Consider the following 69940-nt stretch of genomic DNA (forward strand, 5'->3'; position numbering starts at 1 on the left):
ACAGCTGCAACAGGTCACACTTTCATCATCATCCTCCTCCTTTTTGCTCCCTTCACTCCTTTCCATCTCACAGCTTCTCCTCTCTGAGTCATTTTTGTTCGCTGCCTTCAGATCCATTAGCACAAAACTATTTATTTGCACATATTAATTCATGCAGTAAAGTTACTTTAGTGCACGCAATAATGCTCACAACATGTTAGTGCAAATTAGCAAGATTATACCCACAAATGAGCAAAACTACAAACATTTATTTAAAGAAAAAACATTAACAATAAAAACTATGAATCTTATTATGATTATTATTAGCAGTAGTTTCTTATTATTATTATTGTTACTATCAACAGTTCATTGTTTTTTCATTGACTCACAGACTAATGCTAGTGGACCAATGATGACGTTTCATAATCCCATGAAACTGTGGTTTCAAAATGAAATATAACCTGTTGTGACACAACTCAAGACTGCAAATATATTCATTAAAGCTCACAGAGCAGATGTTAAATACTTCAAGAGTACAAATAAGCAGTCCTAGAATATAAAGCATGAATGAAGTAATTCTGCAGCATTAACTACCCCATGAGTAAAGCCATTCTAGTAAACACATGACATATTCTAGAGTAAAAAAATAAATAACTTCCAGAGCATTTGTTTAGACTATTTATGTGGAAAATTAATTCTGTCAATTTAGAGCAGTAAGTAATTATAGAGCATGAATTAGTTTGAATATATGAACTTTGATGTAAAACGTGGATTAAACAATCAAAGCACAGCTTAAAGTAACTGTAGATCTGTTTTAATGCTTCTACAGCAAAGGTTTCCATCCATCTGGGTTCGGATCTCAGGGGCAGCAGTCTAAGCAGAGAAGCCCAGACGTCCCCCAACTGGGCCACCTCTTCCTGCTCATCCAGGGGAACACCAAGTTGTTTCCAAACCAGTTGAGAGATCAAGCTTTTGCTGCAGTTGTAAGTGGCCTGAATGGCCTGTAAAAATGGATCACATCATATACTATCAAATCAACCTCCACAGGATATCCTGAGGGATGCAGTCGAATGTCTTCCACAAGTCCACAAAACACATGCAGACTGGTCAGAGGCACATTTGAATATCCTTGAGATGATAAAAGGCTGGTCCACTGTCCCAAAGCCAGAACGAAAACGTATCCTGGATGGAACTTTCCCAGGGAAGCTGAGGAGTGTGATCCTCCTATTAATTAAATAATCCTAAAACATGAACTCTAGAGTGTTTCAGCTAACTGATAATACCTTCAATACCTTCTGAATTAAACATGAAGTTAATTTATTTGAAATAATTCAGGCTCTAAAATTATTTGGGGCATAATTACTGAATTTCATTTTGTGCCTTCCTTTATCTGTGCTGTGAGTCTGATCGTTCCTGCTGTAAAGCTGGGTGCTCACTCTACATCATGAATACATTTATCTCTTTATATGGTTGTTGGTTAGGCCCTCAAAACAGTGCCAGTTTCTCTCGTGGTCCCTTGGGAAAATTAAGTGCCCACCCCTGATCAAGATGACTAGCTTAATTACAATAAGAAATCTACCATCTCTACCCCAGAAAACTCCGTTTGTACACTGCACCTCTTTAATTCATGTTATAAAACAACTTCCTGGGATTCATCCTCCAGTAGTGTTTATTTTTCCATTTCTATAGTTATTTAAAGCCTAGAGAGCACAGTAATGCTTAAAGGGTATAAGATTTATTTTTTTTTAATGCATTTCTTTATGCTGCATTGTTTATGCAGCGCAAGTTTAGCATTTAAGAGCATGTACTCTGGATCCTGATTAGCATTTATCTGGAACACAAGTTAATCATTTATAAAGAACTAATTAAGTAATTTGGAGCATAAATTAAGGACTTCTGTAGCATGACTTGTGTAATTGTAGTCTGTGAATTTATTACCTTTGGCTTCGTTTTAAAAGTAATTCATTTGTGTATCTGCTTTTGTGCCTTATTAGAGTTATTTTTCGGTCTCCTCAGCAGCCTCTCGGTTCAGCCTTTCCCTCCTCTGATCTCTTTCTTCTCCTCTCACAGTTAAAGCCCTCTCTCCCCTTGTCTTCCTCCCCCGCTCTGCTTCTTCCCCTCAGGCGTCTCTTCAGAGTTTTTGAGGAAAGAGCAGATTATTGGCAGTGAGATCATACTGCGGTACAGATCGAATGGATGCTGCCGGGCAGATTTTAAAAATGATGACAGTGTTTTATATTTATATACATCATTATCGTGGTGCAGCACCGTCCCGCTAACCTCCATTTACTCCGAGCGTTTGGCTCGCTGCTGCAGGCTGAATTCACTGAGTCCAGACTGAAGAGAATGAAAAGTGAAGCCGGGGAGTTTGTATCTGGGTCAGAGGATGAACATATTCATCAGCAGTACATTCACATGAGAGGAGACTGAACAGAAGAAAAACAGCCAGTAGAAGAAGAAGAAGACATGACGTGCACATGCTGTTCATCTTTCACCTTAGGAGCTCAACTTTACCCCTTAAATGTAGCCCTAAATGTGCCCCTGTGCTCACGAGAATAATGCACTGTACTATAGTTCATATTATTAATTTAGTGGAAAGTGTCTTTGTGTTCCTGCCTCCGGCTTTCAGTGCCATGAGCAGAGCATGCTGGGAGCAGCAGATCATCCAGGTGTTATCTAATGAAAGCGGTCAGGCTGCAGCCCGAGGAGCGTTACTGTTCAGACAGGGCGACCTTGATGCTATGCCTGGGGGCGGAGCTTCAGACCAAGCACGTCCACCTGGATCAGATTCAGCCCTGCAGAGGGCTGTTCACCTGAGGAGGGTCGAGGTCGTGAGGAGAAACTGATACCAGAGCAAAACTAAACTGTTAGCGTTTCCTGAGGCCTGATGGAGGAGTCTCACTGTCAGAGCAGCACCTCCGTGCAACAGATATCAGCCCTTAAATGTCACTTTTCTACTGATAAGCTGCGGGTACACTGTCAGTTCTGTCTCGGTACCTTTTGAAAACCAGCATAGAAGAAGTTGGGATAATTTCAGTGCCTGAAATGTCATGGCAGATAGCTTCTGTGGTCTGCATCTGCCAATAATTGGTGAGCTTTTCACCAATTATTGGCTGGGGAGCTGGCCACAGCTTGAACATTCAACCACTAACGTTCTACCCACTCCAAAATCCAAAACTGTTGAAATTATCATAGTGATGAAGGGTTGGAATCCCACTGGAAGCTTTTTGTGTGTGTGTGGAAAAAAGTAAATATATCCTTTTTTATGTCATATATTATAATAATATCAAGTGAAAGCTCTTGTTCTAATATAAGTGCCAAACAACAGTTTTAAGTTTTGGAAAGCAGATTCACCTCCATATGCTTCAGTGGTTTGATCCACTGCTTGCCATTCCCTAACTCAGGGGTCAAACTCATGCTATGTCAGTGGTCATACTGAGTCCAATTTAGGGTACAACAGAATCATATCAGAATCAGAATCAGAGAGACTTTATTTACCCCCAAGGAGCAAACAGGATGGTAACCACCTGTAAAGTCACTGAATAATAATCCTGCCAGACTTCAGATACATTTCAGTAAGTATCCCAACTATTTACTAAACTATAAACTATCCACACATGCACTGCCATCTTCACACAGAGACAGATTTCTTTACAGTTTTCACACTTTGCAAAGCAAAACAGTGAGCCATGCCCTGACTCTATTACTCTGCAATCTTAAAACAAAGGATGTGTGAGACATTTGATCTTTACTTCTGCATCTTTATGGAGGCAGGAGGTCTGTCTACACCACATTTTTACAAGTAAAATTGCTTTGGTGTTTATTTATGATAGAATATGTGATGTCTCAAGGCTTCTCTGTAACCCTATAGAGAAAAAAAATCCTCGAAGCACCCGTGTTACTTTGCATGCTTCTTGTAGTGAAATCCTGGACACATCACATCATCATCACCCCTTTAGGCCTCGCTGCAATCGTAAAGAATATAAACACATGACATCAACCAGCAGCCTCACATGGGACACTGAGTTACTCAGACCTCGGACATGTAGCTCTGTACCACCACCTTCTGGGCAAAAGTATCACTGCGGCCAAAGTGGAAAAGGTTTTGTTACCTTAATTTATGTAAGAAGAAGAAGAAGAATACTAATAATAATATTACCTAGCTTATACTTCATTATACTCGTCCTCACATTAGCTGTAATTGAGTTGTAGCGGTGGGTTAGTGGAGCTAGTCCCCAAAAGTTGATTCTGTTCATCTGGACGTAGTGTTTTCAGTGGGAGAAACATTTAACCACTCATCCAAGTGACTTCTTCAGTCTCAGCTGACTGCAGGTTTCCCCAATCTTATAAACAGTACATTTGCATAATGACTGAAACCAATGGGCTGTGAGGTCAGTTCCTTGATCATTAATATGCAAATTCTCATAACCATTGATCAGCAACCACTTATCAAAGCCCACTGATCAATGGCCATGAGTAACATTCAGAGAGAGTTGGAGAATGGCTGCAAACACAGCATTATAAGATGGCGAAAGATGTACTCTTAGGCCCCCTCCTCGATTAAGAGATGGTCTTTCCCCTGTCCAGGATGTGCACATCCTCATCACTGAAAGAGTGTCCACTGGCCTGTAGGTGTGAATAGACTGCAGTGTCCTGGCCTGATGAGGTGGCTCTTCTGTGTTGTGTCATCCACTTCGCCAGAGGTTGTTTGGTTTCCCCGATGTATAAATCCTGGCAATCCTCCTGGCACTTCACAGCGTACACTGTGTTACTCTGTTTGTGTCGGGGACCCGATTCTTGGGGTGGACCAACTTTTGGCGCAGCGTGTTTTGGGGTTTAAAAGTCACAGAGACCCGGTGTTTAGAAAAAATGCAGCTCAACTGTTTTGCTTGGGCAGCGGTTGTCCTTCTCTCCTGGATCGGCTGGAGCTTTCTTTAGGTGCCTTCCCAGGCAGCTGGTTATCCCAGCTGACAAATGTCCAGCTGGGATAACCACATTTACTCAGGGCCTTCTTGATGTGCCATTCTTCTGCTTCCCTGGCCGCTGTGTCTGTGGGGATGGTGTTCGCTCTGTGTTATAGCATCCTGATGACACCCAGTTTGTGCTCCAGTGGATGATGGGAGTCAAACCTTAAATACTGAGCCGTATGTGTAGGTTTATGGTACACATCAGCTTTTAGATGTCCCCCATTACTGATAGAAATCCCACAGTCTAGGCTAGCCTGCCACTTTTCATATCCTCCCTGGTGAATTTGATGTGTTGGTCCACCGAGTTAATATGATTTGTGAATTGTGGTACGTTCTGAGATTTGATTTTCACCCAGGTGTCATCCACATACCTGAACCAATGACTTGGTGGTGTTCCAGGGTAGGATAGCAAAGCCCTCTTTTCCACTTCTTCCAAGAAGTACAAGTTGGCCACAATGGGTGAAACTGGGGAACCCATGGCACGCCTATGTTTCTGCCTGTAGTACGGACCCTTGTATGTGAAATAGGAGGAATTAAGACACCGTTCCAAAAGCGAACATCATCCTGTAATCTCTTACGAACTACCTCCACTGCTTCTGTGACTGGGATGCAAGTGAAGAGAGAGGTAACATTGTATGAGACCATGGTTTTATCTGCCTCCATAATGACATCTCACATTCTCAACACAATTCAAGGTGTTCTGGATGTGGTGTTCAGAGCTGCCGACCAACGGGTTGAGGATCGAAGCCAGAAACTTAGAGATGTTATAGGTGACAGAGTTGATCATACAGATAATCGGTCTTAAAGGAGGAGTTAGGTTAGCTGTTGATTCAAAATTGGCCATAGGAGTGAGTGCAAGTGGGTCTTTTTGTCTCTATGTGAGAATGGATGTAGGTGACTTTTATTGTGATTTGACACGACATAAATATAACCGGAGTCAAGTGAATATGGAAGATGTATTTGAAAAAATCAAGGATCTCTGATGGTGGGAAATGCTCTATAAATCATTAAAATCTGTTTTCTAACGTGTGAGACGAGTACATGGGTAAATAAACTCACTGTGGGCATGAATGCCATTGTTTGTTGGGGCTTTCTAAAAATTTTATTTATCATTTCTATTCATGGTAACAATAAATACAAGATAATTAGGGTAAAGGCAGGGGAGAGGATTAAACACAGAACAAAACAACAACAAAAACAAAAATAACAAAAACACTGTGGTTGTGAAGTATCTGCATGATTGAGGAATTGAGGAATTTCATTGATTAACGAAATTCAGTTCAATTTTCCATCCATCCATCTTCATCCGCTTTATCCGAGGCCGGGTCGCGGGGGCAGCAGCCTAAGCAAAGAGGCCCAGACCTCCCTCTGTGTGTGTGTGCCAGTTCAATTTTTTCAATTAAATTTTATTTATATAGCGCCAAACCACAACGACAGACGCCTCAAGGAGCTTTATATTGTAAGGTAGACCTCACAATAATACATACAGAGAAAAAAAACCCAACAATCATATGACCCCCTATGAGCAAGCACTGTGGCAACAGTGGGAAGGAAAAACTCCCTTTTCACAGGAAGAAACCTCCGGCAGAACCAGGCTCAGGGAGGGGCGGGGCCATCTGCTGCGACCGGTTGGGGTGAGAGAAGGAAGACATGATAAAGACATGCTGTGGAAGAGAGACAGAGGTTAATAACAGATATGATTCAGTGCAGAGAGGTCTATTAACACGTAGTGAGTGAGAAAGGTGACTGAAGAAGAAATACTCAATGCATCATGGGAATCGGGGAGTTTTTAGGACATGCTGATAATAATGAATTACAGTAGTCCAGCCTAGAAGTAATAAATGCATGAACTAGTTTTTCAGTATCACTCTCAAACAGGATATTTCTAATTTTAGAGATATTGTGCAAATGGAAGAAAGCAGTCTTACATATTTGTTTAATATGTGCATTGAAAAACGTATACTAGTTTTATATGTTGTGTTTTTTTTATTATTATTATTATTATTATTATTATTATAGGACACAATAAAAGTTGAATGTTGTATTGGTACTGACCAATGATTTTAGGAATTTAAAACTCAGCAGTCTTGAAAGTCTAAGTTTAGTCATAATAATTTTATGCTAATTACTTAATTGTAACAAAAAAAGTTACCTTTATTTTATTTTCTTTTTTGCTTGAATGCATCATCACTCAAATTACAGAAAGAGTTTTAGTTTTAAGTCAATATAATTTTGAGTATGAATATAAATCTTTGGGGTCACAAACCTGGAAAGTTACACTTTAAAAAATTGTGTAACATCTCTGTCCATAAACAATGGCTCAAATATTCAGAAAGAATAATTGAATTTAAAAGTTTAGGTCAGGGCCTGAGCTCCAAACCTGGACCAAACTTCTCAGATGTGATAAAGCTCTGCCCCTGAACACATTTCAATTGTAATATTTTAAAATAGTGACGGCACCACCTAGTGGGAACAGATGAAATGTCACGTTTTAACCTTTGGGCTTCACTTTGGGCTACAGTTTCAAGGTGGCTGACTCAGGCAACCTCAAATTTGTCCAGGACAGGCTTAAGGAGTTGGTCTTTGGGTGCTTTGAAAACTGTCAGTTTTTGTCAAAAGCCGCAGTGAATTTTAATGTTTCCCCACAAGGGACCAAATTGATGTAACTCAAAGACATGTTTTCCAGTCTCTCCCAAACTTCACAGGCAGGATGAGAGTCTCACCCTGGTATGCCCATTGTCAGCAATAGTTAAAGCGCCACCTAGTGGCAACAGAAAATGTCAGGTTTTATTTTTCTACAGGGATTTCATCAGAGCAACATGATCTTTAGTGAGTGTGATCTTTGGTGATGTTAAATTGCAACGCTTTTGAGTTTATGTTAAAGGGCGCGGTCGTGGCAGCATGCCAACTTTCGAATATTCGCCACAAGACAGGATATTGTGTATCTCAGCTGTACATTGTCCAGTCTGGAGAAATCTACGTGGCAGTATTAGGTCACACTTGTGTTGCCACCTAGTGGACACAGAAATTTCATCCAATCTAGCTGAAATTTTAATTGGCGGTTCCAATTTATTGAAGTTTTTTTTTAATCATTAACAATGTATGCTGCATGATCATTCCAGCCTGAAAAATGAACAATTTAAAGAAATCATTAAAAGTCCATGATATTCACACCCTTGACATGTGTGTGAGCTTCCAGCTACAAGTGTACACATTTGCAGATCTGATTCACTGGAGAAAACTTCAAAATAACACTCTTTGCTAAACTTTGATGGTTCGTATCTCAGTGTGGAACAGGTGACTGCTCAAAACAAATTTGAGCATATGAAAGGTTTCCATTTTACCCACCAGGCTGATCCATTCTGGGTCAAAATCACTTTCTAATTATTAAAAAGGATGCTTGAATTTGTTTGTTTTGTAGTTTCTATGTTTGATTTTTTTGTACTGCAAGACATTAAGACGGCTGTCGGGACAATCCTGCTGTCTGCTGGGCTGACCCGCCGAGCTAAGCAGGGGCAGGGGAGAAAATAAAATCTCCCACAGTAACAATGTAAAGATAGTCTTCCATGTTGGAAAAAAAAAGTAGGACTTTCAAACATCAGGAACACCACATTCTGGGTTTGGATCTTGTAGTCTTCCATCATGGGAATGACTGCAAACATCTACAAAGGTGGAAAATCCCTCCACACCAAACATGAACCGAGTCCCTGGATCTAGGAGGAGATTTGGATCCGTTTCATTTTCTGATATTTTCATGGGAACATGAAGACGATCTCTGCTGGTTTTTCTTTTATTCACTTTAATTTCATTGGTGATGACACAACAACGGCCGAGCTTCACTTCTGCTAATTTCATGCAAAACCAGTCACATGACCTCCTCAGTGAAGGAAGCACAAAGAGCCAAAGAAGCTGCTCGTATGGCTTCAGTTTATTGCACATCAGCAGTAACAAGCAGTGTTTTTGCATCTCAAGAAACACTGAAAAATGTAAAGCTGCTTTTGCAGCAAATGTACTTCAATCAGCCTTTAAGTAAAAAACAAAACTCTGAAAACAAAAGCAGAGAAGCTCAAGTGAGTTAATTTCATACTGTCAAATTGTATTTCCATATTAAACAGCAGAATGTTTAATGGGGATCTATCCAGCACATTTCCAGCATTGTGTTTTTAATTCATAAACTCTCAGAGCAGCTTTGCATGAGTCACAGTTCAAAATAATCTCTTTTTTTGATACCGGGTTTTCAGTTCATCCTCTGTCTGAAATGAGGCGTTTTAGCCTCTCCGACTTTGAGCCGTCTTTCTTTCTGATTAGCTGGGTATTGCTTCTGTGCCCAACAGGACCATATCAGGATATCATCTCTCTATGACATCATACAGATCAAAGAGTACAAAAAAAGGGTTTATTTTCCTGATGAATTTGGTTTACCAACTTTTTTTCCTCTTTCATTTGCAAAACTCAAAACCTAAAGGCTCAGATCGATTCTCCTAACGATCTACCTCAGATGCCTCTGAACATCATGGTTCATAACGGCCTCGGCTCTCACCTTTGAGCTTCGACACCGTGGGCACTTCAGATGAAAACTGCTCAGTTGTGGCTGCAGACCCAGCTCTCCTCACTGGGATGATCCTCCTAGAGAAATTCCAGAAAATCCAGAGATGACGATCTCACCTCAGCTTACGTGGTAACACCTCGTATATGTGACAGAACATAAAAAGCACTCTTTAAAGGAATAGTTCAACAGTTTTCTTTTTTTTTTTCTGAGGGGGGGGGGGCATAACTGTGCTTTGTTTTCCTCAGAGTGACAAGAACCATCAGTCTGTGTGCATCAAGTATGAAGAGCTGTTGGCTCTTGAAACCAAACCAAAACCTAAAGCTTTAAAAAGTCATTTAAGTGCAGCCCGAGCTCTAGAAAACAAAGACAAAAACAGAAAGATGTGTGAATATTTGTGTCCTTCAGTTCAGCAGCAGATGAAACTTCTCCACTCCGCCTCACTCCATGCCTTTCAAACTGTGGTAGATGTGTTTCGGCAAAATCACATATCCCTCACTGAAGCCCGGCTCCGGCGCCGACTGATGGGCCATCCTGGGTGCCGCCTCCCGGGCGGTCTTCAGCCTCTTGAGCTGCCTCTCCTGCCGCCGACACTTCTGCTGCGTCGTCTTCAGCTTCTTCCTCAGATGTTCCACCTGCTCCTCCAGCAGCTCGATGCGCCTCTTCTGCTGCGCCGAGTCCTCTACCGTGTAGTTGTGGTCGCAGGAGACCGCCGTCGTCGTTGAGGTCGTTGTCATCGCGACGCTGCAGGTGTCAAGCGGGTTGCTCTCAGGCTCCTCCTCCTCCGCTGGTTCAGAGGTCAGAGGCAGAGAAAGCGGGAAGAGGTTCTCAGATGGGAAGGGATCCTCCAGGGACTCTGACTGCTAGAGAGAAAAACACGAGTTAACTAATTGCTACCTAACTGAAGTTAACCTGATCTACTTATCTAGCTTACCTAAACTATCTGCTTAATTTGAGCTGTCTCTCAGATCTGTGCTCTTATCTTGAAATAAAGAAATGTGACTGGAAACTCTTGGGAGACTCCTGGAAAAATAAAGCCCTGCCGGCTTTAGTTAGGTCACCTTGATGCTGAGGTTGAAGGTGAACAGCGACGGCACAGCGCTCTCCTTCAGCACACGGTTGTTGCACTCCCTCTTGAAGGAGTCTTCGGTGAAGTGCTGGGAGCAGATGTTGCTGTACTTTGTTGGCTTGAAGTTGTTTCTCCTCATCGCAGCCACCCATTTACAGCAGATATCTGGACGGGCCAGAGGAAACCTGGCAAACAAGTGATAATAATAATACACAGAAACGTCAAAACGCTTCTGTATGATTTGGGAATTATTTTCTGTTATCAGTTTAATGTAATAATTAGTTTAAGTTGCTTATGAAGTACACTTTATGTCTTTGGTAAAAAACAGAACAAAAAAAACAAAACAAAACTGAAGCGTTAACCCTTTCTGTTACTTGTTTTGAGACTAAAGTTGGGGACTAAAGAAATGCGCATTAACTCCCGGCAGTAAGCATAAACACATTAATCCAAACTCCAGTTAAATTTGGAGGAATTCACTATCCCCTTATTTACGGAAAGTCAAACATATTTAAGAATATAACTGCAAGACTTTATAAGTAAATGTGTTCCGTGCTGATAACTTCGGCTTGCAAAAAAGCGAAATAGCCGTAAAGTTCTAGTAATATCTAAATTTTTGTGCCTCGGTATAGCCACTATAGAGAAACTTGTGACTTTAGACTTGATAAAAACATTTGATTTCATCAAATAAAAATAGCATCTGTTGACTTTTATGTAGCCGGATTTTAGCAATGAAACCTGCAAACACGTAAAATGTTCCGTGTCCTACTCCACATGTTTCGTACTGTTGAGGAAGAGCAGTTAATCTTTAATGAGGCAGATTAGTGAACGCAGGCTGGTGGACGTTGCTCAACCACCATGTCAGGACTGCTAATGCTACCCAGCTCGCTGAAACACACAGACACACATTGGCACTTAACTTACTTGTGGAAAGAAATCTCTTTGTCTTTGTGGTAGCGGTTCTTACAGCCGTACGCTGAGCACGTCTGAACCATGGCTGAATATCCAGACAACACTCACTCACAGCCGGACCAGAACTCCACGAAGCTCCGCTGGTGCTTCTTGTCACCCTCCACACAAGCTTCACTGCCACTAACAATGATGGCGGCGAAGAATTAGTCACCTGATCGGCATCCCCGCCTCTAATTGGTGGAGCTTTCTGTCGTTACTTTCCTATAATATCTCAAGAAGTCCACCAGGGGGAGACAAATTTGATAAAGAACATCAATTATATATATATATATATATGCACCCTATTTTTTTATGAGCCTTAATTTAAATACTAATATATACACATATATATATACACACACACATATATATATATATATACACATATATATATATATATATACACACATATATATATACACACATATATATATACACACATATATATATACACACATACATATATATATATATATATGCAAGCAAGCAAGCAATTTATATAGCACTTTGAAAACAACTCTCAGCTGAAAACAAACACATGACATAATAAATTACAATAGTGAAATAGTATATGTAAGAAAATAAAAAATAAAAAACAATAAAAAGTAAATAAATGCAAATTTAATTAAACTAAAACATACAAAAAGTCCGCATCAGACTGTGTCATAAGCCAGGGAGTGAAAGTGCGTATTAAGATGGGCTTTAAAGGTGGACAATGATAGAGCCTCTCTTATGTGCTGAGGCAAATTGTTCCAGAGGTTTGGAGCAACAATAGAGAAGGCCCTGCTCCCTCTGAGCTTCCTCTTAAACCTGGGTACCTCCAGGAGCAGCTTGTCAGCTGACCTGAGAGACCTAGGAGGGGAATAAGCACGAAGAAGCTCACAGAGATAAGTTGGGGCAAGACCATTTAAAGATATAAAAACAAACATTAAAATTTTACAATGAACAGGCAGCCAGTGGAGTGAAGCCAGGATAGAAGTTATATGCTCTCTCTTATGGGTTCTGGTTAAAAGTCATGCAGCAGCATTTTGGTCCAGCTGCAGTCGAGAGAGAAGACACTGACTAACTCCAAAATACAGTGCATTACAGTAATCCAAACGAGATGAAATAAAAGCATGGATTACTGTTTCAAAATGTGGCCGAGATAAAATAGGTCTTAGCTTTGCCAATCACCTTAGGTGATAAAAAGTGGACTTGACAGTAGCCCTAATTTGAGTGTTCAATTTAAAATCACTATCCATCTTAAAACCCAAGTTAGTGACAACAGGTTTAAAATACTCTGCCAGGGGTCCCAAATCAATAGTGGAGGGGTAACAAGGTCCACTAGGACCAAACACAATCACCTCAGTTTTGCTTGAATTGAGTCTTAGAAAATTTTGGGCCATCCAAGTTTTAATATCATCTAGACATGTCAAAAGTGGTTGAATGGAGGAGGCATCTTTCTGTTCCAGAGGCAAATAAATCTGGCAGTCGTCAGCATAGCAGTGGAAGGCTATTCCATGCCTTCTAAGGATGGTACCCCAGGGCTGCAAGTATAATGCAAAAAGCAAAGGCCCTAAAACTGAGCCCTGTGGGACCCCCAAACTGAAAAGTGGCAGAAAAGGACTCATACCCTAAAAAATTAACTAGATAGATAGGTAGGTAGGTAGATAAATTATATTTACATCTATCTATCTATTTTTTATGAGCCTTAATTTAAATACTACATTTAAAATCAAATCAAGTCTTTTTATTTCACTAGCACATTTTGAAATAAAAGAAGCTGACACAAAGTGCTAATTTCAATTATTTTCTGTTCAGTATAGAATAAATGTGAAGGACTATAAAATATTAGAAAAAACACAATTTAAGTACATTTTACCAAATTAAATATCAATTTTGTATTATAATTTTTCATTATTATTTTAACTGCTGTAACAAAAGAATTTCACAAATATAGGATAGTGCATTTGTCCTCTTTTATTTATTATTGCAGAAATTACCATAAGACGTAATGTTTTATTTCATAGCACAGACCTGTAGATTCATGCATTATGTGTTAGATAAATAAAGACTTTCAACACATAATCTCTTGGTCAAAAAAGAAGAAACTTTATTATTAAAACAGGTATTTTCAACACCGTGAGTTGGTCTAAAGAGCTTTATACAGCAACAAAAGACCAGGAATACACTGGAAACAGGTAAATACACAGCACTGATAAGTACCTATAATGTGTGTGTATTATCACTACACTGTATACCATACTGAGTCCTTATCTCAAAAGAAACAAGAGTCACAAGGCTCTCAAACAGTCTGTGGGTTCAACTTTAGCAGCTGGAAACTCAACTTAAAAACATTCAGAGTTTCTCACCAACTTTGACGGAGGCTGCTGAGGTTCAGACACATCATGTGTTTTTTCCTATTATTACGATTGCACATGAATGCAGCTTTACAAACAGGAGAAGCAAGGATTTAAGAAGAAGGATGGAAAGAGAAATTTCTCATCATTTGTCCATTTTTGTTTTAGCACATGCCTGTGGCCTTTAGAAGACTTTACAAAGGAAGAAATAAATAGAAAAATACAAAATAGTTTTGGGATAATTCACCCACATTTCTATGTACAGGAACCCCCCACCAAAAAAAATGAACCAGGTGGGATCATTTGATTTTTGCAAACAAAATTTAGTGATGGAGAAATGTCCATAATTTCAGATCAAACATAGTCAAAAATCAAAGAAGTTTTACTTTATTTTACACAGTTAGAATCTTATTTTGATAGTTCTGTCCATACTTCCTGTCAGTTGTATGAAATTCACTGCCACAGTCGTCACGTTTCTTTAAACAATGCACAAACATATCAACAGGTCACCGGAGTGATCCAGTAGCTGTTGGACTACAGGTTAAAATCCTGGACGAGCACCATGTGCTATCTGTCAAAAAGCCCAAAAAAGCCTATTTTAAACAAGGACACTAAAAATTAAAGGTCATGACTTTTCAACTGTCAGCTCTAAGAGAAATTGTAAGAAAAGGAAGGAAAAAAAAAAAGTATTTTACACAACTTTTATAATGCACCCCTACCATCATAAGGTGACGCCAAAAGCCTGTTTGATGACTATGACTAAGCACATGTTACTAATTACTTAGTGTTGAATTGTATGGCAAAAAGCTACCATAAAGTTGAGTGTACCAGTCTTAAAATAGTAAATACACAGCAACAAGTGACCACTGAGAGGTACAGGTAACATGTCATCACAACCAGTCTTGGTCATTTGAAAGTTGTTTGGGTTTAAACAGCTGCCACTGAATATCGCATAATACTTCTGATTTAAATGCAGTAAGTTCTGCCAAACTGATAATTGGCAGTTTAGCACACAAATATGATGATAAGCCCAATCGATCATCAGAAGATGTATGTGAGATTTATCAAAGAATTCCAGATGTACCAGAAAGTAGCATAAGAACAACCTCATTGACTTCTTACATCACAACGAGCTCATATATTTGGGCCTTTTAAACACTGGTAATCTAACAACAACAACAACAGAGTGCCAACTTAAACATTCATGATGACATACCAAGTGATGACCCCCTGGTAACTCCAGGAAGCGAGTGCTCAAATGCCAAAATTGCAGTTCCTCTAATGTCCACTTGAGGCTTCAAAAGCAAGTTAATCTCCCCCATCTCTCATGTTAAATGCCCAATTTTACAGTAGAAATAAACATGTTTTGGAGTCTGATACAAGAAAACTGTTTCAGTATCTGTCGAGTTTTTCAACCTTCATAACAAATGCACAACCATCACCTAGCTATCTGGAGCTTTTTTTTAAAGCAGATTTGAGTGGTTAAAAAAGGGCAACAGGACTTCTTTAGGTTTCTTTAGCCATTTCATTTTTCATCCAAGAGGCTTTTCCAGTTCAAATTATGAGAAATGGCATGTGTCATTACCGTCACTGAGTCCAAAAGGTGGCACCTGTCTAAGACAAGTACTGTCAACTAGGGCTGCACGATTAATCGTTAGAAAATCGCGATCTCGATTCATACTTATGTGCGATCTCATTTCCAAATGACAACGATTTTAAAAAAAAAAAAAAAAAAAAAAAAGACGGCGACAATTGTACCGCATTTTGATCCGGGACGTAATCTGCATGAAAACAAGCGCTCACTCTTCCTGCTCAACAAATGACAAGGGCGGAGCCTTATACCACGTGATACAGAAGCTGTGCCGTGTGATGCTAAAATTAGCAGGGAAAAAACAACGGAGAGCACGTCAGGGATGACGAGAAAGTGACAGGAGAAAATCCGTCCCGGTCAACCACCCAAACATCAATAACGGGAACCTTATACAGCGCTTCCCTATACACGTCGAACTCCCGCAGGCACAAAGAAATTACGGAGGCTATCACTTATCACCTGACCAAAGATATGGCTCCCATCAACACTGTGCAAAACGAGGGATTTAGGAAAATGATCAACACCCTAGACAAACGCTACACAGTGCCGTCCCGCAACTGTTTTTCTATTGTTGCACTATCTGCTCTATACACGCAGTGTCGAGCAACAGTGGAGACGGAATTTCAAGCAGTACAACATTTTGCGGCAACAACAAAACGTGAGACATTTGTTGTTTTTATGTTTATTTATTGTTTTTATGTTCAGTCTCAACTGTTACGAAGTTGATGTGCAGCTAATAAGTGCAATAAATATTTATACTGGAAAAGAAAATCGTGAGAGAATCGTGATTCTCATTTTATGCAAAATCCTGCAGCCCTACTGTCAACTACTTTATTTTTAAGCACTCAAGACTACCATGACCTGCACAACTGAGAACCTATGCAGGCATTTTTAATGCAGTTACTGACAAATAATTTCGTTTTATCTGTGATTTATTATGGGCAACCACTATACTGCAAGTGTACCAGGAAGTAAGTATAACGATATTATTATGTCAGCAAAGTGAACTTGCAGGAAGTCTTCAAAAATCTTGTGTGGTTCAACATTCAAAGGTATTTAGCTGACAATGTAATAACAGAAACAGAGACGGCTGGAGATAGCAGACGGACAAAACTATCAAAATATGTAAATATTTTTTCAAAGATAAAGCAACAGATTAAAAAGCTGCTGTACAAGAAAAATAAATAAATAAATCTGTCTGCGAGGCCTTCACACTTACTTAGAAAAGATTGGCAAACAATCAAACTCAACTTCAGGAAAAAAAAATGAAAGAAAAAGAAGGAAAGTGCAACAGAAACGAGTCAGAGTGCTGTCGGTTACTGAATGTCTCTAAATACTGCAATACTCAGAATCCTCCGGGGTCGTGAAATCAGAGTTTTTTTGCATATTCACAACACTGCCATCAAGAATTCAATAAAGACTCACAGCAGTGCCTTCTGGGAGATTCAGTCGGCTTCTGTCTTAAAGATCACACGCAGTCATAATGCAACGATTACACTCAGTGATGTGATGTGGAAGCCCCGCCCACTAAGCAGCTCTTCCCTTTTGCAGGAAAGAAAGCAGCTTCTGTGCTTGACATCCAGGAAAGCTTTCGCTCTCGTTTTAGCTTCACCAGCTGATCTGCTGCCACAAATTTCATCTAGCTGAACTCGAGAACCGCTTACTGGCTTTTTGTTGGACTTGCAAGCAGAGCTCTGACTAAAACAACAGGATATGAGCACATTTCTGTATTTTTTAAGGCTAAAGTAGCAAAACATCTGCTGGTTCAAATATGCAAAATATAACCCAGATGTGTGCCTGTGACTCAGTGGCTGCCGAGGTCCACCTGTGCCAGCTGCCAGCTGTGTTTATGACTTCTGGGCCACATCTGGTGATTGCCAAATGCCAGAACTGAGCGACAAGAGGGCCAAACGTGGGCCAGAAAAAAGCTGATTTTTTTTTAGTTCAAAAGGAAAAAAACCCCCCAAAAAAAAACCATCTTATAAGAAAGCTAATTTCATGCGAGCAAAGTGTATATTGAATATGTACGTTTTTGGTTTTTATTTTAATCACGTGTTACACACACCTCACAGCCAGCTGCATGTAGTGGCCTGTGTATTACTCCAGGACTCATTTCAGTGAAAATAAGCTTGTAATTTGTTGTCTGATTGCAAATAAGTGCGGTTTTCTATTAACACTTCTTATGTGTTATTGCTGTTTTTATTGTAAATTTGTTTGTTTTTTTCCTGAATTTTACATCACGTAACTAGGCCCTTTCATTTTTTTTCTTTCAATGGCCCGAATACAACCAAAATAAACTTTTCCACAGACAATTCAATGCTGGCGACTTGTTTTTGCTCCTTTCACTGGTGGGCTGTGAGTTTCAGATGGACAGCTGCAGGAAGGCTGTGACTACCACTCCCAGATAAAACCTTTTAGTGTTACAACAATGAACCAAAAAAAAGCTAATAAATTATAATAAAGATGTTGCTCTAATCGTAAGTCACGCTGATAGTGCAGGCCACCTGGTTGAATCCAACTTAACCATTATATGGTTTTGCTTGTGACGTCATACAGGTCAGCAGTGCTTGGAGCCTCCAGCTGTTGGCGGATTAACATGGAAACATCTGCAGCATGTAAATAAAACTGAGCGCTCAGCAGATCAGCAAATGTTTATATTTTCAATCTAAAGCAAAAAAGTACCTCACACTGGGGTCAGAGACGCTGTCCACCTCCTCTTTTCTTCTTTTTGTTGCTTGTTACAAGTGTTCGTTGTCACAGCAACAACATAACCATGAGTCCTGTACAGATAAACACTTTTGCATCATTTTTAAATGCTATTATTTCTCTCAGGCTTACTTCTCCTCCTCCTCCTCCTCTTCTTCTTCCTCCTCCTCCTCTTTCTCTTTTCCTCCTTTGTCTCTCCGTGACACTTCTTTCTTTCCGTCCTCTTCTTCTTCACCTCCTCCATCTCCATCACCATCTGCCTCATCCTCTGCTTTTTTAGACTCTTCCTTGTCTCCTGTGCCCTTAAACAATTTAAATAAAACCCATTTTACTCATCACACAGAGGTATAAAGGTTTATTGGGTATGAAGTGCAATATATTCTTATAAACTTGGAAATCTATTGGAAATGAGCCAATCCATTAGTATAAATTAGTGTTCTTTGCAACCTTCTCAGTTTTCTTTTCAGTAAAATGCATGTTTCTTTTTGTTGTTTGCATTTTCTTTCTCAACTTTTATTCATTCTAAGGTTATTATAAATTTGCTAATTTTCTCCTGGAACTTTGACCCCTTTTTTCTCATAAATCTGTTTGTTTTCTCTTGTGAATTTTTTCATTAGACTTGCCAGTTTTTGTTAACGTAAATACATTTACTAATTGTTGTACAAATTCTGTAATTTCTTTCTTATAAATTGGCCATTTAACTTTTATTCTAAAATCTAACAAAATTAATAATGAACATTTATTTGTTATTAATTATTATTAACAATAAATAATTTTATCTTGTACATTTTTTTACACTTCACATAAGTGATTTTTTTCCTCTTAAATTTGCCAGTCCTTTAATTTAAATACATTTTCTAGCTTTTTTATGAACCAAGGTTTTTTTTTCATAAATCTACCTTTTGTTGTGTTGTAAATTTGCACATTTTAAAAAATATTTTCTCTCTCTTTTTTTGGCAAATGTTTGTAGTTTACTGTAAATTTGCCAGCTTTAGCAAACTTTTATTCCGTCTTGCAGATTAACGCGCAGATTTTTCCTGTTCAAGTTTTGAAAGCACATTTTTCTTTGATGTGAATACATTTGTCCCAAAAAATGATCGTCTGCAAAAAAAATAATTTTTTTCCGGTATTTGCCAAAAAAGTGATTGCTCGTATAAATAACTTGCTGGTCTATAATATGTTAAATATATGTCAAATGAATCCCACAATGAATGATATCAAGTCATCCTGAGCCACTAACAACATTCCTGTAACAAGGCAGAAGCTACAATCAGTTTTTGGCAGTGACTTTTATATATTCTTTATTTATCCAGTAAAAAAAAAAAATCTCGTTGACATTAAAAATGTCTTTTGTAAGAGTAATCTGTCCAAGAGGAGACCAGATATTGCAACAAATATAATAATAGATCTGTAAACATATTTTAAGTGGACAAAAAGGACCGGATTGGTTATAATGTAAGTACAATAACAAAGATTTATAAAGATACTTAAAAAAATGTAATTTTAAAATTTTATATATAACCCCTTTGTAAACCTTGTTCACCGAAGTCTATTTACCAACATACGTAAAGATGTTGCACATAAAAAACACACGGAAACATTGGAAATTAGTTTTTGGCAGGCGGTCACGTTTTGGCACAACAGCGCTCTTACATGAATTCTTTCAACTTTGTCTCATATACCTGCGCTTTTACCCAGAGGTAGCCCTGTTTGTTTTTTGCTCGTCTTTCCGTGTTTCTACAGAAGTACCTGCGCTCCTGTGTATGACGCAGGCGCTCAGGTGTACCTGCTTCACGCGGCTCCTCCTCCGGCTCGGGATGCGGGCCTTCATCCTCCGGGACAGCGCCAACAGCTTGTTGTGTCTCTGCCTCCTCTTCGCCTTCTCCGCGTCCTCTTTCCGCTTCTCCTCCGCGCGGTCCGAGTCCGACTCGTCCTGCCGCTGCAGCCGGCTCCTCTTCCTCGGCTGGACCATCCTCTTCGTGTGACTTCCGTCGTCATCTTCCTCATCGTCGTCGTCGTCATCGTCGTCCTCTTCATCCTCGTCGCCGCGGCTAGACGACGAAGAGCTGTCGTCGCCTCTCAGGAAGGAGCGCTTCCTGCGGGTGACAGAGCGGCTGTCGTCGCTGGAGGTCCCCCCGGACTCGCTCCGGTCCCGGTCCTCCTGCTCGCTGTCGTCCTCAGGAGAGCTCTGGAAGTCGGACTGTGATCCGGAGGAGGAGGACGACGAGAAGGACCCTTCGTCACTGTCGTCCAGGATGGAGGCGGGCAGACCGATCTGCCGCTTCTTCGATGCGGCTACTTTGGTTTTCCGCATGGACGCGAACATTTTCCGCTTGTACAAACTCTCCATGTCTGCACGCGGTACCGGACAGTAGTGACATGAAACGGAAAAGCGACAGCAGAACCGGGCTCGGTGCACGCAGGCTAACGGCGCAGCTAGCCTCGCATTAACGACATGCTATTTATTCGCTGAAACACGCAACATGGCGCCTGAATTCATCTTCGTGCGGAATTATTTTGGAGTCTTTTCACATAAACGGACCGTTTGCAAACGTTACACTGAGAAAATCCGCGCTGAAAAGGTCACATTTAAAGGATTTTCAGTCCCTGAAAATGCCTGTGTGTTATTGTTGTGGCTTCTGCTTCTTCTCTAAAAATAACTACAGCACGCATTCGTACACACCGCCCCCTACGGCGAAGAGCAGGCGCTACACCTGCAAACTGAGCAGAAATTATCCTAGCACTCCTAACACTTTCCACTAAATAAAAAAAAATAGTCTGGGGAAAGAAAATTGTATACTAATAAAATAATAATATGAATCTATGAAAATAAATAAAATCTAAATCTACAGGAAGTGACTGTGGCTAACATCAATGTTAATTTTATTTATAGGTGTGGTCAGGTGTTTAAATACACTCCTCACGTTAGTTGTAAGCCACCTTCTAGTCTAAAGCACATTTTACCAAATATTAGTAGGGGTGTATGTAAATATTTGAGTCTGTATGTTTACTTTTGACCCTGTTGGGATAAGTTCAAATGTGTGCACCCAGTTCTTGTTTTTTAAAGTCCATCCATCCATTTGTTTCACTCCCTCATTCACACCTATGAGTTTTTAAAGTCATTAAAGATATATGCTGTATAATCATTCCACCCTAGAAAAAGAATTAATTAAAAGCCCAAAATTACCATGACTTTCATTCCCATGATGACTGTGTGGAAACCTATGACCACAACTGTAAATGTCACATTTCATTACATCTAAACTGAATAAGAGATTAATTAGGCTTCAGTCATATAGGTCACATTTGTAAACACAAACATTTGGAAGGCTGGGAGCGTTTCGGATGTCACTGTGAGTCATTCAGACACCACCTTTTTAAAGTGGTGTTTTTGGTACATGTAGCTAGTTCACATGCCTTTGCCCTCATTATAAAAACAACACTGAAACTAAAAAAAAAGCCCAAAACAAACAAAATAAAAAAGCTAAAGTGAAAATTTACTGATTGGAAACAAAAAGAAAAGAAAAGTACAAAACTGTTATGATTCTGTTATTTACACTACACATCTGTAAGAATGAAATCAAACATAATACAGGATAAAACAAATTCAGTGTACAGTTTCTCTTGTGATAGGTCTTTTTCTTTTACTTTATTACCTTTTTTATTTTATTCTATTATTATTTTATTTATTTGGTTTAGGTTAAGGGAATAAAAACCCAGAGTGATCCTCCAAATATTTACTTGTAACATTTTGGCTCGTATAAGAAAAACTTGGACGTTTCTTATTCCAATCAATCCAAGTGGCGTCTCTCACTCATCCAGATCATTGCAGTCTAAAGGTCTTGAGATTAAAGCAACTGGACTTCTTGTTTAGGTTCTTGAAGACATTTTAGAAAGGTGTATTCAATTCTCCATGAAACGACTTCAAGTACCTGAAAGAGGTCGAGGTGCTGTTGACTCAAACACTTCAAATGCTGCTGAGTGTCTGTGAGACTGCTGAGGAGTTTTTCTTCTCCCCAAAGGCCTGAAAACACCAACAAATACAGCTTTAACAAAAGAAACGAGCTCTACGGTGGAACCTTCAGTGAGATTTTAATCCTAATTTGATTTAAAAACAGGTTTGTTTGTATCATGAAACATTCCTCGAGTCTTCCTTTCATCTCTGCACAGACACACAAGAACAGAGGACCTCCGTTAGGTCCCCAGTCAGGACTTCTGTGCTAGAAGCGTGCTCAGTTTGATTTTCCCGTCCATGGAGGCTGTCAGGCAGGTGCCGCAGTCCACTGCTGAGCACCAGTCGACGGTCACCACTGGTGCTTTATGCCCCCCCAGTGACAGCACCCTCTCCAGAGCTGACTCCCCACTGGCCAGCTGGAAGAGAGGGGACCAGGAAATTTTTTAAAATACAAAACACATTTAAAGCATTAAAGAATGCTTGCTTACTTACTTACAGACAGACATGAAGGTGTACTCACTCTGTATATGAGTCCACCGGAGCTAGAACAGGTCAGGACGTGTTGACCTTCAGAGTCAAACGTGAAGAGTCGACCTCGAGGGACTTGAACCTGAACAAGAATTATATCACCAAGTTAGAAAAAAGCACCCCAAATTGTTTACTTTGGTGATTTTACTTCTTTGAACTATAAAAAATGTTTTCTTATGAACAGAGTTTAATTTGCTTTGTAGAATTCAATGTTTTCTAGCGAGCTTTGGTCATGAAATCAAATGAAGTGCTGTCTTGAAAATTAACCAGCAGGTCTGCTTACTTGTTTGTAGCCGCTGTACCCCGACAGGACGAAGGGCCCGGTGGCGTCCTGAGGTAAAATCTGCTCCGACTGCTTAACCCCACAGCGATGGATGTTCCACTGGATAAACTGCACGCACACACACACACACACACACACACACACACACACACACACACACACACACACACACACACACACACACACTTACTTTCTTGACTTTCCTGAGTAACATAAGGAGAACAGACGGAGCTACACTAGTTCTGGCTTTCACGCACCTTGCCATCTTCTCCGATGCTGAAGACGGTATTTTCATCATAGCTGAACTCCACACTGTAAACTTCCCCATCATGAGCTCTCCAGCTCATCGCGCTCTCATACCGCTGCATATCTACAGAAGACAGAGGACAGAAATGTATTTAACTTACTTGGGTTTTGGTAAGTGACAGCAAAGAGGCCACAGATTAATCCTCCTTGAAAATAATCTTTGGATGAATCGAGTATGAACGCAGACCAAACAGTCTGATGACTCCGTCAGCGGCTCCAGTCACCAGCAGGTTTCCATTGTGATTGAAGGCTGTGCAGTTTATGGCTACTGGTTCTGGCTCCAAAGAGAACTGGAGCTGAAAGACAGAAAGTCAGAACATTATGCTACAGGCAGGAAATAAAAAGAGCAGTTTAACTAGTTTAACTGTAACTGTCAAGGAAACTGAATTGGAGCTCATAGGCAGGCACATAACAGAGGAAAAGTTGAGTTAATACCCAAACCTTTCTTGGAAACAGGTTTCAGGTTTGCCAGAGCAGTCAGGTAGCCTGTTTAAAATGTGCAAACACAGTTTAAGCAGCACCTATAGGGCTGAAGTGCCAAAAACTGCAGCTCTAATCATGTCCACTGGAGGCTCACTCTAGCAGTGAATCAGTCCCATAGACCAGGGGTAGCAAACTCCAGGCCTCGAGAGCCAATGTCCTGCAGGTTTTAGATAACACCCTGGGTCAACACACCTGAATCAAATGATTAGTTAATTACCGAGCTTCTGGAGAACTTCAAGACATGTTGGGGAGGTAATTTAGCGATTTAAATCAGCTGTGATGGATCAAGGACACATCTAAAACCTGCAGGACACCGGCTCTCGAGGCCTGGAGTTTGCCACCCCTGCCATAGAACCTTTTTGGCGTAAAACGTCCAGCTTTACAGGAGAAATAAATACATTTACAGCCTGCTAAAAAGCAGTTTTGCCTCTAAAGGTCATAACACTACTGTGTATGAATGTGTTTATACATAAACCATTTTGACCCCCATTGCAGCTTAAAATTAAGGGTGTGGCCACTTTGATTAACACATGGTTGCCCTCTGAGCTGCTAGCTCCCTGAGGCTTCACGTCAGCTACCTGAACTGGACGCCTTGACTCAGTCTGTGCAGTTGGAGTTTATATTGCTCCAGTTTTCTGCTACAGCTGGGGTTTTAAATACACATTCTTTAAACCCAGTGGTTCCTGTTCCTGGTCTTGGACTGATGTGCAGACATATTAGCTAAATGATCAGTTAACCACCTGCTGTTTGACAGTCTTGGTGTCCCATAGCAGCAGCTGACCAGACACCGTTATGGGAAGTCGAGGAGCAGACTCGCCACTTCCAGATCGACTGTGAGCTGCAGCTGAACAGACGAATGATGAACCGCTGGGGCTGCAGGCTAAAGACAAGATACTGAAAGGCAGAAAAATACATTCTCATATGGAGATGACCTCGACTGTTGAAGACACAGTAAATCTAGTTTATGGACGTAGTTCCATTCAATTTGTAATGTAATTATAATGTAATAAAATAAAAGAGCACCGCCCATTTTAGCTCCATCACTATCGGATGGGTTAACATTAATTTTGGCACATAACAACATTACTGATACTGAAACATAACCACGTTTGGATCAGATTTTCAGTTTAGCGCTCCATAAAAACTTCTGAGTTCCTGAGCTGCAGCTTTTAGACACTTTTTTTGTCTCAGCAAGGAGGCACTTTCATGCAATACAAAGCCAACAAAGAGGCAGAAATTGGTCCTAATTATGTTAGTGAGGAGCTCCAGGGTGCAGGTTTACCGTGGATGAGCCTCGTCGATGTTCATCTCATAGAGATTCTTCTTGGCTTCCGTATCATACAACCGTACTGTGCCAACGCCGCTGCCTAATAACAACTGATCACACACACATGCAAACATACATTTTACTGTTGGACAGATGTGTTTGGTGTATCAACTAGGTCACAAGCAACCTTGGGGTTTAGGCTTAGGGTTGGGTTTTTGTTTTGACTAGTGCTAAATAGGCAAATATCAAGGAACTAAGAGATTTTACCTTTCAAATTAAGTCTTGCAAATTAATTTTGGCAGTGCAATTGTTCTGTATGCATTGCACTAGAGACAACTGTCTGAAAACAAGTAACGAAATCCTAACCGTAACGTTAGGTGGATCATTGGTGACCTAGTGCATGGTAAAATGTTACCTTATCAGAATATTTATAAAATCAATGTATCTGAAAGTAAACACTGCTACCAGTCGGTCTGGTTTGGTGGCCCACTCCAGAGACATTAGAGGAGATTTGGACATGATGGTGGCTTTGGTCTGCATGATGGGGTTGAACGACCACACCTGACGGAGTAGGAGGGGCAGAGGAAGAAGTCTTTCATGAGTTTTCCTGTCAGTATATGCTGTTAGAATACCGTAGCTTGAAGACTATGAAATGCAGGTTTACCTTGATGACTCCGTCAACATCCAAGCTAGCGACACGGCGACCAGAACAGTCAACCCTTGAAAACAAGCGAAGGGCAACAGAAAGAAAAAAAAACTAATTAAGGCTGAGTTTTTGTTTTTATCCTTAAAGTGGGTGAATTGTGACAGACAGACCTGCAGTGCATGATGGATGAGTGGTGTTCTCCGTACTCCTCCTGGCTGAGTTTAATGAAGGGAGGTTCCTCTTGGCTTGCACCGCAGCTTCTGCTGTTTGAGGAATCGGTAGGTTCACTTGAGGACTCAATGGGAGGCTCCACCTCCCCCAGCTCCCCTTTCTTCTCTGATGTCTGAAGATAACACATGAAAGGGCTCACCAGACCAAAAAATTATTGTCTTCCAGCATACTAATTCAAAGTGCAGGTTGACCACTCGCAAAACTGTTTGAACATAGCTGACCTTTACCTCCACAGGTAAGGTAAGACTAAGGGCATCGCATTTGTTGCATATCTAAAGGATGCAACTATACCTGTGGTGGTGGTTTGGAGAAAAGCTCCTTCCTCTCCTTCTCATGATCTTGGATTCTTTTGTGTCTCGAATTCTGGTTCCCTGACTGGTTTGTAGACAGCTGGGACTGGGAGCTCACTGGTTCACTGGTTGATGACTGGGTAGATGCTGGCTTCACCTCCTTAACTTGGCCTGCTTCTTTAGATTTCACAGGCTAAAAAAGATGGAAATGATTACAACCGTAGATGTAGAAAACTGGAACACGAGTGCAGCTTGCTATTACTCTCTGAGGGAATGATTTTCAAACTTTGTGGTAGAAAATAATTAAAATATCAAATTCATTACCCAATATTTATTATACTAATGGACACACCCAATGAACCCAATCAAGCCTCGATCCTGAATCAGTGTGAAGTTTAGTCTGCTGCAGAGTCCTTAACAGACATCTCTTATTGGACAGGTTGGTTACCGCCCATTGTACATCATGAATCTTTGCCATTTCCTATCCATTTTCTATCACTAATCTGGGTCCAGATCACATTGGTAGTATAAGCAAAGATGCCTAGGCCTCCCTTACTCCTGACTTCAGCTTTTTTTGTATCTTCCCAAGCCAATTAAAAGACTTGACCTCTCTGGTGTGTCCTGGATCTGTGTTGGGAGTCTCCTGTGTGTGCCTGACACACCTCACATAAGAGGTGTCCAAATCTCCCCAACTAAGTTCCAACAGGAACAAGTCTGACTTGTTACTGACAATACAATCCAAGCTCTTACAACAGTTGTACATGTTGCCAAATAGCCCATAACAACAACCAGATACCCCATACATTTGACTATGTAGACTGCTAGGCCAACATTAGAAACTAGCATCAAAGTCCAACTAGTTGGAGACATTTCTTTATTAGGGTTTGTTAGTCTTTATCATCTTCCTGATGAGATGGTAACTCAGAAGAAGGTATACTGTCCCAAGTACCAAATTTCTAAAGTGAAGGGTCTTTCACTTTCCATATACAATCATCAGCTTTTGAACATAAGATGACCTGTCTCTGACTCACTAGTTGCAAAAAACCCAATTTTGTTAAAAAAACAACCATCCAGTCTGTGAGTCAAGGTCTTTTTTTAAATCTGTGAATTTGGCAATTCCTTGTGCTCACCTGATTACTCAGTGGGTCCTTCCTGCCCATTGCTGCCTGGCTTGGTGAGGACCCAGAGATGGCTTGCATTGGTTTCCCTGGGGCTCGTCTGCCTTGTGGTAGGAATGTTGAGAAGAAGTTTCTGGTAGGGGTGGTGGCAGTGCTGACAGCTCGCTGGCTCGTCACTAAGTCCCTACAAAGAGAATAAAAGAAAGGAAGTTTTAAAACAGCATACTACTACAGTGAATCCAAGCAAAGAGACCACAGCTATCAGCAAATGCCATTGCCATGAAAGGGTATGAGTTTTGTGACAATTTTTGGATAGTTAAAGTGAGCACAATAAACACCAGAACCCAAGATATCATACTGGCTATGCCGACTTGTCTTGATCACATAATTGCCATCTCTTCCTTTTTAAGCACATGATGAACATGCATCTGGCATTTATCCTTTTGCACTGCTCACTTGTCCAGTTGGGTGAACATTCGCTGGTGGACAGGTGTCCACATGTGTAAACTGACTGGTCTACAGCTATACACGTCCATTTTCAACAAGTAGAGCTGCACTATGTGTGTTCTGACACTTTCTGACAAAAAGTAGCATCAAGGTCTTCAATGATTTGTAGCTCTTTGCCAGCAAGCCTTTCGACCCCATGAGCATCAATAGTTCGTGGGGTTTCAATGACCGTGCTGCTGGTTCGCCGGTTGCTGTTCATTGGACTTATAGAGCAGTTCTCACTATGAAGCAACAACACTGTTTGCACCATATCAAAACAAAGGTGTGACAGGCCATTTCTGTCCAGTCTTGCTATGACTTTCCAAAAGAGACCTCTATAAATGGACCAATCACTATCAAAGATACTTAGGTCATTAAAACTTTTATATTTTCAGTAAGTAAAAAATAAGGTTAGACTTTTGACTGCCTAAAAAACTTCTTTTTTTCTACCCTTACTACTATGCTTACCAGTTGGTTTTTCAATTTTGAAGAATTTTTCTAATTCTCTTCATAACCGTGCGTGAGATTTTAGTGTATTGAGACACAAATCCCCTTGTTTCAGTAAGGGAATCCAACATAAAACTGCCAAATCAAAGATGCAGAGCTGTGGTGACCTCTTCTGACAAGGGCACAGACGAAAGTAGCTTTTTTTGAGGAAGGGGGGGGTTGGCCCAAAAACCTATGTGCAGTCTGAGATCCTCAGCCAAAGATGTGTTGCTTCTTCCTGTGAATAGGTGGGAGACATAGTCTTTGTTGCCAGGGCTCCTTTGCTTCCTGGTAGAGATCTTTATTGGTCCCCAGGCTTCTCAGTTACTCAGAATCAAGTGGGGTATCGTGGCTTTGTTATCAGTGATCTCTGGTCAAGATCTTTTTGGGTCTACTGTATTTTAGTTACTCCAAAAAAGTAGAAAATCAAGTCAGTGCTCCCTGGTAAAAGTCTTCATAAATCCACTTCAGAACCACGAGGATTTTGCTTCACCGGTTAGCACTGCTGCCTCACAGCAAGAACGCCCTGGGTTCAAATCCACCATCTGGTTGCAGGCTTTCTGTGCGGAGTTCCAGTTTATATGTTCTTCCAGTATCTGCGTGGGTTTTCTCCAGGAATTCTGGCTTCCTCCTGGAGTCCAAAAACATGCATGGAATTAGGTTAATTGGTAATGCAAAAACCTTAGGTATGAATGTGAGTATGAATTGTTGTCCGTCTCTCTGTGTTGGTCCTGGGACAGTCTGGCTGCCTTTCCAGAGTTAACCCCACCTCTTGCCCTGTGGCACTATGGCAGCTGGGACAGGCTTTAGCACAGCCACGACCTTGAACTGGATAAGCAGAAGAAAATGAATGGATCCAAGGGCTTCTTGTTAGAGGTCTTCTTCAGTCCACTTCAGAACCAAATGGGTCACCATGTGTTTGTTGTCAAGACCATTTTTGTGTATAATACTTGGTGGGTGTGGTTTATCACCATCATGCATTGAATTATTCATTTGAAGAGGAAATAATGAATGTGTAATTGTCTAACAACACTTACTGCAAAAGTTAGGTTGCCTTATCATCAGCCATCATCAGCCAACTAACCTCTTAGCATCCATTAAAATAAAAAGTGTGTTGAGTTTGGGTTTTTTCTGGGTCCATTTCAGATCGGGTCCAACATCGATTCAAGCCCCGTCAACGATCCAGATGAGGAGCTTTAACTAACTTCTTAAAAGATACTTCTGTCAATCACATTTTTTTAGAGTATTTTAAAGTTTATTGGGGAAGTGTATTTGCTGGCCCGGTCTATCGATCGCCTGGAAGTTTAACAAAAAAAAAAACAAAAAAAAAAAAAAAAAAAATGGCTCAATGGAACAATTCATCAGGTGAATTGTTTATTGTGAAACATCAACCGCATTACAGCACACAGTTTAAATACTGCAACAGCATAAATATTTTGGCATTTTTGGCAACAATACGTTAGCTAAAATATGGTTTTAAATAGTTTTTTTTATATGGATAAATATAAAATAACTCAGTTTTGTTTGATTTAAAGTGCCTGAATATGAAAATATGAGGTTACGTCATTTATTAAATAAATACTGTCACAAAAAGTGCAACAACCTTAGTTGTCATTTAGGCCTGAACCATGCTAACATCAGTCCATGTTCATTCTGTGCTTTGTGTTAAAATGTAACTTAAGAAAACAAAATAAAAACAAACGAAACCACAAAGCTGCAATGGATAAAAATCTTGATTAATATTTTAAGGTTTAAGATGGCTGCCATCTGCAACTCACAGCACAAAACACATTAAGAGTTTCAAAGTGATAAATACAAGCACAATACGCCAGTTTTTCCATAAAAATACTAAAGCATGGCATTAATTTTAGAAATGAGCTGACTATTGATGGTTAAAAGCATCATGATGTTGGCAGTGTTTAAAAATGGACAGAATGGCAGCCATCTTTGCTGTGGTTAGTCATCAGTAAAGACAGTGATGTTAGTCTCTCACAGCTCAGTGTCTCCCAGTCGGTCCATGTTCTGGACGTATGTCGGCAGCTTGTGGTGGATCATCTCATCTCTATCCCTCTGATCCCGGCTCTCCGTCTGCAGGGCGAACAGCTGGCGAAGATACAGCAGACAGGTCAGACGTCTACCCTGACTACAGCTTAGCATGGAGCACATCACATTTTAAAACTTTGTTTCATGAAAAAGCTTTTACACTTAGTCTATGTTTTTAAGTACTAGTGTCCAACTTTTTGTTAGTTCAAAAATGGAATAAACCAATCACATGGCAGCGACTCAGTGCAATTAAGCACGTAGACACGGTCAAGACGACCGGCAGAAGTTCAAACAAAGCATCGGAATCAGGAACAAATGGGATTTAACTGACTCTGAATGTGGCGTGGTTGGTGGTGCCAGGTTGATCTACTGCGATTTTCCCACGCAACCTCTATCTCTAGGGTTTACAGAGAATGGGATGAAGAGTAGAAAATATCCTCTGAGTGGCTTTTCTCAATCGAAATGTCTTGCTTAGGTCAGTGCCTCAGCTACATCAAGCCGATAGGAAGGTGTGGAGATTATTTTCTAGGCACACTTTTGGCCCAATGAGTAACAACTAAATGTCACAGCCTACCTGAGCATTGCTGTCAACCATTTCCGCAAGCACAATGTAACATTTTACAATTGATGTTTTGGGACAATTTGCTATGTTCCAAAGTTCAAATCATCTCAAACTGATTTCTTTAACAGGACAATGAGTTCACTATACTAAATGGCCTCCACAGTCACTTGATATCCACCTAACAGAGGACATTTGTCAAATATTCCATGAAGAATTTAAGTGATTCTGAAGGCAAAAGGGGGTTCAATGGAGTACGGTGTACCTAATAAAGTGGCACGGAGTGGTGGCCAAATCATGGGATTAATACAGTGAGAATTAATAGGATTTGATTTGATTTTAATTAGTAAACAGAACTTTTGGAAACCCATTGAAATTAATTTTTAAGCTAAATAATGAGACTTAATTTGCATGGCGGGTGATTAAAAGTAAACGACGGGATCAGTTGTAGCTTTTTTGAACAAATCTACATTTGCATTATTCATGCAAAATTGATTTAATTTAAAATGAAATGCACTCTCTCACCAGCTGACGGAGCTGTTCGTTCTCCTCCATCAGGCAGGTCATCTTCTGGACTTCAGCATCGAAGCTGAGGAGGACAGGCTGAGGTGGGAAACAAGTTAAGGACTGAAAACTGAATTCCAGCAGATCAGTGCGGCCGCCTTTAAATTGTCAGAGCATGTTGAATATTAAGGCTGGCTGTGTGTTTCAAACTCAAGGATATGCATACACTGGAAGAGCACCGACAGGAAGTTATGCAGTGAAACCAGGAAGGTGTCAGACCACTGGCGGGAGAAGTACTGACAGAAGGCGGAGTTCTGCTCAGGGGAGGAGATAAATGGCAGGATGAACCAATCACGCCACTCAGCCTGACCCTGCAGCTCTGACGCCTGCTTCTGGAAAAACTCCTGAGTCTTCTCCAGGTTTCCTTTCTGGAAGGACGAGATAGATTTTTAAATCTTTGTTTCAGAAACACGCAGCAGGATGTCTGATTTCTCCATGAGGTGATACCTGCACGGTGTTGATGATGTAGTATCTGTACAGGCTGATCCTCAGCTTGTTGACGGTGGATCTGTAAACATCCTCGAGTCTGCTGAACAGACGTTTATCCAGGTAGAGCCAATATTCCTTCAGACCAGCCAGGTCAAAGCTCTGGACAAACTGCTGCAGCTGATCGATGATTTTATCCACCTGCACAGCACAAAAATAATGAAAAGTTATTCAGTGTCCTTTTTCTGCTGAAAGAAGAAACGTCTTCAAAAACCTGAAATAGCAGCTTTTTTCGTTAACCCTTCACACCATTGCAAGCTCCTTTCTCCAACTTCCAGATGATGTGACTATTTTACTGTGAGGCTGTGAGGAAACAGAAATACATCAAACAACGTTTCTGCCAGCCATACCCTGAAGCCTTTCTCCTTGTCAGCTTTTATGTCGTTGTCCAGATGTTTCAGAGTGTTGGTGAAGCCACGGTAGATCAGATACTCCCTCACATGCTCATCTGTCCTTTCCACTGCAGAGCCCATGGTGACCTCTGACCCTACAGGGAACAAGTCAGCGTTTATTATGATTATTCAGTTTGTGTCTACTGTAGTCATTTGGTTCTTTGAAAGTATAAAGACAGAGACATTTAACTTCAGGTTTTAAGATTATTTCTTACATACACATTTATACAAGTATAATATCCAGCACTCTGGCTGTACACAAATAAAGAAGAAGACATAAACACAAGAATTCCAATCAACTTTTTCTTTTAATATTAGCTGACAGACATTCAAACCATTGATCTCACCGAGTAGCTGAGTAATGTGTAGGTAGTGGGTGGTGTGGGCTTTAGCAGTCTGATGGCATGAAGATCAAAGCTTCTCCATATTGTTTCTGTGCTGGCAGCATATAAACAGCACACAGTAGTGTCTCCCCAATGGCAGTCAGCTGTTAGGGTGGCTGGAAGAATCTCCCGCGATCCTCTCGGCTCTAGATCTGCATCATCTGAAGTACACATCCTCTTCTCTCAGCTGAATCAACTACCCTCCTGATGGATAAGTGGTCATGCCCAGGGAATGATGCACCCTTCCCAGAAGTGCAGAGATTCCTAAGCGCCCTGAGCAGGAGTTTGAAGTACTTTAATCGCATGAGGTTGTAGAAGCCTTGATGGGATTTCTTCAGCAGGGTGTTACTTGAAGTTATCCACTTTCTCTACCTAGGCCTGATTTATACTGAGAGGGTAGAATAATACTCTGCTGTTTTTTCATGGTCCCCTCGGTTTCCTGAGTTCAGCTCAAAGTTGCTCTCCTTATACCAGGTGAAAGGTGGTTGATTTCATACCAGTGGGCAGATGCATTATTATTTGAGAACAGTCCTGCTCTCGGCACATAATTTTATGGAGCTCCAGTGCTGAGGGTGAGAGGAAGGAACCATTTGTGGCCTGTCAGCCAGCCAGGAAACTGATCATGCACCTGCACAGGTGCACAGGGATTTCTTTTTTTCTTTTTTTTTTTTGCAGGGGGGGGGGGGTGCCTGAAGGGGGCTATTTTTGGTACATTAGTTTACAACCTCTGCTAATACTGAGGTTACTAAGTGTGCAGATACATTTTCTTCAGAATAAAAGTCTATAAACATCACTGCATGAAAATGTTTAGAAATAAGGTAGATGAAGAAAGGATTCAGACCACCTTAAAGTTTCCGCACATTATTTTAAGCAGACAGAATGTTCTCTTTTTCACCGCTACTCAGTATAAAGTTCCTACACATTTTAGTAGATTAAGCGGACCTATTTTCCTTATTTCTAGTCATCTCGCCACAGAATTTCTGTTTACAGAAGACAGCCAATCAGAAGAAAGGTGGCTTAAAGTAGGAGGAGCTAAAGCAGGTTGTTTGAGACAAGTGACATGAAACAGTAGACAGTAAAATTAAAAAAGGATTATTTTGAGCTGTGAAACAGGCAGAGCTACTTGAGTAAATGTATTTAGTTACTGTATGTCAGCGATTATTTAACAGACTTCAAAACACTGACATCACAATATTAACATGACAATCTAACCCACTTAATGTCACTTTTCTCAACTAAAGGATGAAGAAGGTAAAAGGTAATATTGCTCAATTTCTTTTTAAACTTCAGTAGCGTTCACTCCATTAGCAATAATTCACCTAAAACACTTCCTCTTCATGCACTGACCGCTAACTTAAAACAACATTAGATCACCGTTATGCATCCACAGCGGGACGTCGATAGTTAGAAAAAAGAAAAAAGAAAGTGTACTTTAGATCCTTAAAAGTCTGAAGCAGAATATAAAGTATCATTTTTGTAAATGTAACCGTTTTATTTGGATTTCCTCCACCGCTTTTTGTTGCTAAAAACACTTCGGCCAGACTCTATTTGAAAATCTCTTTAATTGGTACACACGGCAAATGTAAGTTTAAACTCAGATTCACAATCCATCCCAGCAAACATCAAACGATGTCAACATTGACTGATTTCAGAAAATGTATTATTGTAAATCTGAAGAGACACAGGAACTGCAGTTAGCTTCATTTTAGCATCAAGTGTGCCACCAGAACAATCGACTGGAACACGTTACAATCACTATTACACAAAATCTCTCACATTAAACAGGCCAAATGCAGGCAGAATTAACATTCATTATGCTATAACATAATAAATCATAAAATCACGTCTTAACATTTACGTACCTCGGAGGAGAATCCAGATTATTTTAAATGAAGCAAATTTAAGGCGAAGTTTGGCTTGGTCTTTTCTTTGGTTTCAGCACCATGAAAGTGAACCGTCACCACCCAGAAACAGAATTGCACTTTTTTAGATCCATGAATCTTCAGAGCACAAAGCTGCTCTTCCGTCTTATTGTGAAAACTAAATGTTTACAACAACAAAGAGAAAGAAAACTCTCTTCCTGCTCTATTTTTCCTCCTGACAGTCATGTGATGAGCTAACGTATAACGCAGCCACACACTGCGCATCCTGCGCGCCCTCTATCGGTCAGCACGTCTCAATACACCTGTGCCGGATATACCAGCTGTTACCTGCAAAAATGTTACAAAGAATGTAGCATTTTTGTGTGTGTTTTCCTCTCTAAATCTCACCCCTTCTAGTAGTTAAAAGTGGTGTACGTGCTGGAGTAAAAAGACAGCTGTTAAAAGTGTTAAAAGCAACTGAAAAATAAAATCACAGTTATTTCGTCTTGTATATATGTGTCTTTAATATCCGAAAATTACTACAAACGTATGACTTTAAAGTGAAAATTTAGGACTTTTTCTTTATAACCTCTGTAAGTTACATTTTTTTCCTCTTAAATGTACACCGTTATGATGAGAAAGTAATATTTGTATAATCAATATTTTACAATATTTAAAAATATATATATTTTAAAAATATATAGATAGATAGAGAGAGAGAGAGAGAGAGAGAGAGAATGCGAGAGAGAGGGAGAACACTTGAAGGAAAAACAGGAAATAAAAACGAAAGCATGAAAACAAATAATTAAAAACATTTAAAATGTAAAATATGTATGCATTTTAATAACCACAAAACCTATTAAGCAAACGCATACGCAGGGGGTCACGCGGTTACCGTGGTAACACGCTAAGCAACGCAGAGCTAATACCATAGCAACGCGTAAACAATAAGCTCCGAGGCGAAGGGGAGAAAATGTCAGACACAAGACGAGGAGCGGAGGAAGTGGAGGAGAGGAGCAGTGCTGAGGAGGACGAAGAGGAGGAGAAGTCTGAGGAGGCTCTCTCCTCCTCAGCAGCTCCCAAGAGAAATTCTGAACCGCCACAAGCGCAAACTCTGTCTAACATCCCCGAGGCGGTGGACGACTTCCTGAGGAACTTCTTGCGCAGAGCCGGCCTGACGCGGACTCTGAGCCGCTTCGAGGTGGAGTGGTACGGCTCGGCGCTCAGGCGCCTCACAGACACCCTGAACACCGTAGCCACGGCGGCCCCGGGGGTCTACTTCATCCCCGATGCTCTCACACACCGACGCCTCCTCCAGAGCGAGCTGGAGGCGGTGCGCGCAGAGACGGAGCTGCTCAGGGAGGAGGTGCTGGGTGCAGGAGCGAGCCTAGTGAGGATACAGAGGGAGCGGGACTTTCACCGGCTGCAGCACCGGCGAGTCTCCGAGGACAAAAGGAGGCTCACAGAGGACTTCAAACAACTGAAGAAACATCTGCAGTCGTACGACCCCGTGCTCAGGCAGCTGGAGGAGAAATACCAAACAGCTGTCAGGCAGAAGATGCTCCTCAGCTTCCACAGAGAGAGACTGCAAAGCACCACAGACCCTACACCAGCGCAGGTGAAGGAGGAGAGGAGGAAGGAGAAACCACCAGCAAAGACCACTGCACGCCTGAAGGACTCGGAGTTCCCCCCCTGCAGTGGGCTCCCAAGGGCCTACCTGGAACAAATGAACTCTCACAAAAGCTTCGCATCTTTCAGCCTCGCATGCTCTATAAGAGCGCATCAGCAGCCAATCAGCTGCATCGACCTGCATCCAAGAAAACTGATCCTTGTCTCGGCCAGTGATGACAGCACCTGGAGATTGTGGGTTCTCCCAGAAGAAAGAGAAAAGGTGAGAGGAGGTGAAAGCTCTAAGAGGAGGTGGGGAGGTGACATGTGAGGGTCACTCTGATTGGATGATGCACTGACGTGTGATGTCACCTACTGTGTTGCCAGGTGGGTGAGATGCTGCTGACTGGTGAGGGTCACTCTGATTGGCTGTCCGGTTGTAGCTTTCACCCTGATGGATCAAAATTAGCGACAACCAGCGGAGACATGACAGTAAGTTGGTCCTGATGACAACACAGAATAAACCCACCTCATTGGTTACAGATGTGTACTTCTTCCTGCAGGTGCGGCTCTGGGACTTCTCTCGTGGCTGCTGTGTACTGATGCTCTCTGGCCATGCCCAGCCCACCTGGGCATGCTCCTTTCACTCATGTGGTCACTTCCTGGCCTCCTGCTCTGCTGACAGAACCGCCAAGCTGTGGGACCTGAACAGCCAGCGCTGTCGCCTCACACTGCGCCAACACACCGCCTCCGTCAACAGCGTCTGCTTCCTACCTTCCTCCAACCTCCTCCTCACCTGTTCCGCTGACAAAACCATCGCCCTGTGGGATGCCAGGCTAGGTGTCTGCACCACCACCTTTCTTGGACATTATCACCCCTGCAACCATGCTGCCTTCAGCTCAGCGACCAGCATGGTGGCCTCCTGTGACTCTTCTGGCATCGTCAACACGTGGGACATGAGAAAACCCACATCGCCGATGGCCGCTGGAGACACCGGGCCGCTTAGTGCCAACCAAGTGGCGTTTAACCACTCAGGGAAGATGCTGGCGGTTGCCAGCAGCGACGGTTTGGTGAAACTGGTGGAGGTAGACTCTGGCAGTGTGAGCAGCTTGGAGGGCCACAGGGACAGTGTGCAGAGTGTGACCTTTGACCACAAGGGGGAGACTGTGATCTCGGCAGGGAGTGATGGGAGGGTTAACATCTGGTCGTAACATAAGATTTCTGATTGAGTAGTGATCGATATCTGAGATTGACGTGAACTTTTAGTTGTATTAATCAAAGAAGTGACACCATGGAGGTTGTAAACCAAAACATGTTTAATGAGAGCTGTGCAAAGACAAGCAGCTAGAAGCACACATTAAACATTTAACATCAAGTGTCTTCTTCACCCCGAGGTGAATAAAAATACTTCCTGCATCAGAGGGTTAAAGTTCCTCTGTGCCAGTATGAGTCCTGTCATCCTGAGGATGGAGGAAACACCATCTGGTTTCATGTCTTTGATGTTTGAAAAGTGAAACTGATGCAGTACTATGAACCTGCATTCTTTCTAATGACCTAGCAGGGGGCAACTCCTCTGATCAATAAATAAAGTCTGATTGTTAGTCCATGGGAAAATTGCATTACTCCTGCTCTGACCTTTGCGTCTTTCCTGATGGTTTCATCCTTTAGTTGAAAAATGATAATTTTCTAAATGATCGTCCCCTAGTTTTACTGTCAGATTCAAATGTGCTGATCTTTTTTTTTTTTTTTTTTGTATTATGTACATTTTTTGTCTGTTATGGCTGTATTGAGTGTGCATGTGAGGACGGATGACTCACAGCTGCAGAACAAATCTACTTATGGTAACCTGAACCTGAAGATGTATGAAGAACAACTCTGAGTGAAATGGTCTTTATCTGACTTACAAATACAATCAATTGAATGTTATCAGAGTATCATTTAGCATGTATATATATATAGAGAGAGTAAGTCTCATGGTCTCATGTGACAGTCTTCATTTATGCTTTTTTCCCAGCTCTTCTTCTGTCTGCTAACAGTTTTTGGGTTTCCATTTGGGTGGAGCTACAAATTGGCATCCTTTTTAAAAAAAAAAAAGCCATATCTGACAATTGTAATTTTTATTCAGTTACGACACACATTTACCGTGTCACAAACTTTTTCCTCCCTCTGCAAAAAAAACCCAACAAAAAAACAACAACTCAAGCAAAAGAGACAAAAAACATTTCTTCAAATCTTTCTGCTTCTTTTTTTGTTAGTTTCTATGATATTCGACAAAATCAGCAAAGGTTGTTAATTTTGGTGACTTTTAACGTTCCCTGATAAAAAATGCTGTGCAGTCCCAGATAAAGATAGACATCTGAACACCCTGGTCCCCCCAACCCATGGCTCAATACTTCAATTTTCAATCCACGAGTCTTGAGTCTTCAGAAAATCGGACTGGATTGTCACAGTAGTACACGTTGTGCTTCCACGTGTACATCTTTTCTACAGCAAAAGCAATTTATTGTAGTTTTACCTGCAAGGAACTGAAAAGCTATCACTGACAACAGCACTGATGATCTTTCTTCCCTCTGGCTGAACACTGCCCGGTAACCTCTTCATTTTCAACAGGAATGAGTGTGTGTAAATCTTTATGGCACCAACAGTCTGTCTACAAACAGAATGAAACCCATCAATACAAAACGGTCTGTGCACCAACAAGCATCAAGCCCATCCATCCATACTGTTGCATTCACAAACCCCTGAGACACATTCAAAATATAAAAGATGTGGCATGTTTTTCTCGTCTCGGAGTCTGTCCTTCACGTTTTCTTCTCTTCTTTTAAATTATCGCTGTGTTCTGACTCTTCCTCAGAGTCTGAGAAAGAGAACAGTCCAGGAAACTTCCTGACTCTAAAGGTTTAGGGTATAGTTTAAACTGAGTTGTATTAGTGTTTAAAAAATTGCACTTTCTTATAAAAAAAATACACAAACACAGTGCAGATACTATTGAGGCTTTTGGCACAGCGAGCTTCCTTTGAATGTTCAGTTTCTGGAGGGTTCCTGCTGAGAACAGACCAGTCTGTCGACAGATGAGGACGAGTAGCGCCCCTCGTCGTCGTCCTTCTCTTCCTCTGTCGCTCTGTGTTTCTGTCTGGGTTCTTCCACCAGCATCTTCAGGCGGTTCAGATGATGCAGAGCTCTGAGGAGGAAAAACATGCATGCTTTACTCACCCTAAACTGGAGTCAAACTGATGTACATACTGTGGTGGTGGATGAAGATGCGTTTAATGTCACCCAAGTTTTTGAAATCTTGTTTTTGAACTATTGGGCTTAGAAGAAGAGGGTGAGGATGAGGAAGAGGAGACCCTATGGGAATGAAAGTGCAGGTGTGTTCTCCATGGATGAGGACTCTGTTTCTCGGGACTGTGAGCCACCACCACCTCAGCTTTCTGAATGCCAACATGAGAACTGAGGGCTCTGAAGGACACCGGATGACTTGTCAGTCACTAACTTACATCCTGTTTTATGATCCTTCTTTTACTTCAAATGTAATAATCACTAGGGCTGTTCGATATAACGATATATATCGGGTGACGATATAAAAACGTCTATCGTTTCATATTGCGGAAAAATATAATGTTTACGGCAATATTTTTTCATCGTTTTGATGGTCATTGTAGTGGTTATATTAATTTGTTAAAGTTCTCTCTTTCCCTTATATTTAATATAACCACACTACGGACGGACAAGCGACTGTTTTTACACGTTGTCGTTAGCAACCACGACGGTAAAACAATGGCGTGGCTCCGCCATCCGCTTGTTTGTTTTGCATATTAACCTTTCCACAATAAAGCTCAAGATCCTGTTGAGACTTTTCAAAATAAACTAAATCCCGTGAAAGAGTATGGAGTGTTTACGGATGAGAAGCAAAAAAGAGCCGCCAGGTGCTAAAAAATAAACCTTAGACTCAAACGTTAGAACAGGCTTTTCCCCGCAGCACGCCGTGTAATAAATACTCACAAAGAAAACGCGGCCGTTACAACTTATGTCTAAAAATGTATAAATTCATGCATCGGCTAAAAGTCATAACTCCAGGTACATGACGCCCAGCTGAAAACACTTCATGCAAGTCGAGCTGCCCGAGATTCACAGAATTTACAGAAAATGTTACATTTTTGTGATTTATATCGTTATCGGAATGATAGATGTCTTATATCGGGATATGAGATTTTGGTCATATCACACAGCCCTAATAATCACATTTGACTCAGTAAGACTTTAAACTAGCAACAGAGACCATAAACTCATCGTGAAAGTGTTTACTAATGCTGGGCAGACACGGTGCGATTTTTGGCTCATTTTGAGCCGATTTTTCAGTCGTGCAACCGTTTTGGGGATCGGCCCGAGTTTCGCCTTCATCGTGTGTCGTGCATCGCGTAGTATACGTGGGGTAACAGAAGCGATTAACACCTCACGACCAGCTCCCAAATAATCAATCGCTTGGTCGTAAGAAAATCAAACCTGTTTGAAATCCTGTCGGCCGTCGTGAGGGTGTCACCGCAGCCTCTCACACTGCGCACGCACAAACACAGAAATGAAAGTGAAAAGACGGAGTAGCACAGCAGTGCAGCGTGTGATCTGGACACAAGCGATGGAGGCACAACTTGTAGAACTTTGGAAAGCTCATCCGAGCCTTTTCGATGTGGCCTCACAAAATTATCACGACCACAACAACCGTGAAAATAATTGGATGGACATTGCTGATCAATCCCAGCTGCCTTATCAATGTTTTTCATTAGCAATTTAGCAAAGTTGACGGTGGTGGTGTGCGTGTCTGTGTGAGTGAAAGACAGAGAGGGAGAGTGAGCGACAGATTTTCTGTTATAACCTTCATATTATGGACGCACAGTGTAAGCACTCAGGTCGCATCAGAGCATAGAGCATAGAGACCCTGCAACGTGACCTACGAACTTCTAACCCCTGCGAGTCAGTCGTGCAGTTTGAGCAGGAGCTGAATAACGCAAAATCCCACAGTGTTTGCCCAGCTTAAGGTAACAGGTCAAGTAAGATGTTGGGTCACTTTCTCATAGACTTCTACAGACTCTGACTTGTTTCAACAGCCATAGATGTTGCCCCCTGCTGGCCATCGGAAAAACGCAGGATTCACACCCAGAAGCTGACTGTCTTTTATCTAAAATCTGAAAGTAGAACAAAAGGACTTATCTTGGAGTTTTCAAAAATACATTTTAATTTATTATTATTATCATCATCATCATCATCATCATCATCATCATCAGTAGTAGTAGTATTGCTTTGCATCACCAGTGGTTATTCGGCCCATACTCACTATGAGTTACTAAATGTCACTGAGTTTCTAGTTGCTGGCTGCCACATCATTGCTAGTTGTTTCCTGTGTGGACCCCCCTTTGCCTTACAAGACAGGATGGCATTTGATTTCTTGACATAGTTTCTAGTGACGTTTTGAGTAAAATAATGCTTTTAATTTTTGCCTGAAGCAAAAGTGGTGTCTTTGATGCAGTTGTCTTTAAACTGTAAGCACAGGTTATCAGTCCAGTCTCCACATTCTTTCTAAAGGGATAAATAACTTGATCGGAGTCAGTTACCTCTCTAGTGATGGTCTACCAGGAAAACTCTGAAGCTCTTGCAGCTCCTGCAGCTCTGCGTTACCAACAGACCACTGCAACACAAACAGACTCTTAATAATTTAAATCTTGTTTCCTTAAACGTTAAACTCAGACACAGATTAGCATTTTATTATCCACTTTTTCTAAAGATCTGTATCAAGCCAGCCTGGCTCCTTGTACCTGTGTTGCTGATGTCAGCAGCCACTCTGAGAGAGTCAGAGCTGCTGGTGGCTGCTGTTGTCGCTGAAGCTCCGCCTCCACAGCCTGCAGTCTGAACAGCATCTGTTTCAGAGCCTCCACCGGACCAGGCTGCTTCCAGATGCTGTTTTCATGACTCAAATCCTGGGAGAGCACAAACAAAAGGGGGATATTACAAACAACACTAGCTTCAGAAACAACTGTTTTGCCAGTAGATGTAGAGAAGGCCTTCAACTGAGTTGACTAGCACTCATTTGTTCAGCCTTAGGAAAAAAAAAACCTGACAACTGGGCTGATCTGGTTTGTAAAAACCCAATAGGCTATCACAAACATTCTGCAACACATGTATGATCACACCAGCGAATCAACTGAATAACAGTGGGACACAATGAGCACAAGCTAATACTGTATACAGATTATGTGATACTTGTTTATTACAAAATTACACAAGTTAGCTCAAGTTATTACAATAAAACCGAAGCAATCAACACAACTACTTTTTACATGAGAAGGGCCACAACTTTTGAAATATTACAGTTTCATTTGGTAGAAAAAAATCACATATTTAGAGACACAAATTGTGCCAATGATGGAATATGAATAAGTTCTCATAGTTATGTGACGAAAAATATTTACAACCCATCCAAAACAGAAATTCAGAATTTACTTTATAAGACCCCCAGTGCTAAACGTATATTTAATAGGTAAATTATTGTGTTTAAAAAGAAAAAACTAATATTGCCTAAAAAGCCTTTAAATTCAACCAGTCTAATGTGAATACAAAGAAAAACTACTGTAGTGAGTCAAACAGGCTCACTGCAGTAGGAGGCCTTGTCCACTGACCTGAAAGGTTAATGTGTTTCACATCTGGGCATCACTCAGGAGACGAGAATAAATGAAAATCACACAATTAGCTGACATTGTAGAACATGACAGTAAACCTACCTCTGCTCCCCTGTCAGTCAGCTCCTCTGTGCAGCCTCCTGTTGCTGAGTATCTGCAGGGTTAAAATGCCACCACATATATGAGTCTGCGTGGAGTTGCAGCAGATCATAACACACCAGAAGTGTAAATGAGTCTTACTCACAGAGGACAGTGTGAGGGAGAATGGTGCAGCAGCTCCTCAGTTTTCACAGGACTCACTGACAACAACAGAAACAAAGAACTGATCGGATACCTGCTTCATTTCCAGCTTGTTGGTAATAAGTTAAAGTCTGCTTAAACAGTCACAATGAGAACCAGACACAGCTGTGCTTTAAAAAACAACAACAACAAAAACTTTGGTATAAGTGTTATTCAGTGTAAAAGACTTCCTGCTCCTTTGAATGAATCCCGGTTTTACCTGGATCTGCAGGACTCTCTGCTTGTCCAGAACTCCGAGATAGAGAGTTTAACACCTGGTCCGCCTTCTGGATCAGAGACTCGATCCTGTTGTCTGACAGGTGGGAACACACATCAGAAACAAGTTTAGCAAAGAACAAAAACAACAACAAAAAAGAGAAAAGTTTAAAAGAGTGAAAGGTTGTCATAGGAGGTGTGGTTGAAAGGGGAAAAATAAGAAAATAAGACTATATGAATTGAATTTGGCCAGTCTCATGTTCAAGAGGATCTTCTCTTGTACCTCTTGACCACGTTCTGTACAGCTGCTAGTTTTAGATCTCTGTTTAGTCCCAAGTTCCAGAATTGAGTCAGTCCCCAACAGTTCTCTGACCTGAACATCTGAACCCTGTTTGTGCTGCTGGAGCCTTTTGGAGCATCTAATATGGCTGCTGTGCAGTTAATTGTATGAACAGATTGTCTAAGAACACTGGGGTCTAGTGAAGGTGAGTGAAGAATTGAATTTGGGTGTTACTTGGCACTAATTAGCAGCCATCTCCGTCAGTGTGTGTGATGCACTCATACACTGATATCTGAAATGTGGTGACTTCAGGCTCTAAAGACAATATGTTGGCATCTGAAGCAATAACACCTTCAGAATACAGAATCCAAACCCAGTTAGTGATGTCATTGTGATTATGGCCTTCCGTGATATGCAATCAATGAGTAAAGAATGACTAAACAATATTCAACAGTGCAATAATCCAATGTAATGTATTTTTTTCGTCGACTCTAGGATTAGTTTGTTTTTCAGAGCTGAGTATTGTCTGTTATTAGTCCATCTATCCATCAGCCCAAGCAAAGAAGCCCAGTCATTTTAACTCTTTGCTTTACATGATTTTAAACTTTTTAATGACCTGCAGGAACCCTGATTTGCCTCTGTGATGGTCACTGGGTCTCTTTTGTGCGTCAAAGCAGTAAACCTTTAACTGTACTTTAACTTTAATTTATATTTTCTGAAAGTCACACGAATAGAGATCGGAAAGTTATGTTTGTGGTGATTTACAGAGAACAATTCCGGACCTATTTTGTTTACACCTCGAATTTTTAACATTACATACTCAAAGACTTGTGTTTTTACCTTGGTACATGTTCATCACAACGTCTGAGCTCTTCCTCTCTGTAGTGAGCAAAGAAATCTGTTCAGCAAACTGAAGCCTCAGGTCTCTGAGCGCCTGCTGGCTGCCAACCTAAGCACACACAGAGAAAACCTATTACTTCATCAACTGACCGATGAAGCTCTTTTTCTGCCTTTGGGACACACATGTGACAGAATGTGGTTTATTTAGAGCACTTGACCACATCATAAGGCGTTCTTTAACACACAAAGAGTCCAGAGGAAAGCACAGTTCCACAGAAGCTCTACAGTCTTCATGAACAACGAGAGCAGCAGGACCATACAACTGACAGTTGCGCTGCAGCTGCTTCTCTTACCTCTGCAGGTGTCTGGTCAGGATCTTCATCTTTCTCCAGGTCTGCTACCCAGGATGGAGCTCTGGTTCTGGGAGATCCAGGTGGGAGAACGTCTGGAAAAAACAAATATGACCCTTTCAAATAAACAGAAAATAGTCATAGTTTAATGGTGAAATTACTTCCCTGGGATAGACTCCACCCACCCAGTCCAATATCAAATTCAACATTTCCCCTCACTAGATCAGTTTTAAAAGCTCATATTTATGACTCTACCCACTGATGGGCTGCTTAATATAAAATAATAAAGAATAACCTATTAATAGATTTATCTTTAACATTAATAATCACAATCTGTTAAATGATGATGAAATACTATGACATCTTGGAAGGTTTGTGCATATGTAGTCGAGGAAGCTACCGTGGTCGTCCCACAGATCTGACTGTGCAGGCGGCTCGCTGAGGTCACACCCCTGGAGCCATGCTGGGTACTTCAGGTCGGGCACACTGGTGATTCCCGAACAGTCCAAGTCAGCCTTGTTACTGGTGAACCAGTGAGGGAGGTGGAGCGACGAGGATACCGGGGCCTGCTCTGATCTCTGAAAAGGGGAAGCAACTGTGTTTATGACACTGCTACAGTCTCAGAATAATCCAGAAAAGACAGTGAGGGTCACCTTAAAACTGCTGATGTGAGCACCTGGTTTAAAAGTGGCGGCCCTCGGCCTGTCTCTGCACCTAGGGAGGAGGGGAAAGTAATAACCTGTAACTCAGATCGACCAGGAAATATGCCTGGTCGATCTGAACGAGAAAGGAAGCAGTTCAAACCTGGAGCTCCTGGACGTCGTCGGTGGAAGAGAGTGATGGTGGAGGAGTCTACAGGTAGATGAGGGGCAGGTCTGGGAGGCTGCAGGCCAGGACAGGAGGTCTGGACCAGCAGAGGAGAGGAGTGAGGCAAAAGTCATCACTTCTGTTATTACTGAATCATCTATGGATTATTTAATGTTGATTATAGAGTCTGAGCTGCAGAAGTTATGCGTTTAAAGGCAGATGCCAGGATGTTTTTAGGTAAAAGTGGTGGATTTAATGACATGAATGAAGACTACATTGTAGATGTTTTTAATGAACTGGTATAAGAGCAGATTCTTGATTGTCACATTTAAAAACTTCAGACTGAGAAAAATGGTGAGGGATGCATTTACTTCCAGCTCCACATTTTCAGTCTTGGACTCTACGAAATCACAGATCCCTACTCTTACTGACATCATACAGATCAAAGAAAACTAAAAAATGTACAAACACGTGTTTAAGAGTTTAAAGGTTGAGTATGAAATGTGTAAAAACCTTGGATGAAGGCGGTGGTGTGGGTGATGGGCATCGAGCCGTCGAAAGGGACGGACAGCAGTTCATCTGTTGTCATGGAGTGTCTGTCCCAGTTAACGCGGTGATGGAGGGGGCTCACGGGGAGGTTCAGGAAGTCTAGCTCTCTCTCGGTCAAACGCTCCCTAAGAACTGAAACAAAAAGAGAAAAATGCAATGTAGATGAATCACTCAGATAACATAAAACCACAGAAGACATAAAAAGCACCAAGATATATCAACGTTATAAGATACCTGACCCTCAGCAGGACCTACCATCTTTGTTTCTGAGCGTGCCCACTCTGTGCCTGCACGGAGTGGAGGGTAGGTTCTGTGGCAGAACCAGCTTTCCAGTCAACGACGAGTCGCGGTTCTGACGACTCCTCTCAAAGTCTTTGATGTAAGCGTCCAGAGCCGCCGAAGCCGAGTCATACTCCTGCAATCAGACAGTAGTGTAGGCTTCCTGTTTTAAAATCCTCATCACTAAAGTTTTTGATAAGAAAAGAACAACAAATTTCAGACTTTTTAAAAATGTTTTCCCTCTCACATAAATGTTTGAGTTATCTCTCATACACCTCTCACACACTTCCTCATGAACTTCACATGAATTTACTCTTTTCTTTTAAAACAAATTCACATATTTTTTTCTGAATTTACCAGTTTTTCCTCAATGTTTTACTGGAAAATGAAACAATTTTAAACTCTGTCACAATCAAAAAGAGAACATCATCATTTGTCAGGAGAGAAGCTCTCCTGATAACACCCAGAACAGAACCCAGAAACAGATAAAATAACAAAGGGAGATTTCTTCATTCTGTCCATTCCTGCTGTGGAAAGTAATCCCACCCACTCTGTCTTTGTATCTGAAGCTGGTGTCGTGTTGAGGAGGCAGCAGGCTGCTCCTCAGGTAACCTGAACTGGATAGTAGGGAGGTCACCGTGGACTCTGGTGACAGAGAGTGGCCCAATGGACCGCTGTACTCCATGCTGTCAAAAAACAAGAAGAGTACATTTTAAATCGCTAAACGTCGAGGGAATAATGGTTAAAATGTTTACAGAGGTGTTAAAACTGTTATCAGCATTTGTTTATTCACAGCTGACATGCCCAATCAGAGCCATGCCAGCTGTGATTTAAACCTTCCACAAGTAGGCGTGGAGCTACCTGTGCAAAAGCAGCTGTTTGAGACGTTAGAAAGCTAACCACCTTGCGGAGTATGTGTCAGGTTGTTGTCAGTGATAGCTTTGCCGGTTTTCGCTTTAAACGGGACAGTAAAGGGCTTTCTTTAGACTGCGTTTGTTTGCTAGCTTGCCTTTAGCCGAGCTCTGAGCTATGCAGCAAAAAACCCCAAAAACATCGAACAAAAAATAAACTAAACAGACCGTTACATGGCAGATTTAAACCCCATACGTACAGCAACAGTTTAGTGTTTATACAGAGTTTATAACGTGCTACACAAATGTTTCTGGCTCAACGTACTCACAAATGTCGCAAAAGTTTTCTCACTGATGTTAAAGTTCAACTTAGCAGCGCTGCTAGGGTGTTAACGGAAATCTTAACCAGGCACTTCCTCAAACTTCCTGAATCTTTATCAAATAAAACAAATATAAAACACTCATACTTCTACTCCGAAATGCCTCCTTTTCACTGTACTCCGTGCCCAACCCTTTTGCGTACACTGACGCTTGCAAATTCAAAGGATCCCGGGTAAAGCTAGCTCACAGTTAGCCGGAGCCACTTCCGGTACCCGGCAGACGCTGCCACCAAACTCCGTTAAAAGAATCTGGTCATTAATAATAATCATAGTATCGGTAAACACATGCTTCATATATAAGTACGGTTTACACAGTTAAGGTGTGTTATGATCTTAAGAAAGTTTCGGTGTCTGTTACAGACAGATTAATATGTTTAACTACCGCCATCAGTGGCTTATCGTGATGCAGAAACATGGTATACATGAGTGAAAGAGCAAATAAAGTTTACATTATATTAGAACGCATAATCGTTTGTGTGTGTAAGATATGCCGAATTTAAAGATGAACTCCGTTGAGTTATGAAAACAAGTCCACGTGAATGCCCCCAAAAAAGAGAGAAAAATTGTCTTGTTTTATTTCTAAAATTCAATTGTAAGCAATTATTGCACTGACGACAGTATAATGATTTGGTGTCACCGGAATTATTATTATTCCCCTTCTTCCGTCTCTGAGTGCGCCACGGTGTCTGAGGAGGTGTTAGTGAGAGCAGGGAAAGGAGAGGAGACACTGTTGAGACTGGAAAAACAGCGGTCAAGACTCCCACACAGAGCTGAAATGTGTGTGTGTGTGTGTGTGTGTGTGTGGGGGGGGATTATATACAGTTTAATGTTGGGATTAAATTATTAAATTGAGATAATTGTGATAATCTACCCACCACCACCCACCCACACACACACACACAAGAGTTGAAAAGACAATATTAACACGACACAACAAGAGTAATAAAAATAATAATAAACTAATAAAGCTTTCGAATATCACTGGTAGCAGGACTTAATTCCTTCAGATAACTTATTAATGTGTTGTTAATTTACTGGACTAATTAAAGTACATCTAGCATATAACCATTTTAAAAACATCATGCTCATTTTTTGTTTAAAAAAACCATTTTGTTGAAATTCACCAATTTATTTATTTATTTATTTGTGTATTTATTTCGGGGGGCACCATTAATTTATACTAAAAGGCTGCATATTTAACACCCTGTTTGTTCTGTCCTGTGATAACTTCATAAGCAGAAGGGCACGTCTTCCTTTTCATCACTACTGGTTTAGTTACATTGTAAAAAACCGTTTTTACAAAAAAATCCGCTTTCACTTCTTTCTCAGAGAGAACTGTAGGTTAGCCATGTTGGGACGACCAAGTATTTTTCCGGGGTTCCTGTCTCTGCTGCAGGCCCCTTTAACCCAGAGTTTGTGACGTCAGTGAGCCAGGAGGTGTGGGGATGTTGAATAACACAGAAAGAGGGATCACTCCCCCTGAAACTGCAGGCACCAGAAAGCACCAGCATAACATGTCGACACAAACTTATCGCATAGACGAAAATATAAGGCCATCTGGGAAATTAAAAAACAAACAAAAAAACAACACGACAAAAAACAAGTGTAAGCAGAGGTATTTTCCTCTTAAAAGGAGTTCTTCCTCCCTAATTGTTGCCAAATACCACTCATCAGAAATCATCTGATTATTGTGTTCTGGCACCAATCGGGGTTGGTGTCAAAAGACGTGGATAGGGTAGATAACCAACTTTTTTGCCTCTTAGTGGACCAACCAGAGGACAGAAAAAAAGAGGACAGAGGACACAGAGTAGAGAACGGAGCGATAGGATGGGATAACTGTAAAGTCTGAAAAGCACAGAGTGTGTTTGCAGTGACACTTTTCATAGTTTTTAACACTCACTGCATGCCTGCCCCTCTCTCTGCTCGACCATGAAACAGTTCCAGATGTCTGTGATTCATTTTTGGGGAGTGAATGTCTATAGTCTAAAATGTGGAATCAAAAATCAGTGCCTACCTCCATCTTTAATATGCAGTCTATTGTACTCCCATAGTGCCATGGTCGATTAAGTTGATCAGACCTTGCAAATATTGGGTTATATGTTTCCATGACGAATTCAGTTCATGGTTGTTTATTTATTTATCTATTTTTGCAAAAAAAAATTATGACTTTCAAATAATATTCAATTTTATTTTGTAAACAATAATTTATTATTATTATTATTATTATTATTATTATTATTATTATTATTATTATTATTATTATTATGCAAACGTTTACAGGTTTATTCATACCTCAGACTATAGATTGATAGAGTCTGTTTCACCTAAACTAACACCGAGTGAGTGTTCTGATCTCAAGACGATCTCTGGGGGAGTGTGTCTGTGCGTGTGAGCGTGCGCGTCTGAGTTTAATCGCGGTGTGTGTGTGTGTGTGTGTGTGTGTGTGTGTGTGTGATATCTCAGACGTCACAGCCTGCCGTTGGTCCAGTTCAGTTCAGTTCAGTTCAGTTCACTTTAGATCAGATCGGATCCCCGGATGAGCCGTTGCTTCTCTCAGGAGGTAAACTGAAGTAAACCCGGACCTGGAGGCGGTTTAACCCGGAACAGCCCGAACCGGAACACTGTGTTTGTTTCTGTTCGACCCAAAATAAGCAGCATAAACAAGCAGGGCGGAGGGAGTGTGAGAGCCACCGTTAACGTAACGTCCGTGACGTCGCTCCGCTGGTTTTTCACCAGCACGCCGCGCGTCTGGGGGGTCCACGCCGGGATTTACCAAGTGATCGATTAATCCGACAGGAGCCTGAACCGTGGGATCGGTACACGCGCTATGATGGAGAGAAAGAGGACGGACTGTCCCGCTCTGCCGCCCGGTTGGAAGAAAGAAGAAGTGATCAGGAAGTCCGGGCTGAGCGCCGGAAAGAGCGACGTCTACTACTACAGGTAGCCCATCACACTAATCGATCAGTGGTTACACAGCAAACCGATAATCAGTCAGCAGTTCGGCTGTGGTACCAATGCTGACTCTGGACTGTTTGTGAGCTCACCTCTGTTCACACTCAGTGGACCAACCAGAGGCTCGGCTTCAGTCTGAGAAGTTACAATGTAGTGCACAGTAGCAAAGTAGCCAATCAGAATTCATTCTTAATAACAGCATTACAACAATGTAACAATGTCTGTATGACCAGAGTTGTGGCAGCAGGGGGCCAAGAACAGCTGGATGACCGAAGCAAGCCAAACCAAAGTGCTTGAACATTGGTGGGAAGTTCATCCAGATATTGAGATTACAGTGGACACACCTCATACCTCCATAAATGTGCAATAAGAGCAAAAATGAAACCAATAACGAAAACTAAAAGAAACCCTGCAGTTTCTCTAAAGTCCACCTGAGGCAGACTTTCAGAGTAAGTCAATTTCCATAGACTCCAATATTAAAATGTCTGACTTGAACGTGTTCACAGTTTTCGTTTTTAGAACTTACTCATTTGGGTTTTATCAGGGCTTAAATATAGGTTTCAAGGCCTCACGTTTGTCAGCTCATTTGACTCTTTAAATTGAACCTCTCTATTTATTCTTTTGATCCCATTAATGCCAGTAAATGACAAATAAAATGTCTTTTTGTGTGGTTAATTGTAGTGACAGACCATCCACACACACATACACACAAACTCTAGTTTTGACAAGTGACGTTGTAGCTTTTAGTCAGTTAAATAGAAATAGTAAGCATCTGCTATCTAAATCCCAGAATGTTGATTAATTTAGTCTGACTTTATTAACAATACACTTGCATAACCACCATTGCTTAACAATGAATTGTCATGACCGTTAATGGCCCTGAGTACTATTCACAGAGGTGGCCGTTACCTTTTCACATAAGCTGCCTTCTTGACCTCCTTAAGTAAAAAAAGGGGAATGACAATCTTTGAGCCAAAGAGGGAATCTAAGAGGACATCTTTCAGTATTGTTTAGTGCTGTGATTGCAGCCATTCTCCAACTCTCAGTGAGTAGTACTCGTGGTCATTGATTAACTGCTGTGACAATTTGCATATGAATGAGCATGAAACTGATCTGATCTGCTCATTGTTATGCAATGGTGCTGGTTTAGATCGTTATGCAGTTGTACCGTTTTTAAACTGGGGGAAACCTGCAGAATGCTGAGCCTGGAGTCACTTGGAAGAACAAGTTTCTCCCACTGAAAATGTTTGGTTCAAACAGTGTAACCAAGTTAACATTAGCTGGTAAGTTAGCACTCCACTCCTTGACATGTCTAGCTCCAAAAAACCCGAATGGCGGTGGACAAAATTCTAACACTGAATCTGCAAAATATGTCATCCAAAATGGTAAATGGACCTGTTCTTATATAGCACATTTCTACTCTACTTGAGGACCCTCATTTGCCCATTCACACCCATACATCTATGCTGTTTTTTATATAAGTGCTTTCTGTCAAACATTTACATTTAGATTGATGGAATTAGTATGCATCATGAATGTTACAACAAAGGTGGACGATATGCCTGGTGCTCAGTAGTTGACTTTCTGTCGGACTCTGGGACCACGGCGTTGCATTTTGTAGCCATTTCCATTGTTGCTGTGTTTTCTGGGGCTTTTTTTATATTACAAATTTCCTTTTTGATTTCAGTGAATGAGACACTCTCCTAACTCATTGAGTGTCGGCACAGACTAGCCAATCGTTGGCCTGCAGTTTGACGACATCACATTTCAGTACCTACTTGGTTCGCCTTGGAACCCCGGCCGAGCAGGTCTATTTGAGTAGAAACTAATGGAAAAGGGGCTATAGTGGTCACCTTTGATATACAGTCGATGTATAAATTGTTTTTGTAACTGTTTCTTTATCAACCTTAAGGAGAGTCTGAATCTGAAAATGTATCATGGTGTCTCGCTTCAGTGCCACTTGTACATCTATTTAACGTCTCCTGACAGCCACATGACTCCCTTATTGACATATGCTGGGTAAAGAACAGCATGTTGCACTGATGCCAGCGGGCATCGTGTAAAGCTATTATCTCCAAATGCTGTACAGTAAGATAACCACTCATTCTAGCTGGGTTAGGCCTCTCTCCTGATGTTGTCAGAGGCAAACTACTGTTGGAAATGTCCATAACACTGAGGATCCTGTCCCTGTGCCCAGACAGCCAACCGTCTGCTTCATAAAGCTGGGAAACGTAAAGCTGGGTGTGCCATTTGTGCTGCTGTTGCCTGAGTTAGCTGGAAGAGACTGTGGAAGTTTCACTTCAACTTTCTATAATAGCTTTTTAAATAGCCTTGAAGACAAGCACAGCAGCTGTGACGGAACTGTGTCCTGTTCAAATAATAGACTGCAAGATGAATTTTACTTTCTGTGTTTTGTGTAAAGCACATTTAAACACAGCTTTCATGGACCATAGTGTTGTATGAAGTATGCACATTCATATACACACTCATGTCATTACATGAAAAAGTAAAAATGGACACAGAATACAGAATTATCAAGCACCAGCACCCAGCAGTGAGCTGGGGAGGTCTGGGAGTAAAGGTGGATTCTGACCTGACTTCAAAGCAGAGATGGAGGTCACCTTTTACAGCAGGTAATAACTGATTCCACAAACATGGAGCAGTGCCTGCCAAAGCTCTGTCACCGTTTTGTTTGAGGTGTGACCTTGGGACATGTAAGCGATCTTTACCAGTGGATCTGAAAAATCAGAGGACTTGAATGTAAATGAATGAGGCTGGTGAAGTGGGGCTTTAGAAGAAATCAGTAGGTGATCTCGGGTTTTCCTGGCTCAAAATGGGTCTTTAGGGGTGAGTAGGATCACATACATTTAAAGGCAATGGCTCTGTGTTATCTTACAGAGCACAAATCTCTGCATTTCCCCTGTCACTTAGGCTTCAGTTTTTTTTCCTAATTTGTAATTTCAGTATATTACATTTTGTTTTCGTTTCGTTGTTAGTTTTTCGTTCGCTCTGATTAGTGTAGATTTATTTTGAAGAGGGCGTACATTAAAGGTATTTTCTGTAATTATTCAAATGTAAATATTTCACCACCAGGGGCCAGACCTCAAGAGGCCTGGCTTTTTTCCCATGACGCAAGAGTGCACTCTTTTACCTGGTTAATTAGAAGTTAAAACGAATCCTTGTGCCGTGCGACAGACTGGCGACCTGTCCGGGGTGTGACCTGCCTCTCGCCTTAGGCCCACTGAGATAGGCTCCAGCTCCTCCCGCAATCCCAAATTGACCAAGCAGAAGAGAATAGATGGATGACTCATTGCACCATGTTGTGGTACAAGTTTGTATTGCATCAAAGTACAGTTCAGCCACAGTTCAGCTTGAGTTTATATCTCTTTTAGCACAACACATAAATGAGTGGGACATAAAAGAGTTACCAAAAATGTGTTGCATAAAGTATTTCTATCATGCTTTTTACTACTGCTACTACTACTAGCAGTGCTCTATGACACTGCAAATTTTACTGTCGCTGTATTTACTGTATTGTCAAGTAAACACAGGGCTGTTCTTGCCAATACCAATACTGATAGTGTTACTTTTAAGCTATAAAAGGTATCTGATCACTAAATCACTGTTATTCTGACTTTCCACCGGAATCAGTTACTAAAACAAAACAGAACACACTTTTTAGCTTTTCGTTTGTTTTCAAACTATGTTTTTTGGACATCTGGGATATAAAAGTGTCTGTCTCTAAAGCACTTTGGGTCACCTTCAGTTGTTTTAATGTGCTGTAGGCTATAAATAATAAAGATGTAACAGTCGATAAGAAAAGGTCAGACATTTTTCATACTACATATTCATTTCCTAAATAAAATACTTTATTTGCTGCATACGGAACATAGAGGATAGAAAGCAAGTATCGACCGTATTGGGCTAATATCAGAATAATCTGATTCTGATTCTGATTCTGATTCTGATATTGATCCAATATCAATACCAGCATATGTATTGATGTTATGAATATTTGGTGGCAGTTTCTTTAAATTCTAGTGATATCCTTTGAGAATTTTTGGATCTTTAGAATGATTTTGAACACAGCTAAAGGTCATGTTAGCTGGAATCATATGGTCACAAAACACACAAATCAGGCATCATTTTGCAAATGCATGTGATTGACATATGAAGGAGGACATGTCCATGCACCCTAATCACAACATCTCTGTGTTGTAGTAAATTATGAAAAAAAAAATCAGTTGAGAGTGAGATGCAGGGTCACTTCTATTTCACTGTTTCTGCACTTTTCTTGCCCCCCGCGCTTCTCTTATCCAGTAATGTGCATTCAGGCAGGAAAACCTCAGCGTCTGTGTCTCTCTGCCTCAGAAATACTCCTGCCTCAGCTCTTCTCCAGAGCAGATTAAAGTTGAGTTTGGAGCGCTGCTTGTTACGTCTTTCCTTTTTGCTCAGCATTCTGCGTCAGATCGCAGAGGAAGTTGCTCCTGGTGCAGCTCTGCGGCATCGTAGCCTTGCCGCAGAGCCGGTGGCTGTTCTTTACTTCCTGTTGATCTGCACAGCTTGGGCCTGTCACTGTAGCAGCTCAGAGACGTCTGAGCTCCGTCACATCCTGAAGGCTCACTTTCAGTTTGGTTTGAAGTGACTCATCACTTCCAGTAAGAAAACCAGTCACAACAGGTCAGTTTACTGGAAGAGCAGCAACGCCCTGCTGAGGCCTCTACCGGTTTCACAAACTCATGTTTATCAGGACCCTTTTTTTACCCTCCACACCCACACGGAATAATTTCAGGCCATAAGGAAACACAGAGTCTTTCAGTTATAGACCGTATAATATTATCCTGACTAACACTAGAGACACTCGGTGAAATGCTGGAAGAAGAGTAAAACTAACTCTTGCTTCTGTTGCTGCTGCCTATGTAGACACTAAAGCTGGTGCACCAGAAACCCAGGGTACGAGATGGTACAGGTATAATCAGAAAAGGTTTATTCCTAGGCAGACGAGGAGACGCCTCCTGTCCCTGTCTCTTCCCTCCACTGGGTTCGTCACGTCCCAGCCCAGCTTACACTGTGCACTGGAGTCTGTCGCTCGATGCCACCACTTTTATCCCATGGCCAGCCAGTCCACAGTGGATTAAACAATGTTTCCCCAATGTTTCACTGGCTCCCAGTGAAATTCCAGATAAAAACAAACTTGTTCTGCTCACCTTCAAGGCCATAATCTTGCTCCTCACATTTCTAATCTGTTAAGCACTACCTCTTCTGGCTGCTCACTTCGATCCTCTTTTTCTATCCAGCTTGCTGTGCCTCCTTTCCGCCTCAGCACCATGGGAAGCAGAGCTTTTAGCTGCTCTGCTCCCAGGCTATGGAACTCTACCCCCAGATATAAGAAACATTGGTTCTCTCCTCCAGTTTAAATCTCAACTCAAAACCCATCAGTTCAAAGCTGCATATTCATACCAACCCACTGTTTGTTCATTTTATCCTGTGCTTTTGTTTTTATTGTTCTTCATTTTGTCATTGTCCTATTATGTGTTCTATTCTATAGTTAAGTGCCCTTGGGTGTCTTGACAGGGTCTTTATAAATAAAATGTATTATTATTATTGTTGTTATTAGAAAACCACTAAAACATGCAATACAAACATTAGAATAAAATCATGCAAATAAAAACTACACTCACAAATAAACACTAAAATCAAAACATTATTATAAATTAATTATAAAAGACAAATACAAATTTCCACTGTGTGACACCTAAATGAATGGGTCTGTGCTGTTACACACTGGACCTCTACACCTTTGATTACCCTGAGGACACACTCACATGCGTATATGAGGTTTGCTGGCATTCATTGATGCACGGCTCTCTTAAAGTCCTCTATTAAAGCATGTAAGTCAGGTTGAGTTCAGGATTCTCCCTGGACCATTGCAGCACCTCTATTTCTTTCTTTTTAGTGATTCAGTTATAGATTAGCTGCTGTTCTAGGGATCATTGCCTGTTGCATGACCCAGTTTGGGGCCAAGCTGTAGCCGCAGGATAGATGGACACATTTGACTCTAGATTCCCTTTGTATAGAGAGGAGTTCATGGTCCACTCAGTGACTGTAAGGTGCCCAAATCCTCAGCACTCCGCCGCTGTGCTGACAGTTGGTCTGAGGTGTTTGTACTGATATGCTGTGTTTGCTTTTCTCCAAATATGGTGTTGTGCGCTATGGCCAACCAGCTCCCCTTTGGTCTCGTCTGGTGGTTTGTTCAGATGCAGCTTTGCAAAGCTTAACTGTGCTGCTGTGTTCTTTTAGAGAGAAGAGCCTTCTCCCCTGGCAACCCATCCCAAACAAGTCCTACTCGTTCTCTTTTTTTCTGATTGTGCTGTTATGAACTTTAACATTTAACATGCTGACTGAGGCCTGCGGAGTCTGAGATGTAGCTCTTGGGTTTTTTTTTGCACTTTCAGTTTGACTTTCAGGTGAATTTGCTGGGATGTCCACTCAATACTGGCGACTGTCTTGAATGTTTTCCACTTGTGAATAAGCTTTCTCACGGTAGAATGAAGGACTTCAGATTGTTTGGAAATGGGATTATAACCAAAGGAACAGGGTTTTTCACTCAGCTACAAACATCGCTTTGCATGATTTACAGCTCATAATAATCCATATTTATGGTACAGCCTCTCATCTCCAAAAGTTGATTCTGTTCATCTGGACGTAGCGTTTTCAGTGGGAGAAACATTTAACCACTCATCCAAGTGACTTCTTCAGTCTCAGCTGACTGCAGGTTTCCCCAATCTTATAAACAGTACATTTGCACAATGACTGAAGAAGTCACTTGGATGAGTGGTTAAATGTTTCTCCCACTGAAAACGCTACGTCCAGATGAACAGAATCAGCCTTTTGGAGATTTACTTACCTGGATATGCATCAAGATGTTTACAGCCTCTCAGTTCATGTTCTGTCTGAATTTTTTTTTATCCCTTTAATTCAGCTTTCCTCTCATTGACTCTACCTTACAAACAAACAAACAAACAAACAATAAATAAATACTCCGCAGGTGGGAGGGGAGTTTGTACTCACTTTCTGAGATGACTATATTACGTATATCCCCTCTATTTGACATAATACTGAGCGAAGAGTGGAATAAGGAATAAGTCTTAGCTTCCAGCTCACAGGGATTACCTGTACACACACTGACCCCAGGCCATGTTAGGCACTCATCATTGGTAATGTAGTATAGGTTCTCTTTATGATGTTATAAGTATGACTTTTTAATGATAGCGTCCTTTCCATTTTATCCTCCAGTCCTTCAGGAAAGAAGTTCCGGAGTAAGCCCCAGCTGTCCCGTTACCTTGGAAATACAGTGGATCTGGCATGCTTTGACTTTCGCACGGGCAAGATGATGCCCGGAAAACTGCAGAAAAACAAACAGAGATTCCGACATGACCCGCTGAGCATGGCCAAGGTAACCCAGATGGATCACACCTGTGTGGGAGTGACTGTGTGTGTATTGTGCTTTAACAGATTATCAGATTAACAAAACTCTTCCGGCAACAGGTCGAAAGGTCACAGGGTAACAAGAACTTTGTGCTTGTTTATCCATCATGTGAATATACCTGAGTCACACAGACTTATTTGCATAGATAAAAACCCAGCAGCTGAACCTCATGTTATTGGAGAGTCAGAGAGAGTGAGAGCGGATTGAGATGATATTCTGTTTGATAGCAGGGTGATTTTATGCACATGTGACCAGGTTACTTCCTCAAACAGAGGAAGTAACCTGGTCACATGTGCATAACAAACATCAGATTCCTGGTTAAGCTCAGACCTGTTTCTCCACATGCTCAAATACATGATTTCTATGTATTGGGGGAGAATAGGGCCTGCATCCTTTCTGAAATATACACCGGTGGGGTACTTGGATGATGTCTTAGACCTCATAGGCTTCATTTACGCTCCAAATTATCCATGTCGACTCAAAAGCTGACTGTGTGCACGTCCACATGGAAGTGTAATCCCAGCAGTCCTGTTATCAGGGACAGCCTGGGTATATTGACCCGGATGTATTTTGCCCTCCTCGGTTTTACAGCCTTGAGCTTCCTTGGTTTGCTCACTGTTGTCACTTTATTTTTCCCTTTTGCGTATTTTAAGTCTTTTTTTACCTCCATCTCATGGATATTTAGACTCAGATCTTAACCCTGGGAGGGCTAAATTTAAAGTCAGGTAAGGATTTTTAGTTCTGGAAATGTAGAACAAGCCTAATGTTCACACTGAAAAAGCTGGTCATAACCCCTTTATTCATAAATTACTGTCTTTGAGCCTTCTCCTTATCTTGCCTGAGATTTGTTTGGGCATTGTGAAAGTGGGAGAAGTGGATGATTAGTTAAAATAGTTAGTCAGTAGTTAAGGATGAAGTAAGTGGGGTACAGTTAAACGGACGCTTCTTAAACCATGATGTAAAAATAAAAGAAGAAAATCAAGAGGAGGGAAACCCAAACAGAGTGAAATGACATCATAAATCAACCAATCAGCTGTCTCACATGCAGTTTGGACTCACAGATTTCCATCTGGATATGTCAAATGGGTGAAAATTCCAAATAAAAGGAGTTGTTAGATGTTATAAGAGGTTAAAACTTGGTTTTTAGCCCCATAAATAACAACATAATGATAACAATGAAGACAACTGGGAGCATGTTGGTGGCTTTAGATGAAAGCACAAAACCTAGTAATGGCTTCTTCAAAAGTCCATAAACAGACAAACGTTACAAGCAAACACATAAATTATGAATCCTAATGAATTTATGGGCTACAGGGATTCTAGAGCTTTGAGGAAACATCGGACTCCCTCAGTGGATCTTTTTAAAGTTGATTTTCTTCTAATACTTTGAAAACACAAAAAGGAGATATGTATTCAAAGTCGACTTGTCTACTTCCACTCTGGTGTCTTAATTAACACTCGTCCTAGTTCAGGATAATCTGAATGGTAGTTTGCGCTGGGCCCGGCCCGAGCTTGTCTCCACCTTCAGGGTGTTTTCGCCCAGAATCGACATGCTGCTTTTGATTTGTTTTGCTCTGGATGACTTCTCTTCTTCAAGACCAATCTGCATCATCATTTTGGCTCTGACTGGTGTCGGTTGTTTGTCTCATTTATTTCTTGTCTCGTTGATCTTGTCAGTGTTATGATCTAAAATGTGCCATGGTCATCTGCGTTTTAAATTGTGGGTGTTAGATCTGCTCTCTTTGCCTTTTCTCTGCGGCACACAAATAGGGGAACCACTTAGGTGGTCTTGACTACAGACCTGGTAAGTTCACATGTAAACTGTGGAGAAGTTAAGGAGAATTAGGGTGGGATTTTTTCCCACAGTTGTCCTTTCATACATGAAGCACAGCAGGAAATAGTCAGTTTTCTAACTGCTGGAAATGACTACTGCTGGAAATGACTGGGAGATGACGCCTACTCGCTGGCGGTGAATGTCTGGTTTTGGCTAGAAGAGTTCAGAGCTGCAGTGCATGTATGAAACAGCTTCAGACTGGTTGTTTAAGTGGATAAAGTGTGGACCAATCAGAGGTGGAGTAGGGTGAAAAAAATAGCGCCTGCGGAGAGAGGCGAGCCATAGCAAGATTTACTTGCTAAACGGATAATCTACACATCCTCAGTGTTAATTTCAGCATGTATGTGTTTGTGTGTGTGCTGTATGGACACGGTTCGCAACCCTGTACTGCTGCTCTTCACACTTCATTACTTATGGGCACAGAGACACACAAACACGCACTTCCTGTTGTTGTCTCAGCTTAGAGTTAACCCTTTAAGCTTACATCAAACACTCACAGAAACAACCACAGGTTTAATATTTCTGCCTCATGTATAGGAAGGTAAATGTGACCTGTAAGGAAGAAAAGAACAGGAGAAAGCTAAAGTAAAAGAAGGATAAAAGGGAGGAAGGACAAGAAGGTGGGAGGGAAGTCAGGGAGCAAAAGAAACCAAACACCAACATTCAGATTCGTGTCTGTCTTATGCAGGGAGGGAAACCAGACCTGAACACAGCTCTGCCCATCAGACAGACGGCCTCCATCTTTAAACAGCCCGTTACCAAGGTTACGAGTCACCCCGGAAACAAGGTGAAGACAGACCTGCAGCGAGCGATCGAGCAGCCCAAACAGGTGAGACGCTGAAACACACACACACAAATACACATACAGGTAATTCAGGAGGGCGAGGTCAGGCTCTTACATAAGAGACGGCTGTGAGGAGGAGAAGAGTGTAATGACAGCTGGAACCACTAGAGGGTGCTGAAGCATCATGGGAAAAGCAGCACACGGAGGACTGACTGATGATTGGAGGGAGAGAAATATGTTGGGTAGAATGATACTGTTAATGAAAGGTGATAAAATATGCATTTAAGCCCCACAGTTCTTCTATTCTAAGACATTCATTTGGGTTCACAGACTAGATGAAAATGAGCTCTTTTTCTGCCACTGAACAGTAAGAGGTTAGCATCCATCAGACTGCCTGCAACATCTTTAGAGCTAGAGTCCAACTTACCCCTCAGTATCGAATTTTTTCCTTGTTGGAACTCTTCACTATAAAAGTTTTTAACAACAGTACTGTTGTCTTTTAACTCTGTCCAGTTAAAGCAGAGCAGCAGGAAAGGAACCTGGTTCCATTATCCTGTTAACATCCTCCAGGTCCCTGCTGACCCATCTACATCCAGCCCTGTTTAAAACCTTAAACCATGAGGCTAACATTAATGTGTGAGTGATGGTTTGAAAGAGGAGTGAAAGAAGCCATCTATGTCCACTGTGAACGACCATCTTTGAACAGAGGTGGTGGTTTACGACACCAACTGTCTGCCATCTATAATCCAGTTTTGAGATCCATTTCCAGGCGCCTTAACGCCCACTCACATCCTGGGCCATCTGACCTCAGGAAATCACATGATAGGGTGGGGCCAGGTTTCACAGTGAGTTCACCCGAAACATCGGCTGAATGTGACCCACACCCGCTTTCACACCTTAACAAATGTGATTAGATAGAGGATCAACAGGGGGTTCATGACCCTCTAGGGGGACACTCCCATACGGCTTAAATCTGGGACTTTCCACAATTTGACCTTAGAACTAAAGAAGCTTCTCGGATGAGAGGTGAAACGTCTTCAAGTAACTTAAAGAAGTCCAGACGCTTTTCTTTCCAAGCTCAATATACTTAGTCTCTGAATGAATGTGCAGCATTAATGCTTTTGGGCTGGCTTGAGTTTTTAGATGTGAATAAACAGATCTGGTAAGCAGGATGGTCTGTGGAGTTTAGGCTATATTTCTCAGATTTCTTTCCTTCTATGCACTTGTCATTGACTCAGGTGTGCAGATTTTCTTAAATTTGTTATTTGAAAAAACTGATCTGGCCACTCAGATCTTTGCATTTGTGCTTGTAGCTCAAAATATGCAGCAGCACTGAATATACAGTGATATGTAAATAGTAAATAATACTATTTTACCTCTGCCACACAGTTAGATTCTGCTCTGGGTCAGTCAGCTTACTGAACCGATTTCTCTGCCTCATCAGATATGATCCCAACTCTGCCAACAACAGCTCAAACGATCCCACTGACATCCAAAAATATGCTGTCATGCAGCTTCGACTCCTGGATCAAACCAGGAAATTCTCTTGATAATTGAATGAACTCAGCGCCACTTTTTCACAACCCGCCCAGCGTGCGATGGCCTTTAGGGTTAGGTTGGATTTCAGCTGCATGCTGAGTCAAATATAGAGAATCTAGAAGATCTTTTAAAGATTTACCTTTGCTTTGTAGTTCATCTAAGATTTCCATTTGAGCATTTCAAACAGGAATTTCTGATTCTAACCCTTACCCTGAACAATTTCATGAGGCCTGATGGACATTAAGAGTTTAAAGTATTATATTTGAAAATGTCTTGAAAATGAACAAGCAAAACTAATCAAAAACCAGTGAGATGATCAGATAAACAGCTGTCTGTCTGTCTGTCTGCAGCTGTTTTGGGAGAAGAGGTTGAAAGGTCTGCGGTCATCAGACGTCACAGAGCAGGTCCTGCGTACCATGGACCTGCCCAAAGGATTGCAGAGTAGGTCTCCAACAACAGCTTGAATCCAGTCCTTCAGCCTGTCTTGACCTCTGACACATCTCTTGATCTCGTTCTCTCATTGGACAGGTGTCGGTCCAGATGCGAGTGACGACACCCTGCTGTCGGCCATCGCCAGCGCTCTGCACATGAGCTCAGCTCCGATTACGGGACAGACGTCTGTAGCGGCTGAGAAGAATCCGGCAATCTGGCTCAACACGTCCCAGCCGCTCTGCAAGGCCTTCACCGTCACTGACGAGCACATCCGGTAAGACCCACAGTCCTCAAACAGTCTTTGTCCCCCCTCAGCTCTCAGTCACTACAAGGCATTCGGCTGATTGTAACCAAAGAGGGAGAAGTGCATGCTTCTCCCTCTGACATGAGCACTTGAAGCCGTGCTAAAATGCTAATGTTTGTGCCAGCTCTCTGTGAACCCAGCTCTAAAGATTAATTTGGAACAGGGATTTTCATATTGAGAGGTGAAAGATACAATCAACACACACACACAGATACACACAGCTTAAGAAGGCAATTATGGTACTTTAAAGCTTTGAGTGTCCTGTTGCTGCATTTTTAGTTGTAATTAGTGCTTCTTGTGAGTCACAACTAATCAGAGTACAAAGACATGATACACAGTGTGACTTACACTTTCCAAGGAGATCATTATCTTTGAAGTCCACTGCAAACAAACATACACAAACATGCTAAGAGCTCCGGGGCTTGTTTAAAAGTTTTCTTCAGTATCAAAGTAATGCAGTGGTAGCTGTCTGTGCTTCGGTGGAAATACTGCAAGCCAGACCTTTTAACAAATAGTAAATTTGGCATGCTTCTTGTATCGTCCGTTTATTTTCCTCCACTTTTCTTATGTCGGCTTTCAGAAGAATATTCCAGACATGCTTCTCCAGCAGAGCTTTTCAGTTCCCATTTGGGGAGATGAGGTGCTCCCCGGCCAGATTAGATATTTAAACCCTTTCCAGCAAGTTCAGGTTCTGTCCCTGGGGGGGGCTCTACTCTCATCTGGGTATGCCCAGAAAACCTCCAAAGGCAGATATCTAGGAGGCATTGTGATCAGCTGCCTGAACCATCTGTGTTGGCTCCTTTCAACACCTAGGAGCAGTGTCTCTACTCCGAATGTTCAAGCTCCTTTCGCATATCTCTTGAGCAACCTGTTGAAAAGATCTTAAAGACATTGCATCCAGACAACTAAACAATGCTGAGATTTGTTTAAAATTGAAAGGAGAAAAGCTGAATTCGCAGTTAATTCAACAGATAAACTAACCTCGAAGCAGCAAATATCCATGGACCCTGTTTTCTGGGCATAATCTGACCTGCCAGTCATTTGCTTTTAACCCTCTGAAGTGTAAATCCTCACATCCAAATCTGAACTCAACCTTAGATTTTGTTGGGAAAACTGACCTTTTTGGGAAAAAGTGAGGAGTTTTTGATGTGTGTCAGGGAGAATCATGATCTTTCCTGGTTGGTGTGAGTTGGGAGAACAATAGAAAAAAGACATACATGTTAGAGAAACAGAGGATTTATGCTTCAGTGGAAATTCTGTGCCACAGCTACGTTGTAACCACAAAGTCCTCTGAAGCCCTGTGACCTAACCCACGGTCTAACCTGACGTACACTTCAGTAGAACAACTGCGGTGATTAACCTGTTCGGTACCAGCAATTGCTCCTGTGTATTTCTGCCTATTTTTTTGCTGCACTTTATGGATTCATCAGTGAGACAATAAAAATCATATCCTCAATGTATAAGCATAAATGCTTTCCATGATGACTTAGATCTGAGGGGGTTAAATCAAATCATCCATTTACGTATAAAGTTGGTTTAAAAGCAAAAGGACATCTGAGCAGCTTGGTGAACTTCTCAGACAACCAGCAGATTTAAATCCAGACCTTCTTTTACTGCTGTACCAACGAGTTCCTCCACATGGTTCACAAAGCATCTTTTTAATTGACATCAAATGCAAAATGTCTCCTTTTTATCACATTCAGGGTGAAACAGGGATCCTGGCAGTTAGCTTAACTTGTCAGCGGGTGGATCAAATGGGTGCGTCTCACATTCCTGCACAAGCAGATTACTTCTGATTGGATCGCTTCCAAACTCGTGCTGCTTTTCTGCACAACTTAATTAGTTCTGAGTGGATCTCGTCATCTGTCCAGAATATTTTCACGTTGTTATTATTTCATACATCATAGTTTTTGTCCTCGTGAATTAGTTTTTATTCATCGTCTCGTGGTCATCAGTACAAAAAGGCCATTGACACAAAAGCTGGTGTAAACATTAAGCACTGACTATCCTGAGGCTTGTGCAAGTCGGTGCACCATGACCCAGTAACATAAATGATATAAACATGTTTTTTTTTAAAACATATTTAAAAAGTTGTCAGCTGATAGGGTAGTCTGTGCGCTTGAGTGATCAGACGGTTTCACAACCAAATAAAATGTCAGATGTGTGAAAGCAAGGCAAAGAGACGTGTTTGCATATTTAACGCAGCGCTGAGGTGTAACTGGGACACCGCGTCTAACACGATTTTAGATTGGATGGCTGTGTACGGTTCAGACCTCAGATCAACAGAAAATAGCTGAGTGGGTAAACATGAATTGGAGAATGGCTGAGCCGAGTAAAGGTCTTCGTAATAGACTCAAAAGAAAGACTTTCACCTTTAACTCTTTCACTGCATTTATATGTAAAGGTGATGTTTCTTTAGCCGGTTAACATCCAAGAAGACATTGGTGACCTTGTTCTGTTCATCTGGTCCAAAATAAGTGATCTTTATTATTGCGTTTAAGAATCAGGAGTCCTGCTTTTCTTGTTTTTGTCACTCAGTGACTCAGAGAAGTTGTATTCATCTTCACCTTCAGTGTGTTTGAGCAGGTTTTCCTCCTGAATGATGAAGCTGTTTTTAGTGGCGATTTATTCTGCACTTCTATTTACTAAAACTTGAAAAAAAAAATGTTATCCTTGAACCTTTGTACTTGTGTGAATATTTGCAGAAATTTTAATTGCTGCAAGTGCTCTTAAACATTCTCTAGTAACTTTTGTGCTGATTTATGTGATTCACTCTTTTTATTACTATGTTTCCCCTCTTACAAATGGAAAAGCTGTAATTTAAAAAAAGGTTTTTTTCTTCTTTTCTCTATTTAGTGCAGTCAGATTTTTCTGCTTCGCTCTCATTCGGCTCAGCATGACCAGCAGCTTATTGTGGCTGCATAACTGACATTTATGACTCTTTAGACCGTCTTTTATCATTTATCAGTATTTCAAATGCTAATTGTGCCCTCAGTTGAATCACACACAGAAGTGACAAATCACACACAGCTCAGCAGAAAGCTCAGAATACACTCAGAATAAAATATTTCAAAATATGACAGTAGCTACAGATCCTTATTGTAGGATAAAGATGCAGACTATAAGCTTCTAACGTTAACGCCATGTGAGTTCCAACCTAAGAGTCTATGTGCAACAGTCATGGACTCATGCTAGCCTTACTTAAACCTCGTTAATTCTTGGTTTTACCCCTAATGGATTGTCACTTTTTCTCACTGGAGCCTCAAAGTGGGCTTTCCTGCATCTGCAGCTAAATTCGTCTTAAGAGATGTTGTCATCACCAGTTTTAAACAGATTGCGTCCATTCAGCTTGTAAGCATCGTCCTTTGATGGACATAAGGCGTTGACGTTCTGCGGGTTTTGTAGATTTAGAAACTCCTCTTTACTTTTTGCACACTTTAAGGGATAGCGTAACAAAGAGAAAACGGGATTTTTTTGTAGTTACAGCTTTGTGTCTCTTCAGGCAAGCTTTGGAAGCCTGAATTTGTCAGTTTTTTCCAATTCGTCCTGACATAACTATTCAAGCTCCAGTGGAACTGGAGCAACCTCAGATCTCACTCCGGTAGTTCTGAGGTTTGTCCGAGCCTCCCAAGGTCACCAGACTTGTTCTTCAGTTGTTCATGTGCTGTTTTGACTGTTTTCCTGGACCTGTCGACTGTGTTTGTGCTGTTATGTTTTGAAGCATTTTTAAGGGAATTAGTGGGTCTTATAAGTACGTGTTTCAGACTATCTAAGAAGTTTGTGCTCCAGTTTTGGTGAGTGAAATTCTAGTATTGTACGAGTCTATTACTAATACTGAACAAATAAACAGATGTCTGTGACTTTGTGTCTGCTAGTGTTAGCTAACAGCTAATCTCCTGTCCAAATATCCCAACTTTCAGCACATGTGGTGGAGATGTCCACAAACCAGTTTAAGCAGGTTTAAGCTCCAGTGTATTAATATTAGTGTACTTATAATTTTATTTAAGCCAGGACAACAAAGATTCCGATTTATTTATTTAGTCTCTATTGTTTTTTAATGATTTTAAATGCTCGTGGGCTTGACATTGTTTATCTGGAACGTGAAGTGGATGTTTATCCCAGTTTACTTTTAATGCTCTTTGAGAAGATACAGGTGTGCTCTCTCTACAGTATAGGCCTGATCAATGTTTTTGGCAGATTCTCCAGGTGTTCAGTCAGTTATGGACACATCTGAAGAGTTATTAAAGTGAAAAGCAGCTGTTTCCACTTAATGTCTCATTAATTGTAGATTGCTTGAAAAGCATATCATTTTTCTAGAATATTTTCTGGATCCACTGTATCAGTACAGTAATGCTTGGTGAGTAGGCTAATACTGTATGAGCTAACCAGTGAGATTGAATACAATTATGTGATGCGTTTTCTCTGTTAGACGGTTATGGCGTTTGATGAGCATAGCTGCGTTTTGTGTGTTAGACATGGAAAAATGTAAATTCTCGCCTTCCAGGATGAGACAGATGAGGGTTGATGACTGATGCATGCTGGGTAGGGGGAGTAATCAGTTGTAGTGAGAGGGGAGGATGAGAAGGTGATGAGATAGGAGACAGACAAGGAGAGATGAGGAGAAATGAAGCATGAAGGGAGTCGAAGGGGGGTGGGGTGGGGGGGGGGAGGCCACATTGGGAAATTAACATGAAACATGTGATTCAATTTAATATCAAACTGCTAAATAAGTTTTGAGCCAAAAATGTTCAAAGCCTGTTCTTATCTGCTCTGAATGACCTGCATATGGGAGGTTGAAGAATTGGCATTTTAGCTACAGGTCATGATTACCTCCATTATTACTATGATTCCCAGGAAGTATGTGGTTCTTCCTCTACGTGCCAAAAGCTACAGCCTGTTTAATGGCCACTTCAGGTTGACTCCAAAGATGTAGGTAGAAGCTTACAGCCTGATACGAAAAGTGGTTTGATCTCTACAGCTTTGTTTGTACTCCCACAACTATATACATGGTGGTGTTTAGAAATTCATTAGTCTGGATAAGTTAGCAACACAGGCGGCTGTAGCTGTCAGCTAGCTGTTTGCTAGGTGTCTGTCAACTCAGCTATTTTGAGGCGCTGAGCTGGATTTCTGAACGGTGTGATATGGTAAATGGTAAATGGCCTGTATTTATATAGCGCCTTACTAGTCCCTAAGGACCCCAAAGCGCTTTACATATCCAGTCATCCACCCATTCACACACACATTCACACACAGGTGATGGCAAGCTACATTGTAGCCACAGCCACCCTGGGGCGCACTGACAGAGGCGAGGCTGCCGGACACTGGCGCCACCGGGCCCTCTGACCACCACCAGTAGGCAACGGGTGAAGTGTCTTGCCCAAGGACACAACAACCGAGACTGTCCAAGCCAGGGCTCGAACCGGCAACCTTCCGATTACAAGGCGAACTCCCAACTCTTGAGCCACGATCGCCCCATATCCCTGTGCTGGGTTTGTTGCTCATCATCATAATAATGTTGGTCCAAGATCAACAACAACAACTGACCAGTCATGTAGTTGTGATGTCACAGCTTTGTAATATGGGAGAAAAAAGTGTTTTTGTTTATATAAAACACTCTTCTGGATGTGTTTTCTTTCTAGTTAGCTTCTTGGCTAATGCTAACTGAGTGCTCAGTACATATTTATCCTACACAAAACCATAGATAGGACACCAGGATTTCTTGATTTATAAGGACATCAGGGCTCCTACTTCCTATTTGCTTTGAATGCCTGTGGGCTTGATATAGTCTAATTTATCTGAAAAGTGAAGCAGCTGATTCTCCAGTATCATCCTGTTGCTCCTGCTGTCTGTGTTGCCAGACCAGGGTCCCTATAAAGCACGAATGCAATTAATACATGCTGACAGCAGGAGGCACTGTGGGGACACACATCTGGCTGTATATGTATATATATATATATATATATATATATATATATATATATATATATGTGTGTGTGTGTGTGTGTGTGTGTGTGTCCAGTGGAAAACACTGGGGAGAACAGCTGGCCAAAGCCATTACAGCAGAATCACTCGAATACCTCACGAGATCCTTCCCTCCCATCTTCTCTCCTCCCCCTTTTTCTTCCTATTTTCTTCTCACCTCTTTTACTCCCTTTCCCTTCGTTCTTTTCCATTCATTCCTTCCTAATCTTATTTTGTTTTCATTTATTTTTTCTGTGCTCCTTTCCTTTTCCCCTTGTAATCCTTTCTTATATTTCTTGATGTTTTTCTTCCATCCACTTCTCCTTTCTTTACTGTTTCATTCTTCCTTACTTTATCGGCGTCATCCTTCCCATGTTTCATCCCCTCTTCCTTTGTTTTCCCACCTTCATCTTTCATCCCATTTCCACCCCTCCTCCTCCTCTGTTTTCCTCCATCCCTCCTCCTCGTATTCCTTTCCTTATCTCTCCCCTCCATTAATTTCCCATTCTCTCCCTCTTACCTCCTCTTTCTCTCTTTCCTTCTCCCTCTCTCTCTCTCTCTCTCTCTCCAGTTGAATGTGCTTGTCATCTTAAATTGCTCTCATTCCTTTCCTCTCCCTCCTCTTCCTCATCTTTCCACCACCTCTTCCTCCTGTGGCACATCAGGCCAACACAGCTCTGTTTTTGAAATCTCACGTTTTCATTTTGGGTAGCTTATTCATATCTTTCTCCCGCTGTTTGACACAATTTCTATTTTTTTTTTTATCTCCGTTTTTAATTAAGAGTCTTATTTATCCCATGAAAAGCATCTTTCGATTGACTTGACTGTGTTTTCTTTCTTGATCCAGATTCAGTCTCAGATGTACACATGAGGCTGAGTCTGTGTTCTGTAAAGGATGGTTCAGCACAGAGAGAAAAGCTTACACGTTTGCTTTAAAGTAACTTTGAATTTTAAACTCAGTCTGATTAATGGCTCAATCAAGAGTAGAATTCATCTGCAAAAGTATGTGGACAGCCAGAAATTCA

General features: G+C 41.3%; 6 protein-coding genes across 10 annotated transcripts in view; 2 read left to right on the top strand and 4 right to left on the bottom strand.

Annotated features, from left to right (window-relative positions):
* Positions 1–6570: 6570 nt before the first annotated feature.
* On the bottom strand, positions 6571–11634 carry thap1 (THAP domain containing, apoptosis associated protein 1). Of its 3 annotated transcripts, XR_014906346.1 has the most exons (4): positions 11483–11634; positions 10554–10746; positions 9487–10355; positions 6571–6610 (listed from the first exon to the last, which is right to left on the bottom strand). XR_014906346.1 is itself a non-coding variant. In XM_085357925.1 (3 exons), the coding sequence occupies exons 1-3, from the start codon at positions 11551–11553 to the stop codon at positions 9933–9935; spliced, it is 684 nt and encodes a 227-aa protein (XP_085214051.1). In that variant the 5' UTR covers positions 11554–11634; the 3' UTR covers positions 9081–9932. The 3 variants fall into 3 exon arrangements, 2 of the variants coding, with proteins under 2 accessions (XP_085214051.1, XP_085214050.1); XM_085357925.1 differs by lacking the exon at positions 6571–6610 and having other exon boundaries at positions 9081–10352; XM_085357924.1 differs by lacking the exon at positions 6571–6610 and having other exon boundaries at positions 9081–10355.
* A 1951-nt stretch (positions 11635–13585) lies between these two features.
* Positions 13586–20783, bottom strand: LOC146628580 (uncharacterized). Of its 3 annotated transcripts, none has more exons than XR_014906414.1 (3): positions 19932–20783; positions 18122–18447; positions 13586–18019 (listed from the first exon to the last, which is right to left on the bottom strand). XR_014906414.1 is itself a non-coding variant. In XM_085359607.1 (2 exons), exons 1-2 carry the CDS (start codon positions 20493–20495, stop codon positions 18274–18276), a joined length of 738 nt encoding a protein of 245 aa, XP_085215733.1. In that variant the 5' UTR covers positions 20496–20783; the 3' UTR covers positions 13586–18273. The 3 variants fall into 3 exon arrangements, 1 of the variants encoding a protein (XP_085215733.1); XR_014906413.1 differs by having other exon boundaries at positions 13586–18045; XM_085359607.1 differs by having other exon boundaries at positions 13586–18447.
* Positions 20784–22243: 1460 nt separating this feature from the next.
* Positions 22244–34754, bottom strand: wdr91 (WD repeat domain 91). Its single transcript, XM_085357926.1, has 18 exons — positions 34514–34754; positions 32227–32363; positions 31838–32017; positions 31551–31758; positions 31352–31434; positions 30218–30327; positions 27265–27436; positions 26136–26327; positions 25784–25956; positions 25632–25686; positions 25433–25528; positions 24983–25077; positions 24441–24594; positions 23405–23513; positions 23169–23281; positions 22912–23019; positions 22621–22710; positions 22244–22516 (listed from the first exon to the last, which is right to left on the bottom strand). Exons 2-18 carry the CDS (start codon positions 32347–32349, stop codon positions 22352–22354), a joined length of 2226 nt encoding a protein of 741 aa, XP_085214052.1. The 5' UTR covers positions 32350–32363; positions 34514–34754; the 3' UTR covers positions 22244–22351.
* A 732-nt stretch (positions 34755–35486) lies between these two features.
* On the top strand, positions 35487–37332 carry spag16 (sperm associated antigen 16). Its single transcript, XM_085357927.1, has 3 exons — positions 35487–36404; positions 36509–36613; positions 36685–37332. The coding sequence occupies exons 1-3, from the start codon at positions 35487–35489 to the stop codon at positions 37330–37332; spliced, it is 1671 nt and encodes a 556-aa protein (XP_085214053.1).
* Positions 37333–38369: 1037 nt separating this feature from the next.
* Positions 38370–47446, bottom strand: lg7h18orf54 (linkage group 7 C18orf54 homolog). The gene is made up of 15 exons (XM_085357929.1): positions 47293–47446; positions 46940–47075; positions 46366–46525; positions 46075–46242; positions 45559–45658; positions 45408–45468; positions 45155–45332; positions 44758–44849; positions 44405–44513; positions 43289–43381; positions 43034–43088; positions 42892–42943; positions 41929–42090; positions 41728–41801; positions 38370–39302 (listed from the first exon to the last, which is right to left on the bottom strand). Exons 2-15 carry the CDS (start codon positions 47072–47074, stop codon positions 39146–39148), a joined length of 1596 nt encoding a protein of 531 aa, XP_085214055.1. The 5' UTR covers position 47075; positions 47293–47446; the 3' UTR covers positions 38370–39145.
* Positions 47447–50095: 2649 nt separating this feature from the next.
* mbd2 (methyl-CpG binding domain protein 2) overlaps positions 50096–69940 on the top strand; it is a 29410-nt gene continuing 9565 nt past the window's right edge. Inside the window, exons 1-5 of the mRNA XM_085359609.1 lie at positions 50096–50560; positions 57869–58028; positions 60584–60724; positions 62569–62659; positions 62747–62924. Coding sequence (XP_085215735.1) covers positions 50448–50560; positions 57869–58028; positions 60584–60724; positions 62569–62659; positions 62747–62924 — 683 coding nt within the window. The 5' untranslated portion in view covers positions 50096–50447. The remainder of the gene's footprint in view (positions 50561–57868; positions 58029–60583; positions 60725–62568; positions 62660–62746; positions 62925–69940) is intronic.

The sequence above is a fragment of the Diplotaxodon limnothrissa genome, linkage group LG7 (genome assembly GCF_057381915.1).
Source record: "Diplotaxodon limnothrissa isolate DT_005_m linkage group LG7, D_limnothrissa_male_GT1.1, whole genome shotgun sequence".
NCBI classification, from domain to species: domain Eukaryota; kingdom Metazoa; phylum Chordata; class Actinopteri; order Cichliformes; family Cichlidae; genus Diplotaxodon; species Diplotaxodon limnothrissa.

Coding starts and splice junctions, on each gene's coding strand:
- wdr91 (XM_085357926.1), bottom strand. CDS start 32,349: ATGGGCTCTGCAGTGGAAAGGACAGATGAGCATGTGAGGGAGTATCTG. Junction 26,328..27,264: donor AGGACCCACTGAGTAATCAG/GTGAGCACAAGG, acceptor CATCTTTTTTAG/CCTGTGAAATCTAAAGAAGC. Junction 23,514..24,440: donor CCAAGACTGTCAAACAGCAG/GTGGTTAACTGA, acceptor TCTGTCTTTCAG/CTCCAGTTCTCTTTGGAGCC.
- LOC146628580 (XM_085359607.1), bottom strand. CDS start 20,495: ATGGAGAGTTTGTACAAGCGGAAAATGTTCGCGTCCATGCGGAAAACC. Junction 18,448..19,931: donor GGAGGAGCCGCGTGAAGCAG/GTACACCTGAGC, acceptor AAATTGTTTAAG/GGCACAGGAGACAAGGAAGA.
- thap1 (XM_085357924.1), bottom strand. CDS start 11,553: ATGGTTCAGACGTGCTCAGCGTACGGCTGTAAGAACCGCTACCACAAA. Junction 10,747..11,482: donor AAAGAGATTTCTTTCCACAA/GTAAGTTAAGTG, acceptor CTTGTTTGCCAG/GTTTCCTCTGGCCCGTCCAG. Junction 10,356..10,553: donor CCTTCAACCTCAGCATCAAG/GTGACCTAACTA, acceptor TTTTCTCTCTAG/CAGTCAGAGTCCCTGGAGGA.
- spag16 (XM_085357927.1), top strand. CDS start 35,487: ATGTCAGACACAAGACGAGGAGCGGAGGAAGTGGAGGAGAGGAGCAGT. Junction 36,405..36,508: donor TCCCAGAAGAAAGAGAAAAG/GTGAGAGGAGGT, acceptor CTGTGTTGCCAG/GTGGGTGAGATGCTGCTGAC. Junction 36,614..36,684: donor CAACCAGCGGAGACATGACA/GTAAGTTGGTCC, acceptor TTCTTCCTGCAG/GTGCGGCTCTGGGACTTCTC.
- lg7h18orf54 (XM_085357929.1), bottom strand. CDS start 47,074: ATGGAGTACAGCGGTCCATTGGGCCACTCTCTGTCACCAGAGTCCACG. Junction 45,469..45,558: donor ACGACGTCCAGGAGCTCCAG/GTTTGAACTGCT, acceptor CCTCCTCCCTAG/GTGCAGAGACAGGCCGAGGG. Junction 44,514..44,757: donor CTGACCAGACACCTGCAGAG/GTAAGAGAAGCA, acceptor GTGTGTGCTTAG/GTTGGCAGCCAGCAGGCGCT.